General features: G+C 40.0%; 1 protein-coding gene, 1 non-coding gene and 1 pseudogene across 2 annotated transcripts in view; all 3 read left to right on the top strand.

Moving 5' to 3' along the window:
- Nucleotides 1-31830: 31830 nt before the first annotated feature.
- LOC117633986 lies at nt 31831-55771 on the top strand (annotated as a pseudogene).
- LOC117636218 lies at nt 52053-52159 on the top strand. The gene has a single exon (XR_004587019.1). It is a non-coding gene; the product is annotated as a small nucleolar RNA R71 (small nucleolar RNA).
- Nucleotides 55772-65513: 9742 nt separating the features above from the next.
- LOC117633985 overlaps nt 65514-67835 on the top strand; it is a 13105-nt gene continuing 10783 nt past the window's right edge. The window contains exon 1 of the mRNA XM_034367867.1: nt 65514-65576. Coding sequence (XP_034223758.1) covers nt 65514-65576 — 63 coding nt within the window. The remainder of the gene's footprint in view (nt 65577-67835) is intronic.

The raw sequence follows: 67835 nt of genomic DNA, 5'->3' as shown, positions 1-67835 counted from the left end.
ACTATAAATATAACCTAAACTGAAATCTTGGAAACATTAGACGATGGTTTTATGAAAACTGAGCCGTCTAAAGAGTGTTAGATGTCAAGATCAAAACAAGAACCGACATGCAGATAGTTATCCGTGTCCCTAATTGAAGGAAAACAGACTTGGATAACCTAGTGTTGAGGCCCAAAAAATCCACGGTTTGGCCCAAATAAATTCTCAGCCCAGTGAAATACCTTACCTAGAAGAAACTCAATTTGGGCACCCGAAAGTTCATCATATGTGCTTGCACACATGCCATGCCAAGCAAATAAGCAACACGCTACGCTACAAGCTTAAGTGGGCCCAAGCCACTCAAATGGACGAGGCATGCTTGAGTGGGTTGTGGTATGGACGATAATAAATCGACCTGAGGCCCATTGATGGGCCGAGAAATGGAAGTCTTGGGTTGCTTGGGAGCCTCAGGACTCAAGCCCATTTCTTAGGCCCAAACATATGGGTGAGCACAAAACAGGAAATAGCCCATTAGCTTAACCAAATTAGCCCAACACCTCAACAAAAATAGTCCAACACTTGTTGACGTTAGCCCATTTATTTTGACAAACCAACCCATTATCTTAGAAGGCCCATACAATTATAAATGAGAAGCAGCAAAAGCATCAGCCCCTTGTTGAAAAAACAGAAGCCACAAAGGGAGTAAGATGTCCACATATCCAAAGCTGATGGAAGGCTTCAGCACATGGGAAGGAACAATTTCCAAGCACAAAACACCCGAAAAACCAAGGGATATTAACGTGCAAGCTGCCAGGAAGAGAAGCACCCTTCGAACTAGCATACATACCCCAATTCCTTTCCCCATCAGACCTAGCCATGGAAGAAGGAAAGAAAGAAAGGAAGGAGATGGCTGGGAATGGAAGTCTCCCACTGAAACAGTTGCGGGAGAGGAAATTTCTCTGATTTTGTGCAAATAGGGAGAGGAAATTTCACCAAGATCGGAAAAGTCAAGGGAGGAGATGAGAAAGTAAGGGAAAAGCTTGGCCAAAATGGGTAGAAGCCATTAGGGTTTCTTGGGAAGTGATGGTTTCCAGCGGTAATAAAACGAGGCCTCTTCTACCCAACGAAATCAACCCACACCTAGAGAGCAAGCTGTAATAACCCAAACCTAAAATTCATAATTAAGGAATAATTTATTTTGAGAAAAGACAATTTTGCCCTTGGAATATTTTATTAAGGAAAAATTGACTTTTTGACCGAGAAGGAATTTGACAATTCTACAGACACCGTTGCGTAGAACACGGTGAAATGAGTTCATAGACACGTAGTGGGCCCGAATCGGAGTTGTAACGAGAGAGTTATGGTCAAAAGAGTCTCAGTGGTACAACCGTAAATATTTTGAAGTTGGATTTTATAAAATCAGCTCACTCTCTCTCTCCTCTCGCGCGATCTCTCTCTCTCCTCTCTCCCGTTTTCGTTCCGCCGCTTTCCAGGAGGCGCCGGCGCCGCCACAGGGCACCACCGACCACGGGACCGGTGGCGTTCGAACCGCCGCCGTCTCCCCTTCCTTCCCCGACTGTTCCCCGCCTGCGGCACTACCGGTGCTGGCCGAAAAATGCGAAAAACAGACGGGTGTTCACCGAAACTTCACAGCCGCCGATCTCCTTCCTCCGGCCACCATTTCCGTCGACACAGGTATGGATCTTGAACCTCTCGAGCTGTTCTAGCTGCCTGTTGGGTAGGAATTGATCGATTCGTAGTGTAGCTATTGGATTTTTGAGGTTCAAGTTTTGGTCGACTTTCGGCCTTCGTGATCGGCCACTTCCAGTTAGTTTTTGGGGTAGGTCCAAGAACAAAAGTGGCTCCAAATATGGTGTTTTACTTAGGGTAGGAGTTTGGGGCCATGGTTTGAAGTTTTTCCGGCTAGGTGTAATCGCTTTGGACACCCATCACTGCCGGCGCGTGCTGTGGCGCGTGGGCGAGGGTAGTGCAGTGGCACTGTATCTTGTTGCGATCCTCAGGTTGTCACGAGCGCGTAGGATTTCGCAGATCTCAATTTGGATACCGTTTGAGTCCCGAACGGATTTTCCATATTGTGCGATTTTCGGGCTCAATACTGTTGAGCAGTTGGATCGCGCTCAATTTCAGATATGTTGTTCTAAATAATTTCAGAATCGTGTAGGATTCGACGGATTGTGAATCGGAGCCTCGGATACTCCGAAATCGCAAACCCTGGGGTTAGGGTTTAGAAATTTTACGATTGCACGATCGTGGTCAATACGATCGTCCGTTTCAGACCAAATTTGCTGGACAGGGTTCCTTAAATGTGAGGAACTTAAAGGAACTTTCAGATTGGTAATTGGAGGTCGTGGACCCCACGGGATTCCGTATCGACCAATATGGAAGTTTATCAATTAGTGAAGTCTCGAGTCTTTTCAGAAGGTTTTAAACATCTAAAATGCCTAAGTGGGCAGAAAAATGACTTTGAAATTAGTGCACGCACTTCTAGAAGTCGGGGGTTAGGGTTTTACTTGCATAACTTATACCGAGCAGTTTTATTAATTAAATATTCATGATGGTTTACCCAGGCACCCGGGACCAGGCAGACCCGCAGAAGAGACCTTCAGGAGGTCTAGCTAGCTCGGACCAGGAGTGAGTGGACTTCTCTTTTATAAATGATTTTATCTAAATGGATTTCATTATTTGATCTTGAATAAGTTTTATTGAATATGTTTTCCTACCATGAATTAGGAAGTGAAATATCTTTATTTTTGTGCTGCTCAGTTGAATATGCTAAAGAGTTATAGAAAGCAAAGTTTCAGATTTAACAAAATCCAGTTATTTATCAGAATTTTCAAAAATATTTTATTTTAAACCACCGAGAGTACCCAACTACAGTTATTACCTTTAGTTATGCCGATGTCTACAGACATCCAGCTTACGTTCAGTTTTGTCAGTGCACTTGACATTTGCCTCACGAGTTTCGGGGACGCCCGGACCGTGATTGCCAGGATTGCAGCTCGGTTTGACTTGGTGTCGCCGAGGTCTGCCAGGATTGCGGATCAGACTGACTACGGTCCCTTGAATCCTGCCAGTTTGAGGCTCGGGTTGACTTTGTGTCACCGAGACTTGCCAGCGGATCAGGCTGACTATAGTCCCCTGAATCCTGCCAGTTTGCGGCTCGGATAGACTTTGTGTCGCCGAGACCTACCAGGAGAATTGATGGAATTACAGGGGTACATCCGAGTGGTAGTTTTAATTGATTGCAGTGCTTTTATGCAAGGTTTGAGTACATTGCTTTTATGCAAGTTTGATTACAGTGTTTTTATGCAAGTTTTGATTTCAGTGCTTTCATGCAAATTTTATCTTGAATACGATTGTATATATTTTTATATAAATATATAAATACCTTGATTTCAGCATGTGAATGCCGTGAGTTTAGTATGCTTCAAATGCAGAGTACATATTCAGTTTTACTTAACTATTTTTACAATGGGGGTTAGTATATTCTTAGGATATTTTATAAACCTTTATTTTTGTCCACTCACATTTTTTTAAAATGTTTGCGCCCCAGGCTGTAGCGTGCACAGGAAATCCACCACCGGGCCATCTTGCCTTTCGCGCCTTCTTGTTATAAAAGTGTTGGTTTGTAAAAAGATTAACTTATCTGTATACTATTAGAACTGCTCTGATATTTGCCCTAGATTGAGGACTGGACTGGGTGTTGTATCTTAAGTATGCTGGCAGTTGGTTGTGTGGATATTTTTGCTCGTTTTGACAGGTGAAAATTTTGGGATTGAGCAAATTACAGGGGAGACTTTGTCGAATTTTCGGCAGGAGTCAAGGTCAAAATACAGTTCGAAGGGCAAATAGGTCAATTATGCCCGACATTTGCCACGTGTCGGACACGCACAAGGTCCGACTTGAATTCCAAAGCAGAATTTGGTTCGGGTCCTGTCACAAGCTTCCTCTCTTACCTGCAAAAACCCAGCAATCTCGTGCACTATTCACCTCCTTCTCCATTTTCTTCTTCTGGCAAACTACTTGCACATCTAACAAGCTGCCGGAAGAACATGGTTCTTTCTTTCTCTCTTCTTAGCCAAATCAGCTTGCAAACCTTTTCTTCCTCACCTTAAACACTCCCCTTTCTCGCTAGGAAGCTATATTTTCCTCTTTGGTGCTAAACTCGTACTGATTTTGCTTCCATGCCATAAGCCTCTCATGCCAAGCTAGAAAATTTATCTGTAAGCATCAAGAAATCATCTATAAGCTGTTGTTATTTTCATTGGCGAAGGTAACCAAGGTGTCCTAAGGCATCTCTTGGGGCTTGATCTTCAAACTCAAGCTCAAGGGGCAATTTCATCCATCTGCCTTTTAGGGCAGCCCAGCCCGTTTGTAGCTGTCGGAAGAAAAAAAGCCCCTACACCTAGAAACCGTCGTGGTTAACTTATATTACGTTAAATAAACCAAAGAACCGACTTCTAAAAGTCAAAGGACGTCGAGCACACAAACCACCAGACGTTTAAAGCATATTACATGTCAGTTGTCTCTCAGTAACCATTGTAAAATATTTTAACCACGTCCCTCATTTGGCAGAACCGTTGCTTATGAGATTGTCCACGTTGCGTAGTAGGGAGAACAACAACGTGTTAACAAAATTCAACGTCTGTTTTTTGCAAGAACCGCTGTTTCAATTACACAAAGAAGCCTCCTTGACAGAGTTAGACGTCTCTTTTTTCTGCATAACCGACGTCTAAAACATTTAAAATGACACAATATTACTTAATAATGACGTTACAAGGAATACCCACGATGGTTTTTTTTCAAAGGCTGACATTACAAAGGATATTGAAGGCATGGACAGGAAATTAACCGACATGCATTATGTTTTCAACGTCCATTACTACGTCACGAGGAGCCAAAGGCGTGATGTTGTAATCACTTACCACGTTCAAAAGGCGCTTGTTTAACCCCATGACGTGTGTATTTTCTGAACGTCTATTGTTTTAGAATAACCAACGTGCGGAAAATCTCTCAAGACAGTTAATGGAACTGAGCTGCCTTTATTTCTCTCTTTAGACGACGGTAGGTTTTAAGTGTGGAAGTAGGGTTTAACAAAATCGTCAGTTGGAGTTCTCCACTGTTGTGTGACTCCAGAATATACGGCGGTCTTTGTTTTGTAGCCGGATGCTAAAGTAATATTTCAATAAACCGACGTGTTTTCAATTTCATGTCTCTTTTACCAATTTTTTTATTGGACTGTCGTACTTTGCACGTTTAACCCAGTTTTTTTAATTTTTGAGTTATCGTTCCCAAAGCCTACATAATGAAAATGTGATCAGAATTAAAATGATGTACAAAGTAATGTCATACAATTAACTGAATAACTAATGTCATACATTACAACAATCAATCAATCCATATATCTTCACACCCATCTCTAATATTTTCACTCCCAAACTCACCCACTAGGTCATCAAATGTGTCTACATTTGGTATCCCTCTAGTAAATGGCTCACACTCAATTCAAATATCACCTAGCACATCGTCACCAAGAACATCATTATATTCTCTATTAGGCATTGATAACACTACCGACCAACCATGATGCATTGGGTCATCAACATAAAATACTTGTTTGACTTGAGACGCTATAACAAATTGGTCATTCCAATGTCCAATTTTACTCAGATCTACAAGGCTCGAAGTGTTATCTATCCAATCACACCTCAAGACTGGGATTCTAAACTTCGGTAGTCAAGGTCCCAAATTTCTTGAATAACACCATAAAAACCCATATTGGAGACAATAGGGTTTTTATCCTTGGCACTAGCAACTTGCATAGTATGTGCAAGTAAATAAACTCCACTATTTTGGATAGTTTGCACATCATCTTGTGCCTTGGTGTTAAATTTAACACCATTAATAAGATAGCTCCTATATGATGGCACTGCCATGCTTGGACCAGCTGCTAGCCACCTCAAATTTTCTGATACGCCATTATGCTCTTCCCCATTAAGTTCACTTTGAACCTGCAAATTAATCATATATATCTTAATTCAATCTAACATATAGAATGGAAGAAAATTAAAAGTTGAATATGCATGTCATTCAATAACATATATATACCTTAAAGTGGAGCCATTGAATGAAAGTGCTATTGTGCTTATCTTGCAGCCACTTTGTTCTCTTTCTAAATTTTGGATAAGTGGTCTTGATGTGGATCATATGTTCCCTACATTGACACGAAAAAATCAAGCATTATGGTCCCTTGTATATAAGATAAACATAAGGAATAATAATATTTAAAATGGCTCCATATGAAAAATAAAAGTCATACGTACTCGATATAAGGTAGGACTTCCTCCGTATTCTCCAAGACATATAGATGTGCCTGGTTCAACAAGTCCCGATCAACTAAGCTTACTGTGCAACCTGATAATGGCTTCGAAACTCCCATCTTCTGGCTTGAAGGCACTCCAACTGTACTAACATCAGATAAATGCTCGGTGCAAAACTCTACAGCTTCTTCAGCTATATACCGCTCAGCAATGCAACCTTCCGGACGAGTACGGTTCTGAACATACCCCTTTAGCACTTTCATATACCTTTCAAACGGATACATCCATCTAAAATATACTGGGCCACATAGACGAACTTCTCTGACAAGATGTACTACTAGATGAACCATGATATCAAAGAATGAAGGGGGAAAGTACTTCTCAAGCAAACACAAAGTAACTACTACATCTTCTTCCAACTTATCTAGCTTGGAAACATCTACCGTCTTTGCACATATAGCATTGAAGAAGAAGCACAATCGAGTTATTGCATACCTTGCAGGCTTCTCCAAAACAGAACGAATTGCCACAGGGAGCAATTGTTGCATCAAGGTATGACAATCATGAGATTTAAGTCCAAGAAGTCTTGAATCTTTTAAAGATACAAGATTTTTTATATTTGAACAATAACCTTCAGGGACCTTCATACCATAGAAAGAATTGCAAACCGCTCTCTTCTCTGCTCTTGACAAATTCCAAGGCCCTGGAGGCAAGCGAGTACGTCTTTCTCCATACTTGGGTTGCAAATCAGTTTTGACCCCCATGTTCAATAAATCTAATCGAGCAGCAATCCCATCTTTATTTTTTCCAGGGATCTCCAGCAATGTACCAATGATACTATCGCAAACATTCTTCTCAATATGCATAACATCTAGGACATGCCTCACATGAAGGTATTTCCAATACTCGAGATCAAAGAATTTTGATTTCTTCTTCCAACAAACTCTGTCACCATCATTCTCACCAACACTTCCCCCATTTTTCGAGCCCCATATGTAATTAATATCTTCAACAATGCGCAACACTTCTTCTCCATGTAATGGCTCGGGAGGCGTGCCATATTCAGGTTTCCCATTAAAAGCTGCACGCTGCCTCCGATATGGATGATTGATTGGTAACCATTTTCTATGCCCAATGTAACAAATTTTGTGGCCATTTTTCAACCTGTGACTAGGTGTATCATCGCTGCATATTGGACAAGCTTTATATCCTTTAACGACACAACTAGATAAGTTCCCATAGGTAGGAAAATCATTAACTATCCACAATAATACACCTCTGAGTGTAAAGTATTCTCCTATATGTGCATCATCCACTCCTCTAATCCCATCCCACAGAGATTTTAAATCATCAATCAAAGGCTCTAAGTAGACGTCTATATCATTTCCAGGCTGTTTAGGACCGAAAATCAATAAGGTCAACATCATGACCTTCCGTTTCATGCATAGCCATGGTGGGAGATTATATGTAACTAAGATAACTGGCCAACAACTGTATCTGCTACTTAAAGAACTATGGGGATTGAATCCATCAGATGAGAGAGCCAATCTCAAGTTTCTCGGCTCTTTACCAAACTCGGGCCATTTATCATCAACAAGTTTCCAAGACGGGAATCCGGTGGATGAGACATATGACTGTCAACTGATTTTCTAGCAGCATGCCAAGTCAAACTCTTAGCTGTCTTATGTGATTGAAACATCCTTTTAAACCTTGGAATTGGAGGAAAATACCACCCCACCTTCGCTGGCACACCCTCTTTCAAGATTGAATCTTTGCCTTCCTTCCACCTTGAGATACCACAAGTAGGACAATTAGTTGAATCTCATAATCCTTCCTATACAAGATGCAGTCATTGGGACATGCGTGGATTTTCTCATAACTCATCCCTAAAGCAGACAATATCTTTTTTGCCTCGTACATAGAGGAAGGTAGTGTATTTCCTTCTGGAAGCAAATCTCCTTGAAGTATCAATAATTCTGTAAAACAAACATCACTCATCCCATGTTTTGCTTTCAAATTATATAACTTCACCAAAGCCGACAACATCGTGTACTTACTGCTACTAGGGTACAAGGGTTGATCTCCATCCCCAATCACATTGGCAAACTCATAAGGATCAAATCCAATGTTGCCCAAATCATTATCATCCATCCCTACTTCTTCAGAAACAAAACAGAACCTACTTTGCTCATCTTCTTTCACATTTCTACTAGCATTAGTAGTCCATTCCCAAGGTTCTCCATGCCATATCCAAATCTTATAGCTTTGGTCAATTCCATTAAAGTATAAGTGGTCCCTTATAATTCCAACTCCAAACAATCGAATATTCCCACATTTAACACATGGACAACGAATATGAGTTGTATTTTCAAGATTTTCTACAGCAAAATTCAAAAATCCTTCCACACCTAACTCATATGCCTTCGATCTTCTATCCGCATGCATCCATGACTTATCCATCTCACACACTATAAAATCATACATATAATAAAGTGAAAAGACCAGCAATGAAACACTACTATATTGACAGAGAAGAGAACAAAGTGGGAAAAAAGAAAAAAAAAATTCCACAATAATCAGACGACGGTTTTTACAAAATAATCGTCGCGTAACATAGATTAAGACGACGGCATGTCTATTTACCGTCATCTTTAAGCAAACAACAAGATATTTGTTGAAGGGTTTAGGGTTGACGGCGTAGTAAATAAAAAGCCGACGTATAATAAAAATTTAGACGACGGTTGGTTTCCACCAACCGTCGTCGTGGTTTACAAAAAACCAAAGCCTAATTATTCCATCCCCATTCCATTTCAAAGAACCCTTAACAGAATGCAAACATCAAAACATAAAAGAACCCATATATAGCTCCCAATCAAGAACCCATAGCTCCCAAAACATAAAAGAACCCATATTAAGAAACCAAAGCTGAGAGAATATACAAACTAACATAATATTTAGAGAGATCTGAGAGAATATACAAACTAAGAGAATATTGAGAGAGAGCTGAGAGAATATATACAAACTAATAAGAGAATATTCAGAAAGAGAGCTGAGAGAATATACTTACATGGATATTGAGAGAGAGAGCTGAGAGAAAATATCAAATGCTTGAGAGAGCTCAGAGAATATACCCAATGCCTTGAGAGAGAGCAAAAACTTTAAGACAAATTTACGTTGAAGAGAGAGAATGAAATACTTTAGGGTTAAAGGGAAATTCTGAAAAAAATTTATCCCGGTCAAAAATTTCAAAGGACCGCGTTTATTAAAAAGACGACGGTAAATACAACCCAGTCGTCGTTTTATTTAAGATTTACAACGACGGTTATGTTACAGAGACGACGTTGTAAAGTGTTCTGACGTCGTCCATACATAAATCGACGTCTAAAGTATTAAATAATTACATTTGGTGTGTGTTTCCTGGGATTCGAAAGCGCGTAATTGACCAAAAAGAGCGAGAGAAAACCTGCGGCGTTTCAATAAAACCTAAACCCTAAATTTTACAATAATTATATATAAAAAAAAAATACTATGGACTCCTTACAACAATGCCTTCTATATTAGTAGGCTAAAATCCATATTAAATAATTTTGAATTTTTTGACCACCAATGGATCACATAAACCTTAGGGTTATGTTATGGAAAGTATAATGACTATTGTGCTTTGTCTCTAAATCTTTTTGACTTTTGTTATCACTTGTAATTTTGAAATCTAAAATTAAAATTTTCAGGCATTGAGGGGGAGATATTGTCTCAATGAGTGCATAGAATTTGTCGTTTTATTTTTCGAATTTTTTAAAAATATATTATGAATATTAGTAATTAAATACAATTAATTTTTTTTAAAATTACATTTTTTTAAAAAAAGATTTAGGGGAGAGACAATCTTTCAATGAGTGCATGGTAGTTGTCAGTTTATTTTTTGAAATTTGTTTTGAATTTATTATGAATATTAGGAATTAAATCAAATATAAAAATCGTATAAAAATTAAATGACAAATGTACATAACCGACGTTGCATCCATTTACAACGATGTTAAATAACACATGACGTAGTCCTAGAATACATTAGACGTCGCAATGTACCCACTGATGTGGTTAGTGGGTTACAATGTCCTCTGGTTCTTAATAACCGACGTGGGTAGCATTTACAACGTCGATTATTATGTTAATGTTGTCGTTGTTTAGATATACAACGTCACATTTGGTCAGGTAACCGACGTTGTGTGTCTTTAACACGTCTTGCTTGTTGTACTAACGGACGTAGTATATCTATACAAATTTTTTTCGTAGATTTCAGTTATATATATAAACTGTCGTGTTTAGCCTCCTTACATGTTGTTTTTAAGAAATGTCGTCGATGTTTTATTTCCTGCTATAATAAGATGACGATTGTTTATAGATATGAGACGTGTAAACTAGAACGAGACGTCGGTTTTTGGGAATGAATTTAAGTTTTTATGATTTATTGTCGTTTGATTTCATTTAATGACATAAATATCCTATACAAAAAATAAAAATAAAAATTTTAAAATTTTGATTTTTTGATGATTGTTCAATTAATTACCAAAAATATATTTATGTACATTGTCAATAAATTAAAATAAACCTAAACATTGTTAAAATAAATTATATCACTTATAATTTTGTAATTGCTTGTTAACGAATTCTGCCCATTCCAGCCTGACTTCGTCAATATGTTCTTGTACATGCTGAACTGGTTCCTTTTTCTTGTCAAATTGCAAATAAAGAACAAAAATCAACGTGTTATAATTATTAAAACGACTGTTTTTAAAGAAAAAGTCGTGGTATTAAAATAAAGAAATTATATCTTAAATTTTACCTTCTCAAATGCTAGGGTTGGATCATGAATTATAGCTCTCATGAAACGCATCACTTAATAGCCACTCTACATTTGTTGGTTGTCGAGGAGTGCCATGTAGATTTTTCCATATGGCTGATTTACGTGATGATTGTTTGCCTGTGTGAGAGTTATACATTTTGATTGAACTGTTTCAAGAAAACAAAAAGTGTTAATGACAAAACTAAAAATCAGCATAAAAAAATTAACCGTCGTGGTAAAAAAGTTAAGACGACAGTTTTGTAAAACAAGTGACGTTGTATTTAATTTCAAACATCGGTAAATAAAAACCGTCATTGTTTAGCATTCTAACATCGGTGACGACGAAAAACGACGTATAACCAAAAGTTGTTTGTAAATGAAAGTTGAACAGAAAAAATTAAAACGTCCTAAAATGAAAAACATAAATGACGTGGTATTTCAATTAAGACGAAGATTTACAGAAAATATTGACGTTGTAAATAATTTAAAACGTTAGTAAGAATTTACCGCCGTTGTGTTTTCATTACAACGTTGGTATTAGAAAAAGCCGTCGTATCATTCAAATGCAGAAATAAAAAGTCTTAAATTTTCATAAATAAACTTACGTATTCACTATATTTCTCATGTCCTCGTCAATAGAGCGGTTTGGCAATGAATCCGTGTAATAGATAGTCTCCATAGCTGGTTTCACAATTATTAACACCCAATGACCCCTACACATAATGATCCATATAGGTTAAATGTACTACAAAAATTAAAAAATTACAAGGCACGAAGTATAGTTAAGGGACTAACCCTAGATTATAAGGCACCAAGTAAAATTGATCCCCATTTGCGTTTTTTAGGCAGCCTGAGAGATGTTTTGAATGGTAAGATAATGTTCTAGATTGAGAGTTGACTTGTCTAGGGTCCACGAGGCCAACAAGGTTTACTATATTTGCCATTTTTAAATAGTCAAATAGGTACCTAAATATATGAAATTCAATTAAATGAGATTTTAATTTAAAAGAAAGGAAATGTATAAAAAATAAAAATAAAAAATAAAAAATAATTTAAAAAAAAAAAAAAGGATTTCTAGAATTATCTCATTTATAGTGCAATCACTGTGGATCCAATCTCAACCATGGAAGCAAACTGTAAAATATCTTCACACAAGAGGAAGGTATCATGCTCAGTGCCAAACACTTCCTTTAGAATGTGAATTCTAATGGTCTCGTTAGCAGGCTTCAACTTGATCTTGACAATTTGGCATGGGGCTAGCAGAGCAGGTGGCATGTCAAGCTTTGAGAGATCCTGTTACAAGAAATAAATAAAGAAATAAAAGTTAGTTTGTACATCAAGTGAAATAAACAACTCTAAAAAACCAAAAAAACCGACGGGGTATATAATATCAACGACGGTTTCTAGAACATATTGATGGGGTAAAGGTTATAGACGATGGTAACTACATAATCGTTGTGGTGTAAATGTTCTAACGTCGCTACATAATAGAAAGGTCGTCTAGTTAAAATGCAGTGAAGGCTTTCATGAAATAGATGACAGTTTGTAAAAGAAAAACCGACGTCGTAAAATACTGAGACGACGGTTGAAAGCAATGTCTATTTAAAATTTAAAAATTAGAAAAAATCGAATGTCAGAGATTTTACCATTTCATCTTTCCGTTTTTCAGCAGTGTCAGCATCATTCGTCAGATTATCTTCCTCCAAAAGAAGGGGTCTCACATTAGAGCAGCTTGCTTTGTCAGACATTGGATTTTTTGGGCTTTGCTCTTGAGGAATTGGAGTAATTGGAGTTTTACCGAGCAAGTTGGGATTAAAGTTGGGAATTAGTTGATTGAATTGTTTCAACAAAATTTCCCTCTCTGCTCTGACTGCCTCCAAAACACTCTCCTGTTCCCTAGCCTCTATCTTTTTGGTTTCCTCTCTCACTGCCTCCATAACACTTTCCTTCAATTTTTCAGCAAATTTTACTCTCTGCTGTCTCAGCAAATTGAAGAATTGAGTTGGGGAAACCCCAGCTCCAACACCTCTGACTCTCCCACCATGCTCAAGGGTTCCCAAAGCCAAGATCAAAATATTGTTGCTCCAAGAGACAATCAGAGTGCCCTCGGAGACTTATTTTTTCAAATGATCCTAAAAGTGAGAGAGAGAATGTTAGTGAGTGAACATATAGTAAAACAGATTAAATAAAGAACTAAATAAAAATATTAACCGACGTGGTAAAGAGGTTAAGATGACGGGTTATTTAAAAAACAGACACAGTAAATCCTTTAACATGTCGGTCTAAAACTACCGTCGTTTTGTATCCATTATAATGTCGTTCCATGAAAAAACCATCGTATATTTGACATCCAGAGACAAAAACACTTAACCAAAATATTCATAGATCCAGAAATAGTGTACAAACCAATTGCAGAGAAATAGAAATAGAGAGAGAGAGAGAGAGAGAGAGAGAGAGAGAGAGAGAGAGAGAGAGAGAGAGAGAGACACAGAGAGAGACACAGAGAGTGTCTGTGTGTGTGCGCATGTGAATATGAAGAAAGTTTAAAATTTAATTTAAAATGTCTAACACAGAAATACAAAACCGTCGTTGTAATTCAATACAAATGTCGGTTTACTGAAAACATTGACGTCATATCAATTGTAAATGGCGATAAATACAAACAGTTGTGGTATTCCATGTCTAACGATAGTTACTAAAACGTACGACGTCTAAATGAATATGAAGAAAGTTTAAAACTTTAATTTAAAACGTCTAACTCAGAAATATAAACCATCGTGGTAAGTCAATACATACGTCGGTTCATAAAAATACTGACGTTATATCAGTTTTAAACGGCGGTAAATAAAAATTATCGTGGGGTTTCATGTCTAACGACGGTTACTAAAAAGATCGATGTCTAAATGAAAAATAAAACCTCTGTTTTACAAGTTTAGAACAGAGTAAGTGAGACTTACGATTAATTTTGCCTTCTCTACAACCTTTGGATCAGGGATGTTTCCTTGCTTATCTTCTCTTGCCTTCTTCCATAGCAGAGATCCATCGATTTCCTCACCGGGCATCGTTTCTTCCAATTGATCCTCCAAACCAACATACCCTTTTCAAGACAACCTATGGTTGTACTCGCATTTCTCCCTTCTCTGTGACTGCTCAGAATGCGTAGCCTCAAAATCTGGGGATAACCTTGAAACTACAAGGGCATCCCATTGCGATTTCTTTATGACATTATAAAGCTGAGGGGGCTCTTTTAACTTCTCCTTCTCATTTGCGAATGGAAGGATAAACTGCCTTGTTAAGGTAGACTTGAGTCATTTGAAGAGCTTCCTAAATCTGCTCCTTCAGGTCCTTGGGCAATTGAGTCCATTTCTTGTCCACAAGAGGGACTCTGGTGCATGCCAAAATACCAATGTAACTCTGCATCTCAATAGTAGACTTGCCATGTGGTCTGCCACTTTTATTGTACTCAACCACAGGCTTAATCTTCTGGATTACCTTGTTCACAACACGGCTCATTGTGTTGATAGCGCGAGTCGATTTTGTCTCTTCATCAAATGTAGCAGAGCTTGGGTCTTTCTCCGAGGTTGAAGTGAATCTCATCTTCTTTGAGGGATTGCTTTGAACAGATTTGGCTTCAATGATTTGTGCCTTTGAAACTGCAATGTCCTTCCTTTGACCTTTTGGCAATTGAGCCTCCTTACTCTGAGATTTCGAAACCATGTTTAGAGAGAAATACAAACTGCAAGAAAAACAACGATGGTTAGGTAAAAAAATGACGTAACATGAAAGTTCAGACGTCGGCAAAAAAACAAAATTGTCATGCTAATCTATACAAATGTGGAGGTGCAAATACGTTGTGGTAAGATAATTAAAACGACGCGAATTATATAAAACCGTCGTCTTATTATAAGTTCATACATAAAAAAAAACACCCATAAAAAATCATTTCAAATCAGACTACGGTTTTATCTTTAAAAAGTCGGCCGTGCTATTGAAATATCACTAATTTAATTACCATCGTGGTGTGTTAATAAAAATGTTAAATAGAAGACAAAACCCTCATCCTCACATGACTTAAGAGCGTGACCAGTGAAAGACTTCTTCCTTTTCAAACTCGAGTCTTGTTTCAAACATCAGTGGGAGTCATTCTTTTAAAAAAAAAAAAAAAAAACTTCCATTGGAAATAAAAAAAAAAGGTTAGTGAGAAAATACCTTTGGCTTGCAAAGAAAGTTTTCTTCGGAATTAAACTTTCGAGTTTTGGAGACGAAGACGAGGAAGATGAAGATAATCAAACACGCAGCTTTGGGGAAATGAGAGGGAAATTGAGAGAAAACTGAAAATTTTAGAGAGAACGTAAAAGTTTAGGTCAGGTGACGAAAAAGTTTATATATTGTCCCAAAGATCAATACGACGACTGTTCTGAAAAAAACCGCCCCAGTATGTCTTTACCACGACATTAAAATAACAGAAACCGACGTGCTTACTAATAAAGCCATTTGACTTTTTGTATTCTGAAAATGACGTGGTTTGTTCGGCACTACACATCAAAAGTTTACTTTTGAAGAAGTGATATTACAAGTTACCACGTCGTCGTTTTATGAATAACTGAAGTTGTTTGTGTTAACGTCGATTCGTTTAGCTTACTGACCGACGTGGTTAGTAATTTTATATGACTGTAGTGTTGTCACGAACCGACATAGATTACTTTTGTTAGACGTTGGTAAGTGTAATATAACCGACGTGAATGTTGAAGCTTATTTTTATAAATAGGGTTTTTTTCACGAGTTCCTTCATTTTCGGTTTTCAATTAGGGTTCCAAATTCTTCTTGCCCTAGGCTCTGTCTCACCTATATGGAGGCAATAGTTTGGATGTTGATGTGTGTGCACTTTTGGGCATCTGAAAGACACAAAAACGCACACATTATCAACTTCTAAAAAATTGTATTTCTGAAAGCAAATGTTTTGGATTTTGATGCATTTGTGCTTTTGTGTATCTGAAAGACACAAAAACAGAAACGTCTAAAATTGTCTTTCTCAAAGCTTGTTGTCGTCAGTTTTGGATTTAGAGGAAAATAGTTTGGATTTTGATGTGTATGTGCCTTTGTGTATCACAAAGACACAAAGACACATACATCATCAACGTCTAAAATATTGTCTGTCTCACACTGGTGGTTCGATTATGATGAGGAACATAGATCTCTCTAGTAAGATTTCATATCTCTTGGGATCTCATTTTAATTTGGTTGTGACAACGGTTTTCTATATAAACCGTCGTAGTTTTCCCCAATTCTTGTCATTCTATTGATCTACCGTCGTAGGCTACAAAAATCCAAGAAATAAATCTTAAAAAGCAATAAAAATTAAGACGACGGTTTACAGATAAGGCTAGACGCATACAGTGAATAAATACGACGATACTTTTAACTTCACGACGTGATAAAGTGTTATTATACGTCGTTAATTGAACAAACTGACGTGGTTACTACAAACTTATGCGGAGAGTAGTGTTATAGATGCCGTCGTAGTATACTACCAAATAATAAGTCGATAAATTTATCTTTACCGTCGTTGTACATTGATTTAGTACGGTAGTATTTTGTTATATACCGACATGGATTCTTTTGAAATTATACGACGCCGACTACGAAAATATGGTCGTGTTTATTAAGGAGTAAAAACGGCGGCTGTTGTTGCACACCGTCGTCTTTACTTTCTACGTCGATGGTTTCATAACTTCTACCGTTTATTTTGGGCTCAGAGTTTAACTCTGAAGAAAACCTTTTCAATAAGACAATGCTTTTTTAATTTGATGCGTCATTTTTAAAACACCCATTGGAATCTCCATTTTTTAGTTGTTTAAGTTAATCATAAACAGCGGTTTTATATCATTGTCGTCTTTTCAAACATAACGACTGTTTTTTTATCTACCGTCGTTGTTTTCTAGTAGTCTTTTTCACTTTTTGTAGTAGTGCCTTCTCCTAAATCACATCGGTCTTCCGTAATCTTCGAACCCAATTCAAATACACCAATTCAAAATCCGACCCTTTTGCAAGAGCCAGTAAATCTGACTCAGGGGTGCTAAAATTTATAGACTTTTGAAACAAAAACAAAAAAGGGTAAGTGCTGAAATGATGAATCTTTGGAACTCCCCGAGGGAGCAAACAAGATGGAAGGTTGAACCGTAGGTTCGACACAAGAGGAATCTTTTTTAGACTCGGTTTGCCATCAATTTGCAAACCGCGAAGATCGTCACTCGAAGGCTTGAGGAGCAGCCCGCTAAAGGGGAAGCCGTGGAGACAGCGGACTCGCCAGTCAGCTTGTTAATTCGTTCTTGGTGTCAGACGAAAGGCACCAAGGCTCGACAGATAGATAGACTCTTTTCCCGCTACTAAGGGGTTTTGGAATTCGACATCAGGAAGTGTTTTCACACCATCGAGAGGTTGAGAGGGAAGAGGGGTTGGTGGGTTAGGGTTTTGAAGTTTTTTGTAGCAGATCCGTGGGAATTTTTATTATTTGATATTCAATTTGAATTTTCAAATTTCCAAATTTACAAATTTTGAAGTTGGGGAGGATAGGGAGGGTTGTGGATGAATTTCCAAATTTACCCTCACTTTTGACATAAAATTTAACAGAGTTTGACGGAAGGACTAATGGTGCAACACAACACCTAATTGAGTGACTTCTATAACTATTTTTTGAGTTGAGTGACCAAAGTGTAACTCCGAGTATAGTTGAGGGACCATTGCCACAAATAACCCTTTTACTTTTTAGTTTCTGTCAAGGGTAAATTTTGAAATACATAATATTTTTTTATAAGTAAAAATATTTTTTTGAGTGAAAAAGAATGACATATGTAGAGAAGGTTGTTAGCATTCTCCATTAAATTATTCTATTTAAGCATTCTCCATTGTTAGCATTCTCTAATGTTATGGATGGTTTTAATATTTTGCAAAGGCATGTTGTTCAATAATTTTAATTGTGTTGGGGGAGGAGAAGGAGGGTTGGTGGTAGTCGATGAGAGAGGTGGCTAGGCAACTTGGTGGGAAGGTGGGAATGGGGAGGGAAAAATGCCTCTCCCTTTCTTCTATTTCTAGCATTTATTTTTGCAACGAAATTCTCCTTGACAAGTAACGGTAGTTACTCGAGTTTGATAGAAATTGGAGATTGTTTTTGAATTGTTTAAATTCAAAGCCACAAGGATAATAACGATCAAATTGAAACAACATGGACCTTAGTGGTAAAAGTGGTAAATCACATAGACCCAAAGTAACTTTTTGCCTAGTTATTAATGTTATTTTGATGAATTTGTATTAATTGTACCTGATCGACGAGGTATTTCATGAGGTGTTATTAAGGAGAGATAGTTTGGTCTGTGTCGACTTCAAATGCTTGTGTATATCGATCAATTTGTGTTGTCTCGCCAAAGTTAAACCTCACGAGGTTCGAGACGCGACGTCTAGAAGACAAGGCTCCCCTTAGTTCCTCCATTCTTCAACAAGTTGTCTATCAGGGTCTGGAATGATAGGTCCTAGGTTTTTCCAAGTACTATAGCCAAGACCTCATGCAGTCCTTATTCATGTGCATCCCATGATTCTGTTCATGATGGTCATGATAAGAGGTTTGTCAATCTCTGTGCTTGGAGATTAAGTGTCACAAGTACGAGTCATGGAAACATATAGTAGAAGTTTTTTCTAGGTTTTGTCAGGACCGATTATCCCACTCATCATGTCAACTATGTGTAATGGGATAGTTAATGGCTTTAGTGAGTGTGTTGCTTGGGCCAATACCCAATCAACGACTAAAGTGGCCTATGACCTCGAGATTAGCTGGACGTCTTTAATCCAACCATTAACCCTATTGTTGAAGATTGGCTCACCATAGATGCTGGAAGAAGAGGAAATCACGGCAGCAAGAGAGGAGCTTCGTCCTTATTTTGTTCGCATGCTGAATGTGGTTTTTTTTTCAGCAGTTTTGACATGGCTTTCCTATTTTATTGGGGTTCCTTAACCTAATTAAATTGGGTTTTAGTTTCCTAGTCCTAGTTAACTTTTAACCCAAGTCCTATGCATTATAAAAAGGACTTTTGGGGTTATGTTAAATTAGCCAAGCCAAAGAGAGGTTGGGGAATTTAGAGAGAAAACAGAGTTAGGGTTCTTGTGAGAGCTAAGGGGGTTGTTGATTGTAACGAAAGTTGTTCTTACATACTAGTGAATTTCTCTGGTGGCTCACCAAAAAGATGTAGGCATGAGGTTGAACACTATAAATCTTTTGGTTCTTGTTTGTTTGCTTACTCTCTTCATGATGTGTGTGTTTTATTCTCAAGGAGTTTGTGTATGATTGGGTTACGTGGTACATCAACGACAAAGTCATGTTAATGTTTACGCAGTCATTCCATTATATTGCCTTGCTTGGGTTCATAAGTATTTGGTCAATGCTCAGCCAAATTTCTCTATGGGGCTGGTAGACGTGAATTCTTTTGGAACCTGCTTGAAATGATGCTGTCTGTTTCTAATCAATGTGTGATTAGGAATAGATCCTTTTCTTACGTGCGATTGAGAGCAATTTCCTCCAATAATGTTCGGTTTTGCTCGTGTCATTACATTACATTTAGACAATGACCAAATGCTTAGCGACCAAATATTGCCTAGTAAAGTGATAATCGATTTTAACATGTTTTATGTTTAGCTATATACAATTGATTAAGGGTTAATGACACAAAGAACTTACATGGCCAAACTCGAGATAAGCACGTGGTAGATGCGTAAATGTATAGCTCCAATTATTAATTCCGTGCTCACAAATCATTCATCCGATATGGTGCTTTCCCAGTTCTGCAAGAAAAATTTCAAATATCTATCATAAATATCGTTTGTGGAAGTTGTGCTGGAGTAACAAGAGACCATCACACGCTGATTGACTTATAGCAAAAGCCAATTGAAAAAAGAAAAAGAAAAGAAGAATAGCTAGCTGTTTTGATCCCACATGCCTCATATGCGTGTGCATGTTTTTAGTGTTTGCTTGTTTGGCCTGCACTAGCTACTTGCATTCATTTATATCACAGCGATATGATAACGTATTTAATTCTGAATTTATATTTTAAGAACCACTTTTTACCAAAAAAACGATTACACGATTGTGTAGTCTTGTCTGAATTTTATAATTCCTACGCTTTATACTATGTTTGGATGACTTTCTTCTCTGGACGAAACATCTTTTGACTCTGCTCCTGCCCCCCTGCAAGTAATATTGGAGTCTTTTAATTATGATATTCCATATCAATTACTACGTATCGACATTATTAGTGGTACAACAGCGACTCCCATAATAATATTACTGTTATTGGCAAGCAATAATATTAGATTGATAAAATTAATCTTATAGTTATTGGCAGGATCTGAATCCATAAAATCTTCATACATCATCTACCAAATCAAATCCTCGATTAAGAAATCCATCACTCTCATTCCATAATCACGCTTAAAGTGTGCATGAAAAAGTACAGTTACGTATGTACTTAGAATTTAGAGGCATTCAGATTATTGTTACTACATACACATAAAGGCGGAATTAGGAATTTTTCAATAGGTGAGACAGCTAAATTTATTAGCTTAAAATCTAATGATAATTTTTTTTTTTTTGGTACTAACAGTTTCTATAGTTTTCATAGAAATAAAAGTATGCATTAAATCATATAAATCATGCTAGTTGTAAATACAAGAAAAAAAAATGGAATTAGAGTCATATTATTCACAAAATTGTGAATTTTATTTAGAAAAATGCTTCTCTTTTGGAGATGCATTAATGGAAAAGGATTAAAATTGATGTTTGGGACAAACTTTAACACAAATACAAATGTGGAAGACCTTTGACTATGACTATTGGTGTGGTAGCACTGGTTGACCCATGAATTTTTTAGCGGAGATGCAATTTTGAAAGATGTTGGAGAATTTGGCTTGGGGATGCTACTTTTCCTGCAAAACATCACAGAAAATACATATTAGAAAATTATAATTTACATTGATATAGTAGATTAAATAAAATTAATGAAATTACAGCAAGATACTTATCTTTTGGGATGTAGAAGATCATTCTCCCTGATACTTGAGTAGAATAATAGTTTTAGGTTGAGGAGTGTCATTCACTGCCCTTAAGAGTAGATTTCGCCCCTCGGAGACAATGTCTCGGTGTAGAAAGGTTGTATGGCGCCTACCCTCCAGGATACAACAACCTATGACCCTCATAAGCGTACACTTGCAATACTTGGGTTGGATGAACAACTCGAATCTTTCCCTTCTGGCTTGATGGCACTCCAATTGTACTAACATTAGATAAATGCTTGGTGCAAAATTTTACAGCTTCTTCAACTATATACCGCTCAGCAATGCAACCTTCGGGGTGAGTACGATTCTGAACATACCCCTTTAGCACTTTCATATATCTTTCGAACGGATACATCCATCTAAAATAAACTGGCCCACATAGACGAACTTCTCTGACAAGATGTACTGCTAGATGAACCATGATATCAAAGAATGAAGGGGGAAAGTACTTCTCAAGCAAACACAAAGTAACTACTACATCTTCTTCCAACTTATCTAGCTTGGAAACATCTACCGTCTTTGCACATGTAGCATTGAAGAAGAAGCACAATCGAGTTATTGCATACCTTGCAAGCTTCTCCAAAATAGAACGAATTGCCACAGGGAGCAATTGTTGCATCAAGGTATGACAATCATGTGATTTAAGGCCAAGAAGTCTTGAATCTTGTAAAGGTACAAGATTTTTTATATTTGAAGAAAAAAGTTCAGGGACCTTCATACCATAGAAAGAATTGCAAACCACTCTCTTCTCTGCTCTTGACAAATTCCAAGGCCTTGGAGGCAAGTGAGTACGTCTTTCTCCAAACTCGGGTTGCAAATCAGTCTTGACCCCCATGTTCAATAAATCTAAACGAGTAGCAATTCCATCTTTATTTTTTCCAGGGATCTCTAACAACGTACCAATGATACTATCGTAAACATTTTTCTCAATGTGCATAACATCGAGGGCATGCCTCACAGGAAGGTATTTCCAATACACGAGATCAAAAAAAATTGACTTCTTCTTCCAACAAACTTTGTTACCATCATTTTCACCTCCACCTCCCCCTTTTTTCGAGCCCCATTTATAATTTATACCTTCAACCATTTGTAGCACTTCTTCTCTGGTTAATGGCTTTGGAGGCGTGTCATATTCAGGTTTCCCATTAAAAGCTGCATGTGCCTCCGATATGGATGATATGTTGGTAACCATTTTCTATGGCCGATGTAACAGATTTTGTGGCCATTTTTCAATCTGTGACTAGATGTATCATCACCGCATATTGGACAAGCTTTATATCCTTTAACGATACAACCAGATAAGTTTCCATAGACAGGAAAATCATTAATTGTCCACAATAATGTAGCTCTGAGTGTAAAATATTCTCCTACATGTGCATCATACACTCCTCTAATTCCATCCCACAAAGATTTTAAATCATCAATCAAAGGCTCTAAGTAGACGTCTATATCATTTTCGGGTTTTTTAGGACCAGAAATCAATAAGGTCAACATCATGAACTTTCTTTTCATGCATAGCCATAGTGGGAGATTATATGTAACTAAGATAACTAGCCAGCAACTGTATCTGGTACTTAGAGAATTGTGGGGATTGAATCCATCAGATGAGAGAGCCAATCACAAGTTTCTCGGCTCATTACCATACTTAGGCCATTTATTATCAATGAGTTTCCAAGATGGGGAATCCGCCGGATGAGACATCTGACTGTCAATTGATTTTCTATCAACATGCCAAGTGAAACTCTTAGCTCTCTTACTTGATTGAAACATCCTTTTAAACCTTGGAATTGGTGAAAAATACCACACCACCTTCTCTAGGACACCTTATTTCAAGATTAAATCTTTGCCTTCCTTTCACCTTGAGATTCCACAAGTAGGACAATTAGTTGAATGTTCATACTCCTTCCTATACAAGATGCAATCATTGGGGCATGCGTGGATTTCCCATAACTCAGCCCCAATGCTCACAAAGTCTTTTTTGCCTCATACATAGAGGAATGTATTGTATTTCCTTTTGGAAGCAAATCTCCTTGAAGTATCAACAATTCTGTAAAACGGACATCACTCATCCCATGTTTTGCTTTCAAATTATATAACTTCACTAATGTCGATAACTTGGTGTACTTACTACAACTAGGGTACAAGGGTTGATCTCCATCCCCAATCACATTGGCAAACTCATAAGGATAAGATCCAAAATCGCCTAAATCATTATCATCCATCTCTATTTCTTCAGACACAAAATTGTACCTACTATGGTCATCATCTTCTTCCACATTTCTACTAGCATTAGTAGTTGCTTGCCAAGGTTCTCCATGAAATGTCCAATTCTTATAGCTTTGGTCAACTCCATTAAAGTATAAGTGGTCCCTTATAATTCCAACCCCAAACAATCGAAAATTCCCAGATTAACACATGGACAATGGATATGTGTTGTAGTTAGAAGATTTTCTACAGAAAATTTCAAAAATGCTTCCACCCCTAACTCATATGCCTTCGATCTCCTATCCGTGTGCATCCATGACTTATCCATCTCTGACACTATACCCAAGTGAAAAGACAAGCAATGACCATCACTATAGCATATTATATTTATTTTAATAGCAAGTAATATTGTATTAAGATGACAGTTTTTATACAACAACCGACGTATTTGACACATACAGACGACGGTTGTTCACAAAACTGGTCTTAGGCTACCAAAAGACAGTAAAGACTTAGAGCGAAATCTGAAAATTTTAGGTCGCTGCCAAATTTTTAGAAAGCGTGCTTCTCAAAACAACGACAGAAAAAATAAAAACCGTCATTAAAAGTATCAAAGAACAAGACAGCTATTATATTAAATGTGTCGTGGTAAACGCCTTTCAAGGCGCAAAAAAAATACTGACGCCTTAGAGACTAAATAATATATTTGGGGTTCGGTTTTGCTGGGATTCGAACTCGTGTGGGTGGAATGGACAGAAAATAAAATAGAAAACCGGGGTCATATACCCTAAACCCTAAATTATATATTTTGTTTAAAAATTTGTAAAAAAAATACAAAAGTATGAGAAAAATAAATCACAAACTGTTACAGATTCCTTACGACAATTCCTTCTATATTAGAATGCTAAAAGCAGTATTTAATAAATTTGAATTTATCGCCACCAATGGATGATACAAGCCATGTCATTATTCTATGAAACTATAAGAGATGTTGTAATTTATCAAAACGTTTTTTTTTTTTTTTTTGGTGATAATTTTTAATTTTTATAACTCAAACTACATTTTTGAAAACATTAAGGGGAAGAAAATATATCAATGACTTCATAGGAGTTGTCGGTGCAATTTTTAGATTTATTATGAACATTATGAATTAAATTCAATAAAAATGTCTTATAAAAACTAACAAATCACGTCGGTATTAAGACAAAACTTACGTTGTATGTTGTTACAAAAACGTTATTTATGTATATAACGATGTTGTAATTGCTTAACATGTCAGTAGGTGCACATAATGTCGTTGTCTCACATGTACAGCTACGTTTTCTTTGCACTTCCCGACGTTATATTCTATTAAGACGTCATCTAGTCTAGATACGTTACAATGTCATTTCTTATAAATGTTTCGTCGTTTTGTCTTGTTAACACGTCAGTAAGTGGGTGAGTACTGCCATTGTAGATCATTTAACAAGTCGTCAAAACAGACGTTGTTAAGCTTTACAACATCGAATTTTTCTGAAGTGTTGACGTCGTTTTTCCCATATAGCGTCGTCTTATTACATGTCATTTTAAACATTTACCGTGGTTTGTTTGTTATCAACGTAGATAAGACGATGTTTTTTGAAATAGGGGTGTCGTTGAAAAACACTTAAGATGTCGTTTGTATTATTAATTTTGCTTTATAATTACAATGCTGACGTCGTTTTTACATGTACCGTTCGTGTTTTATTAGGATACATGTCATTTTAAGTATTTACCATCATTTGTATGTTATCAACCTTAGTAAGACGATGATGTTTGAAATAATTGTGTTGTTAGAACTACCATCAGACGTTGGTTTACGTAATTACTTTAGTGTTCAAAAAATGGAAACCACTTTTAAATTCACAGCAAAAAAAAAAAAACATTTACAATATACCCAAAATTTATACCAAAATTTTTCTAATTCTAACAAAAATATGTACATTATTAAAAATAATAAAAAAATAAAAAAGGTTAAAATGTTTGTAAAACTCCTCTACTACATATGAAGGCAAACAAAATCTGCCCATTCTTTCCTCACTTCATCAATGGCTTCTTGGGCGTATGGTCCTTGATCTTTTCCCTTCTGAAACTGCAATTCATAAACAATGATTATTTAGACTTTATAAATACACAGAAATTCAATATCGATGTCCACAAATGCTATCGACAGCTGCGTGTTCACTATGTTTTTGCACTCGTCATCAACTGCTCGGTTTGGTAGTGGATCCAGAAAATACACAGTCTCCTTCTTTGTTCTCACAATGACCAAGAAACAATGATGGCTGCAGAAAATAAACAAAAAGGTTAGCTAGCAAACGTGATCTTTGAGTCGATTAGCTAAGGGGACATTGCATCATCCCTGGATTGTAAGGCATCAAGAAAATCTATTCCCCATCTATCTTTTGAAGTCGATTAGCTAACAAACGTGATCTTTGAGTTAATGAGACAGATTTAACACTAACTTGAGCGGGGTCGACTGTCACATTCCGGGGATCGGCTCCGCCGTAGCACGATATTGTCCGCTTTGGGCCCCCCCTCTCTACCCTCACGGTTTTGTTTTAGGGAACTCACGAGCAACTTTCCAATGGGTCACCCATCATGGGATTTCTCTAACCCCAACTCGCTTAACTTCGGAGTTCCTATTACTCTGAAGCCAGTGAGCTCCCAAAAGGCTTCGTGTTAGATGGAGGCGGGCATGTACATATAAGGCACATTACCCCCTCTCCGTTGGTCGATGTGGGAAAATTTGATAAGGACAAACCTCATGTATACTGCAACCACAGTAGCCCCAATTTCGTCCATGGCTGCAAACTATGTAATATCTTCAATCAAGATGAAGGTTTGACGATCGAAACCAAACACCTTCTTCTCAATTGTAAAGGTCATAGCCTTCTCATGAACCTTTAGTGTCGTCTCCACATAACGACAAAAGGCTTGTAAAGAAGATGGCAAGTCTAGCTTTGAGTAATCTTGTACTTCTTGTTCTTTCTCGGAAACGTCTAAGCACTTTGCTTTCTGTTTTAAGAAATAAAAAATATATATATAAGAAAGCTTGTACAACAAAGTTATAAATAATATAAAAAAAAAAAATAAACCGTCGTGATAAATCAATACACACGACGGTTCATAGAAAACACTATTGTTTGAATAAAATATAAATGATGGTAACTAAAAACCGTCGTGGTATATAATTTATTACGTCAGACAACACCAAGCCGATGTCTTATTCAAATGCAAAATTCAGATAAATTCAAATTTCAGAGTGAACAAGCATGCTTTAGAAGAAATACAAATAATAGCAATTGCACACAGAGAGAGAGAGAGAGAGAGAGAGAGAGAGAGATAGAGAGAGAGAGAGATAGAGAGATAGAGAGAGAGAGAGAGAGAGAGAGAGAGATAGAGAGATAGAGAGAGAGAGAAGAAAGATTGAAAAACAAGAGGGATTGAGTGAGTGAAGAAAGATTGAAAAACAAGTAACTAAAAAAGACACCAACTCAATCCTTTATACCGTCGTGGTACTTCAAACCCAACGATGGTTCATTAATAAAAGAGACGGGGTAACAATTCAAACGGCGGTAAATAAAAACCGTCGTTGTGTGATATTTCTAATGTCGGTAATGAAAAACAACGACGTCAAATGTAATTTCAAAAAACAGAGAAATGCAAAGTTCAGAGAATTTACCATTTCATCTTGCTTTTCTCCATCTGTAGATTTCTGTTTTAAGAAATAAAGAAAGATATATAAGACAGCTTGAGATAGTGAAGATAGACTGTAAAACAAGTAAACTAAATACAACACTAACTCAATCCTCTATACCGTCGTGGTATTGAATCCCAACGACAGTTTTTTAATAAAACAGACGTGGTATGTTTTTTCAAATGACGGTAAATAAAAACTGTCGTTGTGTTGTGATTCTAACTACTGTAATGAACAATAACGACGTCTAATTGATTTTCAAAAAAAGAGATAACTGCATAGTTTAGAGAAGTTACCATTCATCTTGCTTTTGTTCATCCTTGGCATTATCATCCTCAAAATTTAGGACTCTCACATCAAGCGCCCCAGAACAACTTTCTTTGTTTGACATTGGATTGTTGGGACTTTGCTCTTGACCTTGGATTGAAAGGGGTCAGTTGTCAGTTTGAGCATGCTGGGATCAAAATTTAGAAAGAGTTGGCGCAGCTGACTCAAAAAAATTTCCCTTTTAGCTTCTACCAATTGCTTGCTTCTAGCCTCCATCTTCAAAGTCTCTTCTCTAAGGACATATCTTACACTTCCCTTTAATTGATCGGCAAACTTTACCATCTGTTATCTAGGTAAATTGAAGTATTGCCTAGTGGAAATCCCGCCCCTATACCTCTAACTCTCCCTGGATGCTCGGGACCCAAAGCCATAGTCAAGACATCATTACTTCCAGAGACAATAAGAGTGCCTTCAGAGACTTGTTTTTGCAATTCATCCTAACACAAAGACACATTAAAGTCAACAAAAAACAGAAAGTTAGTTCCACATGCAAGTCTAATTAAAATGCCAATACAGTTTAATACAAATTTAAAATAGAGTGAGTGAATTTAGGCTTACAATTAATTTTTCTTTCTCTGCAACCTTTGGATCGGGGATGTTACCGTGTTTGTCTTCTCTAGCATTCTTCCATAAGGTAGATCGATCAATTTCTACCCCAGGCATAGTTTCCTCCAAATCATCCTCCAAACCAGCATATCCTTTTCGAGACAACCGATAATTGTATTCGCATTTCTCCCTCCTCTGTGCTTGTTCAGTATGCACACACACAAATTGTTCAGATAACCTTGAAGCTACAAGGGCATCCCAGTTTGCTTTCTCTATGAATTTATGTAGTTCACGGGGTTGTCTTAACTTCTTCTTCTCATTGATGAATGGAACGATATGATGCCTCATTAGTGTAGACTTGAAATCCTTCTATTTCTTTTTAGCAGATGATAACACCATTTTCGTGTCTACGGCTTCCCAAATCTGCATTTTTATATTCTTCAAGATTTCAGTTCATTTCTTGTCCACAATTGGGACCCTGGAGCGTACCAACACACCAATGTAGGACTGCATCTCAGTATGTGCAGGGCCATATGGTTTCCCTTTTTTATTGTACTCAATAACTGGCTTGATTTTCTGCAATTTTCTTTTCACAACACGGGGCATTGTGTTTATACCTCGACTTGACTTTGGCTCCTCAGAAAATGTTGTCGTGTTGCCTGGTTCCGTCTCAGCAAATGAAACCAACTTCATCTTCTTCGTGGACTTGGTTTGTGGTTTTGAAACTTTGAGCTCCGTACATTGATTTTTTTTTCAAGCTAGAATCCTTACTCTGCGCTTGAGAAACCATGGTTATAGAGAAATCAAACCTGCAAGTGAAAATATTTTAGATTTTCAAATAACAAAGACGACGATTTTTTTATAAAATCGACGTAGTATTCAATTTCACACGACACTAGATAATAACAATCGACATAATAAGGAATTTATCACGTCGGTAGTTAATTACCGACGTGGTATTACAAAAACAGAGAAGTGGCTCTAGACCCTTTCGTTCTTTTCTTTATATTTTATCAAATTTTGAAAAACATAAAATGATTTTCACCAGAAAAAAAAAGTAAAAAAGATTTTCAAAACAAAAACCATGATTACAAAGAAATCAAACTTGCAAGGTAAAATGTCCTAAACCCTCAAATACAAACAAAGACAGTCATGTAAAAAAAAAAAAAAACAACGTAGTATATCATTTCACACGACGCCAGGATCAGAACAACTAACGTAATAAAATTTTCACGGCGGTCTTTAATTGCCGTCGTGATTTATGATTTCAAACCACGTAAGTAAGAAGCCACCGTCGTCTTATTTAGTTGAAATACAAAAAACAGAGTAGTGGTCCCAAACACTTTCGTTCTTTGTCTGTATATTTTATCAAACTTGGAAAAACGTAAAAAGATTTTCACTAGAGAAAACTAAATAGATTTTCACAACAAAAACCTATAATGATATGCACATGCAAAACAGAAACAAAGAAAGTGAGAAATGCTTACCCTTTGAGTGCAATGAAAGTTTTCTTTTCGTGTTTGGAGTTTCAGTTCAGAGGCGAAGACGAAGAGGAGAGGAAGATGATGAGATTCTGACACATCACTTTGGGACGGAAAAATGAGAGGAGCGTGAAATTTTTTTCTTGGGTTTGGAAACAGTAAAAGTGTAGGTCAGGTAAGGCAAAAAGTTTGAATTATTCACAAACCGTTTCACAACACGACGCTATTAAAAGAAACCTCCCTAGTATTTACTTTTATATGCGATATAGATTATGTTACCGCCCTTGGTACAACACTTTATACAACAACATTTTTTCGAAAATGCTGTATTTAGATGACATCACACGACCATTAGTTCTTCCAAAACGACATAGCTCGCTGTGTTTAATTTCAAACACAACGACAGTATATTAAATAATATCGACGTTAAAACTTTAATTTAGAACGACTGTTTGTTTATAGAAACCGACATCTGAAATTTTGTTTAATATGGCGCTTAATAAAAAATAAGCGTCTTGGAGTTTGTTTATTTGACAACGCAGTTAATAATGTGATTGATGTGGTTAGGAAAGATTATTGTTTTAAATTGGGGCTTTTCATGTATTCTTTGACTTAGGGTTCCAAGTTGAATTCTTTTGGCCTTTGCTCTCTCTCACCTCTCTGGAAGCAATAATTTGGATGTTAACGATGTATGTGTTTTGGGGTATCTCAAAGACACCAAAATGCACACATCGTTAACTTTCAAAAAATTGTATTTCTCAAATTATCTTTCTCAAAAAATTGTCTTTCTCAGTTCTCTCTCTCTGGTTTAGAGGCAAATAGTTTGGATTTTGATGCGTATGTGCCTTTGTGTATCTCAAAGACACAAAGACACATACGTCATCAATGTCTAAAATATTGTCTTTCTCATATTGGTGGTTCGATTATGATGAGGAACATAGCTCCCACTAGTAAGATTTCATATCTCTTGGGATCTCATTTGCAATTGTCTCGTGGTTTTTTTTTTCATTCTTGTCATTTTGTTCATCTACCATCATAGGCTACCAAAATCCAAAAACATTCTTAAAAAGCAAAAAAAAAAAAATAAGATGACGGTTTACAAATAAGGCAAACGTCGAAAACAAATAAATATGACAGTAATTTCACTTAACGACATGGTAAGAAATGTTATACGATGCTATAATTGAAGAAACCGACCATCATGGTATTCAAATTAAAATCGTCTTGATATAGTAAAAATACGACTTGGATATTATGAATTTAGACGTCCTTATCTACTCTTCTAGTGTCATGGTTCACTGAACCCTATACGACAGTACTTTTATAAATTCCGTCGTAGTACATATACGGTAAAACGTCGATCATTTTATCTTTACCGTCGTGGTACATGGCTTGAATACAGTGCAGCTTACTAATAGTACTGACATGGATTTTGTTAAAATTATACGACACTGATTAAGAATAGTTGGTCGTGTTGACCTAGAAGTTAACACGGCGGCTATTTTTGTAAATCGTCGTTTTTACTTTCTACGTCGGTTGTTTCCTACATGTTGTCGTTGATTTTGAGCTTAGAATTTAAGTCAGGAGAAAACATCTCTAATAAGACGACGCTTGTTAAGTTTGATGCGTCGTGTTGTTGAAATACCCACGTCGTTTTTTTGTTACCGTCGTCTCTCTAAACATAACGATGGTATTATTTTCTTCCGTCGTTGTTTTTTGGTCGCCTTTTTCCCTTTTTGTAGTAGTGTAATTTCTCTTCATAAACCTTCTTAGATTAGTATCTTTGAATATTGAGGTTCTTCATGCTTCCAAATTTGAGAAAGAAGATGGATAGAGTAGAGAACCGAGAGAGAAGAGTTTTTCTCTCTGGGGAAGGAGAGAATATAATTATTATTGAAGGAGGAAAACATATTATATATATAATATTACATATTATATATATATATATATAATATTACATATACATAATAATTAGATGAAACTTCACTTTGTCAATTTCTCCCTCCCACTTCAAAGTTCAATCTACAGTAATTTCCTTCTACACATGCTTAGCATTCTTGAGCTACACATATAAACATACACACTTAGATAAATGGGTTTGAGTAATGATAAAGTGAGAGCAACTAGCCATGACCTTCTTCAAGCTCAAGCTCATGTGTGGAATCATATCTTCCAGTTCATAAACTCCATGTCATTAAAGTGTGCAGTTCAATTAGGCATCCCAGATGTGATTCACAGCCATGGCCAACCCATATCCCTTTCCATCCCAGGGTGGAAACATACACACTTAGATAAATGGGTTTGAGTAATGATAAAGTGAGAGCTACTAGCCATGACCTTCTTCAAGCTCAAGCTCATGTGTGGAATCATATCTTCCAGTTCATAAACTCCATGTCATTAAAGTGTGCAGTTCAATTAGGCATCCCAGATGTGATTCACAGCCATGGCCAACCCATATCCCTTTCCAATCTCATTTGCGGCCTCAATGTCCACCCTTCGAAAGCTCATTTCATTGCACGCCTCTTGCAAATCCTTGTCCACTCCAATTTCTTTGCACAAGACCAGCAAGTTCAGCTACCACTTCTTCCAAACAATAATAACAACAATGAGAATATTGTTCATCAGGATCTTGATGATGAAGAGGAGGAAAAAGCTGTTGTGGTGTATAGCCTAACACCAGCTTCCAGCACTACTACATTTTACTATTTGTGTGATCAGATTTTGAGCGACGAATACAAGTTCGTCGCGCAAAATGCACTACAGCGACGGAAAAAAAGTTTCGTCGCACAAAATATTGAAAACATGCGCGACCAAATTTTTCGAAGCGCAAAACGTCTTAGCGACACAGAAATTTTACTTCGTCGCGCAAAGTGAGGGAAAAAAAACCCGGGTTTTTTGTTGGCGCCAAACACTTGTGCGGCGAGAAGAATCGTTGCGTAAGAAAACCTAGCGCGACGATGGAACACTTCGTCGCGTAAAGGTGAACACAAAACAGTGGATGCCGTGAATTGGCTGCGAAAACTTGTGCGACGACAGGATTTGTCGCAAAAGACACCTTAGCTCGACGAAATCATTTATCGTCGTGTAAGAAAACGAGGAATTTTATTTTTTTTGGCGCCAAAATAATTGAGGGGGGAATATTTTTTTTTGCGGGACGGAAATAGTTTTCGTCGCGTGCAGTTTGATGTCGGTACATTCTTGCACGACAATAATTAGAATTTGCGCGACGAAAATGTCATGCGTGGCACAAAAGTTCGATGTCGACACGTGCTTGCGCGATGAAAAAAATCGTTTTGTGCGACGGAAAAATGGTTTTTCTCAACGGCAGTTTGCACGACAAAATCAATGGTTCATCGCGCAAAGTCCTTATTCTTCATATTAGAATTCTGCCATTGCAGAGGCAGAATGCAAAAAATATAGCATTCTGCCTCTCTGTCAACCTCTCTGCCGCTGCCTCTGCTGGAAATTCAGTACGTTCATTGGGTAAGTATTTTTTGTCGTTAGTTTAAAAGTATTAATGTAAATTCATACAAATGCTATTAATTTTGTTCTCGTTAGTGATATTTGTAATTAGCAATTGGTGGAGAACGATTGAGAAGGTATTTTATTCGTTTTATATATTAAAAATGTTAAAGTTAGTTTGTTATGTTTATATTTTTTTTGTGAAGTTATATTTATATTATGTTGTTAAATTGTGCGTGACGTAGCACAATGTGTTGTGATGTACGAAAGTTAATTGAAATTAACTTCGTACTTTTATTTTTATGTTTAGTAACACTTAGTTTCCCGTTCGAGATTAGTTGGATTTCGTACATGGATGCGTAAAGCATGACTGCGGTCCAATTAATTCTTGAATTGTCCCACTATTTGGATAGTTTGGTAATGCATAGTGTTGTCACGTAATCTACGGCTACAGGATTAGGTTTCGATTGTGGAGATTTCGGTGTCATCTCGGTACGTTCTTCGGGTGGTACGTAGGTATTTATACCTATACCCACCGGAAGAACTGTATCGAGATGCTGCCAAAATTCATCCATGTCAAAATCTAATCTCATGTAGCCGTAGGTTACGTGACAAGACTATGCATGGGATAGCGCCCTTCCCGGAGGCATAAGGTGACATTATAACTTCGTATGAAGTTGTTGTGATTGTTGTGTTGTGATTGTGGTTTCAGGAATTATGAGCAGAAGGTGGATACAGAACCCGAATAGATGCACAGACGAATACTTGGATGGAATCGAGGATTTTATTGAGTTTGCACGTAGACACAACCCGGGTGCAACTAGAATCCGTTGTCCTTGTAGGAGGTGTAATAACACGTTGTGGGAGACAATTGAAAATGTTGGATTTCATTTAGTAAGGAACGGAATGATTGAGACATATAGCATTTGGAACCTTCATGGGGAACAATTAGACCATGCTTCGTCTTCAAATGCCACAAGAATGGACAATGTTGAACCTATTGTGGATCCTAATGATCAAGTCATGGATATTATACAGGATGCTTTTCCATTTGCATCAACCAACATCAATCACGAAAGGGAAGATGACGTGCCTACACCAATAGACAGCGCGAAGTTTGAACAATATGAAAAACTGTTAAAAAATGCCAACCAAGAGTTATACCCGGAGTGCGAGAGCTTTTCCGTTCTCACGGCCATTGTAGAGCTAATGCACGGAAAAATAAAGTATCGTATGTCGAACCTGTGTTTCGATTACTTTTTGTGGGTTTTCAAGAGAATGCTTCCGACGGACAATTGTTTGCCGAAAGACCATAAACACGCGCAGAAGATGTTGAATAGTCTTGGATTAGGTTATGAAAAAATTCATGCTTGCAAAAATAATTGCATGTTATTCTACAAGGAGCATGAAACTTTGGATACATGCCCTATATGCAATGAGTCGAGGTTCAAAATGACATCTCAGAATAGAACGACTAAGATCCCACAAAAAGTCATGCGTTATCTGCCCCTGAAACCTAGGTTGCAGCGATTGTATATGTCGACGCATACTGCCACAGACATGAGATGGCATAAGGAAAAACGGGTAGACGATGATGTGATGCGGCATCCTGCAGATGGGGAGGCATGGAAAGAGTTCGATCGAACGTTCCCCGAGTTTGCTGCTGATCCCCGAAATGTGAGATTGGGACTTGCCACTGACGGATTCAATCCGTATGGGGTTCTAAACCAACACCACAGCACTTGGCCGATTTTCGTATTCCCATATAATTTGCCGCCTTGGAAATGCATGAAAAAAGAATACATGATGATGACTGTTTTGATAACTGAGGATCCTGGGAGGTCAATCGATGTTTACTTAAGGCCGCTGGTTGATGAGCTGAAGGATTTATAGACAAACGGTGTTCGCACGTACGATAAATCAACTGGGAAGATGTTCACTTTGCGGGCAGCAGTTATGTGGACTGTGAATGATTTTCCAGCATATGCAATGGTTTTTGGGTGGAGCACAAAGGGTTATATGGCATGTCCTGTATGCAAGGAAGATGTAACTTCTGGTTGGCACGCAGGAAAAGTTTGTTACCTTGGTCATCGGAGATGGTTGCCATGGGACCACGAGTGGCGGGAAAAAGATAAAGAGTTCGACGGGAACACAGAGCGTCGCCTCAGACCTAGAGAATGGTCCGGTGATGAGATCTTGGAACAACTTAACCGTTTGGATTTTGCTCCGTTGGAAAAAGAGTTAGTCGGACCAGACCTTCTACACATATGAACTGGACTCACAAGCCTATGTTTTTTGAGCTCCCATATTGGTCGAAACTCAAATTGAGGCACAATCTAGATGTGATGCATGTTGAGAAAAATGTATTCGACACATTGGTGGGCACGATTCTAGATATCGAGGGCAAGACAAAGGACACAATCAAAGCTCGTCTTGATTTGGAAAGAATGGGCATACGAAGGGGTTTATGGATGAATAGGGACAGTGATAAAGCTAGAAGGGATCTTGCATTCTTTTCTATGAAACCGAATGACAAAAAAGAGTTTCTAAAGTTTGTATCGTCTGTAAAATTTCCCGATGGGTATGCTTCTAATATCGCACGTTGCGTGAATGTCGATGGGGGTAAATTTACTGGACTTAAGAGCCATGACTGCCATGTGTTTATGCAACGCCTACTTCCTGTGGGTATTCGACATCTATTGCCGGAAGATGTTGTGAAGCCAATCATGTTGTTGTCCAGATTTTTTTCCCAATTGACGGCAAAAACATTGCGAAGGACAGACATGTTTCAGTTGCGCCATGACATTGTCCAAGTCCTATGCAAGTTTGAGATGATATTTCCTCCAGCTTTCTTCACAAGTATGATGCACGTGATGGTTCACTTGCCAGAAGAGGCATTGCTTGCTGGTCCTGTCAACTATCGTTGGATGTATCCAATAGAAAGGTATATAATCCTTTTCGTTTGTGTATGCATCATTATCACAGGCTTGCTAATTTGTATCATATCTTTTTATTTTGACAGGCTTCTCGGAGAGCTGAAAAAAAGTGTACGCAACAGGGCGAAGCCCGAAGGATCAATTATAGAGGCTTGGGTTCAATATGAGTCGCTTACTTTCTGTGGAATGTATTTAAAAGATGTGGAGACGGCTTTCAATCGTCCTCAGCGTAATAACGACGGAGGTATGAGAAAGGAAAAACTTTCTGTTTTTGCCCAAAGCGCACGACCCTTTGGAGATCCTGGACGAGGAGAGTCGTTTTCTAGAAATGACATGGAAGTAGCGCATTGGTTCGTACTGAACAATTGTGATGAGATAATGGCATACTTAGATGAGCATGAAGAGATGATGAAGCGAGAACATCCATCACATTTAGTTGCCCAGAAACAACGTGAATTATTTCCACAATGGTTTTTGGAATCTGTAAGTTATAAGTGTTTTGTATTTGACAAATATAAATTGTAGTATTTAATTTTATCAAACTAACATGTGAATGGTTTTCTATTATATTAGGTGAATAAGTTGAAATCATCGAATTCCCCCACTTACAGTGATGAGTTATATAACTTGGCCTTCGGCCCGATTTGAGCTGAATTGTTTTCGGGTTGTTATATTAACGGTGTTAAATTTTTGGGGGCTGCACGAGATGACAAGTTGTGTACGCAAAACAGCGGTGTCCATGTCCCAGGTGGAGGCGAAAGTACAAACATTGATTTCTATGGCAAACTCACAAATGTCGTGCAATTGCTTTACAAAGATCGATACCAAGTCATCATGTTTAAGTGTCGATGGTTCGATACCAACCCAAATAGGGCGGCAAGTGTTAAAATCGACCATGGAGTACTGTCTGTGAACATTAACAGAACTTGGTATGATGACGACCCTTACATTTTGGCGAACATGGCAACACAAATTGTGTATTTAGATGACCCTAAAGCCGGAAGCAGTTGGAAAGTTGTTTAGAAGATGGATCATAGGAACGTGTATGCTATACCAGAACTAGACCTAACTGACAACGACGTCGACAGTGTGGCTGACCAACGTTTAGAATCATCACTGGAAATTGATGCGGAAACACTTCGAGATACACATGTTATACAAGAACCGTTTCAAATCCAAGGAGTGTCTTCAATTGAAATACCGATTCAGTCAATTACAATTGACCTCAGGGATCTTCCAAGATTCGATGTTGCAGTGGGCATGAGCAGCGAAGATGATGTAGTTATAGTAGACGAGGAGGAGGAGGATTGGGAGACCTAAAGTGATGATAGCGACGATAACGAAAGTTATTATAGTTCAGATGATGAATAATTACATTTGTTCTAATTTTATTATGTTAGTGTACAGACTTTGTGTAATACAAATGTTTGAATATATATATATTACAAATATCCAAACCTTATATATGTGCACAACTCAAACTTTATTCAAATAAATTTAGTTATAACACATTTGTAAATCAATATATCCAAACCCTTTTAATAATCATTTTTAATTTTTGTTTTTGACAAAACACATTTATAAAATGAAAATGATACAAAATTTGTTATAAAACATTGATTGATCAATAAATATATCCAATCATTTTTATACAAAGTATGAAAACTATTGACAATAAACATTTTTCAAAACTGAAAACCCTTGCGCGACGAAGTGTTTGCGCGACGGAGGAAAACTCGTCGTGCAAAGTTTGCGCGACTCAAAATACACTAGTCGCGTGAAGTTAATTAATTGCGCGACAAAGAGTCCCCCGTCACGCTCTAAAGTTTGCGCGACGATAAACATATGTTCGTCGCGCAATATATATTATTTTATAATATATATTATATATACACATATATATTTGAAATTGACGATCGAGTTAGAGTATTGTTTCATATAGGGTCCTGGAGTGTGGGTGTAAAAATTCATCAAAATCGGAATTAAAATAACCGTTAAATCATGAGTTATCATTTATAACCGTTCAAAAGTTTTGTCCCGTTACTTGATCTCTGAATGTTTTTTTTTTTTCGATTTTTGGGGTCTAAGATCTCGAAGTACAAATAAACGAGTTTGGCGGCTGGATTGCTGAAACAACTTTCGTAGAATGCGTTTGGCATAGCAACCATATATTCACAAACAATAACTAGTTTACTTATACATTCGTTAAACATAACATAACATGATGTCATATCACCCTAGTGTAAACATCTGAAATTGAAGATCAAATTGACCAATTGTATTCATATAGGGTAAAGAAAAGTAGCTGCAAAAAATTACACAAATCAGAGCTAAAATAACCGTTAAATCTTGACTTTTCATTTACAACCGTCGACAAGTTTCGTCCTGTTATTCTATCTCTGAATGTTTGTTTTTTTCGATTTTTGGCATATACGATCTCGAAGTGTAAAAAAACAATTTTGCCGGTTGGATCATGAAAACTAGTTTCGGGTTTAGGGTTTCTGCGGTTTAGGGTTTAGGGTTTAGGGTTTACGGTTCATGGTTTGCGCGACGAATAAACGTGTTTGGTCGCACAAGGCAGCGCGACAAAGTGTATACTTCGTCGCGCAATATAGCCAGAACTTTCACATTTCAGTCTCTCCCTCCTCGGATACTTAGCGAAATTTTTTTTCGGAAGGTTTTGCGCGACGAAAAAAGTGGAATCGTCGCGCCATACCAGCCAGAACTGTCACATTCCACTCTCTCCCTCCTTGGACACTTAGCGAAAGTTTTTTTTCGAGGTTTTGCGCGACGCGGTACGTATACGTCGCGCAAGAGTTCAATCTCGCCCCCAAACCCTAAACCCAAATTTTTTGGCGGACTGCCAACATTGCGCGATGAAAAATATATTGCGTCGCGCAAGAATTCAATCTCCCCCGCGAAACCCTAAACCCCACATTTTTGGCGGACTGCCAACATTGCGCGACGAAATTTAAGCCAGCATCGCGCAAGAATTCAATCTCGCCCGCGAAACCCTAAACCCCAAATTTTTAGGCGGAATGCCAACATTGCGCGACGAAGTTAATAATTTCTGCGTCGCGCAAAAACTATATTTTAACATTGCGCGACGGAAGATATATTTTTTTCGTCGCGCATGGGTCATTTAAAATTTCTTTCGCGACGAAATCTCTTATTCGTCGCGCAAAATCAAATAAAATTTCAGAAACCACGCGATGGCCTCCTTCTTCCCCAGTTTCTGAAAATCCTCAGCTCCGCCGTCTCTCTCCCCGCCGCCGCCGCTGCCTCCTACCCCGGTGTAATTGGACCGCGCCCGCGACGAAGGTGGTACCCCCGAGCTCCCCCGCCATCACCGTTGAGCCAGCCGCCGCGTTTTCTTCGGTTTTGGCCGAATCTCCTCCGCCGTGATTCTCCCTCCTCCGGCGACCAATTCCGCCACCTCAGGTATGGTTTCTGTCCTATTTTTCATGCTTTAGCTGAATGTTGGGTAGGATTTGTGAATTTGTTGCACTAGGCCGCTTAATTTGAAACCCTAAGTTTTGGCCGGATTTTGATTTTCAATTCCGGCCACTTCCGGCCATTTTTCGGGGTATGCCCGAGAACAAAAGTGGCTCCAATTGATGTTTTGAACCTAGGGTAGGAACCTTGGCCCTTAGTTTTAAGAATTTTTCGGCGATTGGTATCGCTTTGGACACCCGCTGGAGGCGGCGCGTGGGACGGCGCGTGGCTGACTGCCGCCACCTGAATTAGGTCCTACTGCAATCCTGTAGTTGTCACGAGCGCATAGGTGTTTTCGGATTGGAATTTGGTTACCGTTTGCGTCTCGAATGGATTTTGCCGATTGTGCGATTTCCGGGGTTGTTATGTTCGGACCGTTGGATCGAACTCAAACTCACGTATGGTGTACCTTGTATTTCTTGGATCGTCTACGATTCGACGGATCGTGGATCGGAGTCCCGGATACTCCGAACTCGCAAACCCTAGGTCAATAATGTGAATAAAATTGTATGTGTTTTCATATATTTGTATATTTTATTAATTTGTATGTGTATTAATGAAATTGTGCAGATGTCAGACCTGATTACACGTCGTAGGGCGGTGACGACCACGCAGGGTTCGGAGCCCCCGACTCAGCTGACAGCTGCTGCCACTGCTGCAGCATCTGCTGCCACTGCGCCAGCATTGATGGACCGCTTGGCAGTTGGACCTGCGGGGTCCCAGGCGCCTGCCTCATCAGCGTCATCAGTGGCGCAGCCTGTTAGCGCCAGGCGGCGTCATCGGCCCGCCAGCACCACCGACGCCACATCCACTGATGCGTCGGGGTCACAGCCAGGTATAGTTTTCCTTTTTCTCCATTTAATTTTATTGTTATTTCTTGTTTTTGTGTGTGTGTGTGTGTATTTGATTGTTCAATTTGTTATTTATTTAACATTCATGTCATCCTTCTTTGCAGCCAAGAAGAACACCCGAGGGCCGTGTCGGCAGTTGAAGACGGCGAAGGTCACCCGGGTGACCAACAGTCGTATTAACATCGGATACGACGAGCGACATCGGGCTGCACCGACGGCGGAGTTGCATAGCTCCTTGGCCCACGACATTGGTCATGTCATTCGGAGCTATTGCCCGATGCAATGGAAGTCTTGGAAGGTGATGCCTGACGAGACCAAGACTGAGGTTCGCGCCAGTTGTCGGTATGTAGGCCTTTTCATTCTTTTTCTTTCAAACGTTAAATTTATATTATTTAAATGTATGTAATTAATTTATTGCAGACGAACTACAACTTGGAGGACCTTGATGAAGAGTCGTTGGCGTACGTCAACAGACTCTTCTCTGAGAGGTACAAGCAATGGAAGAGCGACTTGCACCACCATTTTGAGGCGTTCGATGATCCGCAAGTCGCCCTTCAAGAGGGGTGCCCGAAAGAGCTTGAGGGGCGGGAGGATAGTTGGGCGTGGCTCTGCGCTCATTTTCAGGCGCCCGCTTTTGTGGTAATTTTTTATATTTATTTTTATTTTCTTACTAATGTTTATTTACTTTTTTTTATTTAATTTAAATTTCAACTAATACATTTTATTTTTTGTATAACAGAATAAAGCCAAAGTCAATAAGGGCAATAGGAAGAAGAAGACTCTTCTCCATCATTCGGGTTCCAGGCCCTTCTCCTATAGGATGGATGCCCGGCGTCAGGTAATAATAAAATAATTTTTTTTAATTTTTAATTTTTAATTATTCTTAATTTATTTTTTCGTTCTAATATTTTTCTTCTTTTGTTCAATTTAGGGAGGGTCCAAATTCCCAGAGATCGACGTATTTGGCGACGTTTATGTTCGACCTGGGAATGAATTGGCCGAGTCCCTTCATGTAAGTGTTATTTATTTTTAATTCTTATGTTACGCATTCAACTTTAAAGGTTATTATATGAATGTTTGAATTTATATTTTATGTTATGCTAAACAGACGATGATGGTGGAGAGGAGCCAGTTGGTTCTTCAGGAGTCCGCCTCCCAACTTCCTCCCGATACTCCGATCGAGTCTGTGGATCCTCCACAGGATGCTGGGTTTCAGATCTTGACGGAGACATTGGATCAGACTCTAGGGAGGAGACCGGGGACATATTGTCAAGGGATGGGGAATGCCAGGCGGAGGGAACCCAGACCCCGTTCATCAGCGCAGTCAAACAGTCAGGTCACTGCTTTGACAGCAGAGGTGGCCACTCTTCGGAGCCAGATGTCGGTCATTCTGCAGTCCCTCGTACAATCCGGCATTCCAGTCCCAAATTTTAATGTGCCGACCTCCCAGCCCGTCCATCCCGAGCATCCCCACCAGATGCCGGCCCGTGTAGATCCCCAGACCTCTGAACCGCATGTGCCAGACGATAATGTAGATTTTGGAACATTATTCGATTAGTTTTTTTATTTTCGTAATTATTTTTTAAATCTTTCTCTTGTAGCGTACATTTATTTTATATAATAAATTTGTTATTTACATAAATTTTTTTATGATTAAAATTTCAATTTATTACCCAAAAAAAAAATCAAATTTATTTTTTTATAAAATAAAACAAAAGTAATATTATTATTATTATATATTAATTTATATATATTAATTTTGCGCGACGAACAATTTGTCGTCGCGCAAATTTATATATCCGAAAAAATAATGTTTCGTTTTTTTATATAAATATAATCATTTGCGCGACGAAAGATTCGTCGTCGCGCAAAATTCTTAGGAACGCATCGCGCGACGCAGTATACTGTCGCGCAAAATTTTACGCGCAAAGATCTTGTCGTCGCGCAGAAGTTTTAGGCACGTATCGCGCGACGTAGTCTAGCGTCGCGCAAAATTTTACGCGCCAACATCTTGTCGTCGCGCAATATTTTTACGAATTGCGCGACGATGGTCTCTTGGTGCCGCAAATGTCTACGAGACGTCTTGCGCGACGAAAACTATTCGCCGTGCATTGTTGTGGCGACGAAGACTATTTCGTCGCGCGTAATTTTGTGCGACGAACAATTTTGTCGTCTCTGAACCTTTGGTGTAACGAAGGGTGAGCGTCGCACTCAATTGCGCGACGCATGGATAAAATCTGTCGCGCAAAGTCTTTCTTCACGACCTTTGCGCGACAGATTGCGCGCGACGATTTTTTTGTCGCGCTTTTGTTTGTGCGACAATATGTTAGTTTGTGCGACGAAATTATCTTCGTCGCGCAAATACTAAAATGTAGTGGTGCACGCTTAGCACTTGAGAAAACAAAAGCAGCCTTGTGCAAGTTGTTAGTAGAATAAACAGTCCATAACAAACAACAAACATCTACAAGCAAAAACCACATGTTTCCAAGAAAACTAATTGTTTATACCATATATGACTGGCCAATTAATGAATGACACGCGAAGACCAAGCCTTGGAATAAGTGTAGAAATATTTAACTATAAACTAAGCAAGGCAATTCCTCTAAACCAAACAAAACATACGCCTCATTCAAACATTACATATTATGGCCATGCCTCTACATTACATATCAAACAAATCACACATCTCATCTCAGTCTCCCTCACTCCCTTGTCCAGATTATGGCCATGCCTCTACATCTAATTTCGCACAAACTGATTTCACATCTACACCAGATTTCGAATTAATTTAACATACCAAAACCAACACAAGCAGAATATTTAAGAATTTTTTACTTAACTCTTGCACTTTGAGCACAGGACTTGACCAATCTGCAGCAAGAAAAGAACCGAAATTTCAATCTTAAATACAAAAACTAAGTCATACCCACCTGCCCAGTAATCTTATCAATTTTTTTGATCAAATAAACCTTGATCTGTGAATCCTGCCACAGCCTACATCCCAAAATTAATATAAGAAAATCCCCAGATCAAAGAAAAAGGGAGGGAACCAAAATTTATCATATATGGGTCAAATATCTGGAAAATCAAATGAGGTGCGAAATATTGGTGTAACTTATGGACCATTGACTTTCTTTCCTTACACACAAGGATTTCCATTATAATATATTTGATTTACTTTAATTCATGATTTTCTACTGTAAATAGAAATAGGAATTTATTATTTACTTGACCACTAAGGCTCCGTTGTATTATAAATATTTCCTCCTACAAGGAGAGGAATATACGGAAAATTCCCACAAACAAATATTCTCTCATAATTCTCATATTTTAGGAAGCTATCAAAGCAGGTTGATTGACTAGGCCTGAATTGGGCTTTTACCCTTACCTAATATGTGGTGTTCACATGTTGGGCTTGAATGTTTACCCATACCCCTTACCCAATACGTGGTGTTCACGTGTTGGGCTTAAATGATTGACTCCACTGTGGACTTGGCTCCATGTGTGGCCCACTACGTGGTGGTCCCACGTGAGGGGGCGTGTTGAAGAATATAAGTCTCACATTAGAAATTTGACTAAATAAAAATAAAATATATAATGAATTGTTCTACTATTAATATCACCAAGGCTTTTTGTGATAAAACCCCACACCTATTGGGCTTTGTAGGTGGTTAAGTTAGGGACGATATTCGGGTTGTTAGTAGTGGGCCGCTGGCCTGTCTCTTTGAAATTTAACAAGGTATTAAGTGACGATCTTGAATTGCTGACTCTAGTTTCAAACCCCCACTGCCGCTATGGGGGTTGATTTTTTCAACCTTCATGGAGGTAGCACCACTAACTCCTTCTCTCCTTCTCAACCATCCATAGCTGAGTTGAGTGTCTAGGTGGCTCAGCTCCTACAGATGCAGACTTCGACCTCGAACCCTATCCGGAATCAGGATCCTATTTTGATGATCCCGAACCCGGTCCTGAATCAAGATCCTATTTTGATGGCTCTGACCCCGACTATAATGACGACGACCCCGACTCTTATGACTACCCAGACCCCGAATCTGTTTATGATTCAGACCCAAATCCCGACTTCGACTCCGACGAATTTCAAGCCATGAAAAGGACCATAGTCCCCGTTTAGCAATTGAGAAAACTCAAGAGAATCCATAACTACATAAACCTGCTCTTGTGAAACATTCTCCAAATAAGGCTTCAAAATTTGTCCATTGACCTTAAAGTGGGTGCCATTCTTGATGTTTTCTATCTCCATAGTTCCGTGGGGAAATACTTGAAGCACTTTGAATGGTCCAACCCATCTAGACTTCAGTTTACCTGGAAACAGTAGCAAACGTGAGTCATACAAAAGTACTTTCATACCTGGTTGAAACTCCTTCCTAAGAATTGCTTTGTCATGGTAGAGCTTGGTTCGTTCTTTGTAGATCCTTGCATTCTCATATGATTCATTTCTGAGCTCTTCCAACTCATTGAGTTGGAGCTTCCTTACTGTACCAGCTTCTTTGAGATCAAAATTGAACTTCTTTATGGCCCAATATGCACGGTGCTCGAGCTCCATTGGCAGATGACATGCCTTTCCAAACACCAGTCGATAAGGGCTCATTCCAATTGGGGTCTTGTACGCTGTTCGATACGCCCAAAGTGCATCATTCAACCTTAGTGACCAATCCTTCCTTGTAGGGCTGACGGTTTTCATCAAGATGTTCTTTATTTCTCTATTGCTGATTTCCACTTGTCCAAAGGTTTGAGGATGGTATGGAGTTGCCACTTTATGTGTGATGTTGTACTTCTTCATCAATGCCTCGAAAGGTTTGTTGCAAAAGTGACTGCCACCATCGCTAATGATAGCTCTCGGAGTTCCAAACCTAGTGAAAATCATATCTTTGAGAAAATTCAAAACAACTTTGTGATCATTAGTTCGTGTAGCTGTTGCCTCAACCCATTTTGATACATAATCTACTGCCACTAGTATGTATATGTATCCAAAAGAAGATGGGAATGGTCCCATGAAGTCAATTCCCCACACATCAAACAGCTCTACCACTAAAATGTTGTTTAATGGCATTTCATTCCTGCGACTGATGCTCCCCATTTTCTGACACCTATCACACTTAGAGCAAAAATCAAAAGCATCTTTAAACAATGTAGGCCAAAAGAAACCAGATTGTAAAACCTTTAAAGCTGTCTTTTTAGCACTGAAATGACCTCCGCATGCCAATGCATGACTGAATGTTAGTATGCTTTGCTGCTCACTCTCTGGAACACATCTTCGAATGATTTGATCAGGGCAATACTTGAACAAATAGGGCTCATCCCACATGTAGTGTTTCACCATTGAAAAGAACTTCTTTCTCTCTTGAAAAGTCAAATCATCTCTAATTACACCAGAAGCAAGATAATTGACAAAATCAGCATACCATGGCTCTTTATCTTGAATGACAAAGAGTTGTTCATCCGGGAATGATTCGTTGAGAGGCAAAATTTGTCCATCTCCATGGTTTTCATCAACAAGGCGCGACAAGTGATCAGCAACAACATTTTCACTCCCTTTCTTGTCTCGAATTTCTAGGTCAAACTCTTGTAACAAGAGTATCCATCTGATCAAACGTGGTTTAGCATCTTTCTTGGTCAACAAAAACCTAAGAGCTGCATGATCAGAGTAAACAATAACTTTAGAGCCAACAAGATATGAACGAAATTTCTCTAAAGCAAAAACAACAGCAAGCAACTCCTTCTCAGTTGTAGAGTAATTGAGTTGAGCATCGTTTAACGTCCGACTTGCATAGTAGATTACGTGTGGCAGCTTATTTACTCTTTGACCTAAAACAGCACCAATAGCATAGTCAGAGGCATCACACATTAGCTCAAAAGGCAAAGACCAATCTGGTGCCATAATGATAGGAGCAGAGGTTAGTTCACGTTTCAAGGTATTAAATGCATTCATACAATCTTTATCAAAGTGAAATACAACATCTTTGGCCAAAAGATTGCACAATGGATGAGTGATCTTGGAAAAATCCTTAATGAAACGACGATAAAAACCAGCATGTCCTAGAAAGCTTCTCACTCCCTTCACTAAAGCAGGGGCTGCCATATTTGAGATGATGTCAATTTTTGCTTTGTCAACTTCAATACCCTTGTTGGATATTACATGCCCCAACACAACACCTTGTTTCACCATAAATTGACACTTTTCCCAATTGAGAATCAAATTTGTTTCCTGACATCTTTGAAGCACTAGAGAGAGATGGTTAAGACAATTATCAAAAGAAGAACCAAAAACTGAAAAATCATCCATGAATACCTCAATAAATCTCTCAATCATATCTGAAAAGATTGCCAGCATACATCTTTGGAATGTTGCTGGGGCATTGCAAAGGCCAAAAGGCATCCTCCTATATGCAAAAGTGCCAAAAGGACAGGTGAATGTAGTCTTCTCTTGATCTTCCGGAGCAATCACAATTTGATTATAACCTGAATATCCATCAAGAAAACAATAATATGAGTGACCAGCTAATCGCTCAAGCATTTGATCAATAAAAGGCATAGGAAAATAATCTTTTCTAGTGTCTGAATTCAACTTCCTGTAATCGGTGCAAACACGCCAACTAGCTGCAGGTCTCGTTTGAACAAGCTCTTTATGCTCATTTTTTACCACTGTGATTCCAATCCTCTTAGGCACTACGTGAACAACGCTGACCCATTTGCTATCAGAAATCGGGTATATGATACCCACATCTAGCAACTTCAGCACTTCAGCTCTCACTACTTCCTTCATGTGTGGATTGAGCCTTCTTTGTGGTTCACGAGTTGGTTTTGCTCCCTCCTCCAATAAAATTCGATGCATACACATGGTAGGGCTTATTCCCTTGATATCTGCAATAGACCAACCAATGGCTGATTTGAACTCTTTTAGCACCCTAATTAGCTTATCTTCTTCCAAAGGGGTGAGGTCAGATGCTATTATAACTGGGAGAGTTTCAAACTCAGCTAGGTAAGCATATTTTAGATGTGATGGAAGTGGTTTAAGGTCAAGTTTTGGAGGTTTAACAATAGAAGGGATCAGATGTGTGGCAGATGGTTCTAATGGCTCTATAAGAGGCGAAAAGGTGGAGGGATATGGTTTTAATGCTTCCAAGGCAGCCACCATCTCCATGAGCACTTCTTCATCAAAGTCATTTTGAGATTGACTCAAAACATATTGTAATGGATCATTGGATTGTGCCAGCAAAAACTTAGAGAAAACAAGTGAATCAAGCACATCAATCGAACAACAATCAATTGAACTAGAAGGGTGAGAAAGAGATTCAAACACTTTGAATTGTACAGTTTCTCCTAGCACAGTCATGGTGAGGAGACCATTTTGCACATCTATGATCGTCTTTGCCGTGGCCATAAAGGGTCTCCCAAGCAAAATAGGTAACTCACGATCATGTATAGGAGCCTCTTCCATGTCCAACACTACAAAATCAGCAGGCAAAATTAGTTTGTCAACTTGAACTAAGATATCTTCCACTATACCTCTTGGATATTTCACTGATCGATCAGCAAGTTGCAATGAAATAGTTGTTGCCTTCAAATCCCCCAAACCTAATTGAAGGTACACTGAATAGGGCATTAAATTGATGCTAGCCCCCAAGTCAAGCATAGCCTTTTTGTAACACCTCGACTCCAAATTTAACCCATTATTTAAATTATTTAAGTGAAATTACAAATTTACCCTTGAGGTAGGGGTAATTTGGTCACTTTCTTACTCAGAAAGAGTTTGGGGTAGTGACTGCTATTTTTGGGTAGGTCGTACCGAGATGAGTCCATAGACACGTAGTGGGCTCGAATCGGAGTCGTAACGAGAGAGATGTGGTCAAAAGAAACTCAGTGGCACAATCGTAATTATTTTGAAATGGGATTTTTATAAAAATCAGATTTCTCTCTCTCTCCCTCTCTCTCTCTCTCTCTCTCTCTCCCTCTCTCTCTCTCCCTCCCCCGCGTGGTCTCTCTCTCTCTCCTTTCTCTCGCGTGCCCAGCGGCAGCCGGCCACATTTTGGCCGGCCGTTCTCTCATCCAGCCACCGATGACGACGGGGTTAGTACCAAAATGACCGGGGCATCGTCCTCTTCCAACCCCAGCCAGGTCCTGCCGCCACCCGCCGTGGTTTCGCCGAAAAATGGAGAAGAAGCGGCCGGTGTCATCCGAACTTCTCTGCCGTCGATCTCCCTCCTTCGGCCATCGATTCCGACGAGTGAGGTATGGTTTCTCACCTACTTTTCATGCTCTGGCTGCCTGTTGGGTAGGATTTGATCGATTCTTAGAGTAGGTAATTCGATTTACGAATTGAAATTCGGCTAGTTTTGGGATTGCGATTCCGGTCACATCCGGTCAGTTTTTGGGGTAGGTCCAAGAACAAAAGTGGCTTCAAATAGGGTGTTATACCTAGGGTGGGAGTTTGGAGCCGTGGTTTTGAGATTTTCCGGCGGTGCGTAATCACTTTGGGCACCCAGCGCTGCCGGAGCGTGTAGCGGCACGTGGGCTAGGGTGGTGAGGTTGCACTTTACCTCGATGAGATCCTTAGGTTGTCACGAGTGTGTAGGATTTTGCGGATCTCAATTTGGACGTCGTTTGACTATCGAACGGATTTTCGCATATTGCGCGTTATCCGGGTTCGATAGGTTGGGATCGTTGGATGGTCTCGAATATAATATATGTTAATTTAGGAATTTCTAGGATCATGTAGGATTTCACGGATCGTGAATCGGAGCCCCGGATGTTCCGATTTATTCATTTAAAGTTTATGTTTTATAATAACCGTCAGATCGTGCAATCGTGAGCGATCTGAGCGCCCGATCTGGACCAAACTTGCAGGACGAGTGTCATATACCTTGTAGAACCCATAGGAACTTTCGGATCAGACTTTGGAGGTCGTGGGCCCCGTGGGTCCGTTTGACCCGGGTTGGGGTAGTTTGACCCTTGGTTGATCGGGAGTCTTCCGGAGTAGTCTCACCTTCCCAGGAGGATTTAAATGACCGTAGAGACAGGTCTTGAATGTTAAATGAATTATGTTGATTATGTGGGATTAGGATATTAATTGATTACTTTAAATTGGGGAATTATCGGATGATAGACTGTTGTTGAGGTTTACACAATATTAGAAATCAATATATATATATATATATATTTATATATGGTTGTAAAGGTATAAAAAGAGTCTAGAATGTCAGTTTGAAGTGCTATACGCACTACTTTAGGTACCTCCCCAGATTTTGATTACACTATAAGTACCACCCTGTGAATGTTGAGGTCGCACGTGGCGTAGGTTATCCGGCGTGTTGACAGACACCATACGTGGCGTTGGTTGTACCGGTGTATGGGGAGATTATGTGATGTTATGTTGAGGTCGCACGTGGCGTAGGTTATCCGGCATGTCGACAAACCCCATACGTGGCGCTAGTTGTACTGGCATATGGGGAGATATTGTTGTATGATGTTGAGGTCTCGCATGGCAAAGGTTATCCGGCGTTGAGACAGACCCCATACGTGTCGTTGGTTGTACCGGCGTATGGGGAGATTATGTGATATTATGTTGAGGTCGCACGTGGCGTAGGTTATCCGGCGTGTTGATAGACCCCATACGTGGCGTTGGTTGTACCAGCGTATGGGGAGATATTGTTATATGATGTTGAGGTCTCGCGTGGCGTAGGTTATCTGGAGTTGAGACAGACCCCATATGTGGCGTTGGTTGTACCGGCGTATGGGAAGATATTGTGATAATATGTTGAGGTCGCACGTGGCGTAGGTTATCCGGCGTGTTGACAGACCCCATACGTGGCGTTGGTTGTACCGGCGTATGGGGGGATATTGTGATAGTATGTTGAGGTCGCACGTGGTGTAGGTTATCCGGCATGTTGACAGACCCCATACGTGGCGTTGGTAGTACCGGCGTATGGGGAAATATTGTGAAATACATAGAGAAGAATAAAGGTATTATATATGTTTGGAATCGGGCTTTAGTGGGAAGAACTACGTATGGCTTGATCCCTCAGTGAGGTTACGTAGGCAGCCTAAAGTTTCTAGGTGCAGCCGCAGACTAAATGTTAGTCCTGTTGTTCTATTGAGGTTGGTTCGGACCTTGTTGTTGGTCCTGAAATTTAGGTGAAAATGAGATGTTGTCTTGTTAGGAGTTTTAAATTTTGTACGTTTAATATTTGGGAATTTAGATGATGGAAATCGCATTTGACGTTCATAAATGCTTTTGAGTTTATATTTGCATTGTTTAGAGTCTGCTGGTAAATATTGCGAATTATTGGAAGGCCGAATGCCATTTATGTGAATTGCATAAAATTATATTGTGCGTGCTGCCAGTTGTGGATATAAAATGTGTTTTATGCAGGTTGAAAATTTGGGCAATGTTCAATTTACAGGGGAGACTCTGCCGAAATTTCGGTAGAAAGTCTCATACCCTTATTCCATTTTGGGAAAAAGGGTATAGTTTTAGAAGTGGGCCCGACATCGGGGTGATGTCGGGAATTTCTACAGGATTCATCTCGGGTTTCGGGAAATTTAGGGGGGGTCCTTTCACTTTCCAACTAGCTTGTCTCCAATGGTGATATTGATAGAAAAACTACTCGGATCCTTGAGTTTTGGTGGGAGCTTTCTTTGAAGTGCATCACTCACATTTTCAGACACCATCACCTTCTCATTAGGTCCATACTTCCTCTTATAAGTCTTTAGCTCCTTGAAAAATTTCCCATACGCTGGCATATTCCTAATGACATCAAGCAAAGGTAAATTAACATTCACTTTACTTAAAATATCAAAAATTTCTTTAAATGACTTATCCTGCTTGCTTTTGGCAAGTCTTCCAGGAAATGGGATGGGTGGAGAGTAAGGTTTTTCAGCCTTGTGAAAATTTGGAGCTTCAAACGAAGAAGTGGCATTGCTTGGATCGTCATTCGGTTTCTCATTCTCTTCTTGAGTGGGGCCTGCATTCACATGATCAGATTCATTAGTAACTTCATTGCCAACTCCATTATTAATAACCTTACCACTTCTAAGTGTTATGACCGCTTTGGCTTGCTCTTGGTTCCTTTGAAGTATCACCGGTTGGCTTGGAAATTTTCCGGGTTCTCTTTGACTCAAAGCATCAGCAATCTGACCTAATTGTGTCTCCATTTTGGTTAGAGCAGCTGAATGTTGTTGGAGAGTACTATTGGTAGTTTGCTGGAATTGAACGGTGTTTTGAGCTAGCATTTTGACCGTATCTTCAAGCGTAGTGGCAGGCTTTGGTTGGAAATTTTGAAATTGATTGTTATTCTTCCATGAGAGATTGGGATGATCTCTCCAACCAGGGTTATATGTATTAGAGAACGGGTCATTCCTCGGCTTCTGATTGTAAGAATTCATGAGATTCACTTGCTCTTGAACGAATTCGGGATAAGCCTCACTAGCCGAGCATTGATAAGTAGGATGACCTGGTATGTTGCAAATGGCACACACCTCAGCTATCTTAGGCACCATATTGAGCATAGAATCGAGCTTCTTTTCCAAACTAGCCACCTGCAAGGCAAGATCATTATTAGAACTCATTTCATACACTCCAACTCGTTTACCTCTTGTATCTTTGTGTTGAGCATTAGATCCCAACATCTCATAAATGTTATATGACTCTTGAGCATTTTTTTTCTTCAAAGCTCCACCTGCTGCATTATCAACAGTCGATTGACATGTTTGGGTTAGTCCATCATAAAAAATTTGCATTTGTAAGTAAAGAGGTAACCCATGATGTGGACATTGCAGCAACAGCCCTTTGAAACGCTCCCAACATTCATTGAAAGGTTCTCCATCATCTTGTTTAAAGTTAAAGATTTGCCCTCTCAAAGTAGCTGTCTTTTGAGTAGAGAAAAACTTCTCCAAAAATTTCTTAGCTACGGCATCCCAAGTGGTGAGCGAACCAGGTGCTAAAGTCATTAGCCAACCCTTTGCTCTATCTTTCAATGTATAAGGAAAAACCCTCATCCTCAGATTTGCTTCACTCACTCCCTGCAAAGGTAAACCACTCACAACATTGTAGAATTCCTTAATATGGGCTAATGGATCTTCGTTAGGTAAACCATAAAAAGAAGGAAGCATGTGAAAATGTGAAGATTTGAGATCATAATTTCTAGCTTCAGTAGGCAGCAAGATGCACGAAGGTGAATTTGGTATAACTGGTTGAGCATAATCTTCCAAAGCTCGGTTGTCATCGTTATTGCCAGCCATCTCTTCTTCTCTGTCAGAATTAGAGTTATCGAAAGAATCTACACTCGTTGGGCTAGAAGAACTATTGTCCTCTTCTACACTGCTAGTCTGGGCACTAGCTGATATAGAATTCTCAAAAGTGTTGCTCTTCAACCGTTCAAGTCTTTGGCCTATCTCAGCAAGTGTATCTGACATATACTACCTGAGAAACAAAAATAAAACGAAATTAGGGTTTGAGAACAAGCAATTATAGAGGACTGAAATCAGTCCCCGGCAACGGCGCCAAAATTTTGTTGTGTTCCTTCCAAGTGCCAATATATGGTTAGTATAGTGGTACAAGTAAGGGTGTCGAACCACAGGGACCGATTGGACCTCTATAAATTACTAGTTTTGAAAGAACCCTAACTAAAAATGAAAGTGACAATTTGAAAGTAGTTTTTGTGTTGTAAATGAAAAATAACTTAAAATGCAAGAAGAATGTAGTAGTGAATGATATATTGATGTAGAAAGAATAGGGAAGAGACCAGGGATTTCGAATTCACCATTGCAAAACTAATTCCATGTTTATAAAATTAAACCGTATTCAACTACCAACCTGTTTCCAGAGTTCGTTTTACATATATATGATCAGCCATATGATGTGTGGTTTTGATCAAATTCTCCTAATCTGCAACCTAATTGGGATGTTCAACTTTGGTTCCAAGTTAAGAGTCATTAGCATGCAAGAAAACGTTAAAGAACCAAAGAAAATACACAGCATGATGTTTGCATAGCATTCTCTTCATTCATTCACATGTCTACCAAGATTAAGCATGATGTTTACTATAACCTTGTCTAGATAATCTGTAGGCAACTCTAATGGTGATCAAACATTAAAATTGACAAACAAATTGAACAATAGATTCAGTGAATGAAACAAGAAGCAGATTGATGAACTGAATACTTTAACTTAGAAACATGGATCAATGTTGCAAGGCTACATCGAAATCCCTAGCTATGAATTTAGTTACACATCATGTTCAAAGAGAATAAAACAAAATAAACAACATGAGTGAAAATAAATTCATGAGAGGAAACCCTTGAACCAATTCTGATGTTGAACTTCTCCAAGAACCACCTCTTGCGCTGAGTCCTAATGGTGGAAATATATGGACGGCTAGGGTTTTAGTGTGCATGAAAGGAGAGAATAACCAAGAAGTCCGTTCTAGGGTTGTGAAATTCGTCCAAAATAAATAGGGGTTTTAAAAGTGGCTAAAAGGCAAGTTTTTATTGGGTAAAAGAGGCTGCAAGATATTCCAAAGAGATCCTAACAAATCAGCCTTTATTTTGCACGTTTTTGCCTTATTTGGCACCTCCAAATCAGGCTAGAAATCCCCATTGCTTTCCCATTCTGCTCTTAGTCTTCAAACAAGCCAGGTTCTCCTTGGATTCTTTATTTGGACTTCAAAACAGGTCACAAAACTTGTTTCCACGTTTGAATAAGGGTCAGCTCCAAAACTGCGTGTTTTCATTTCTTTTGCCTTCAACTTGATCCTAAAGTAGATGAAATTGCATACTAACACAAAATAGGGTAAAATGCAACAAGTTTAACTCAAAAATACCACAAATAGACTAGAAATAGATGGTATAAATGTATAAATATATGAGTTATCAGATATGGTGAAAACGAGAGAGAGGGAGAGATCCTTACCCATTCGTACGATTTGCTAAGAGAGGAGAGCATGATTCATCGATTTGGTGGGCAGAGAGAGAATGAGGATCAAAATCGATTGTCTAGGGTTCTGACTTTATCCTTGTTGTTGTCAATGGCATCGTTGCATTGATGGTGTCGCTATGTCATAGTGATGTGAATATATAGGGAGATGAAGACTTCAGAGATGTGATAGAGAGGGAGAGAGAGGGTTTGAACGTAGATAGGGAGAGGGCTTCATTAAGAGGTAAAGGACTTTTCATCAAATGGGGCGTGAAAAAGTAGGTTGAGAGAGAACTTAAGTTTTAGCATGTTTTTGAACCACGTCGTTGTTTTTAATAATACTGATGTGATTTTCACAACTTAAGTTTAGCGTGTTTTTGATTGACGTCCTTTTTTTTATTGAGAATTGACGTGCTTTGATACCCTACCACTTCGCTTGTATAAGTACCGACGTGGTTTGTAGCATATTTTACAACCACGTCACTTAAATGAAATTCTGACGTCTTTTAAGTGACGTGGTTTTAAAATATTGGCATAATGAAAGAGAAGAGAGAGACCAAGAGAATGAAGACAATTGAGATTTGAGAAGGGGCATGGGACCCCTTTGGTCCCTATGTGGCTCTGTCACTGCATGTTTTTATAACCACTTTATTAGCGAGTAAGGATAATGACTTTAACATGATTCATGTTGTGTGGATTTGTTTAGTTTTATAATTCCGTTGCTCTCCTGACCCTAGCGGTTTTCAATAATTGTCTTGCGTGCACAAACCACATTTTACTCTGAATCATTGTTATTTGTTTGCTGTAAGAGTTTACATAACAGTACTTGCATACAATAGAAGAAAACAAAACATGGGTTTCCCAATTTCCAATTATCTCTCCCTCTCTCCTTTACAGCATTAAGCTCCTCTAGCTCCCCTCCACTCCACACACTTATATAAAGAGACGTGCATCAATCCTAATTCTCACCAAATCTTGAGCCAACAGCAAGGCATGGGTAGTGAAGTGAGAGCAAGTCATGAGCTACTCCAAGCACAAGCCCACATTTGGAACCACATTTTCAGCTTCATAAATTCTATGTCCCTCAAATGTGCAGTTCAATTAGGTATCCCAGATGTCATCCAAAAACATGGCCAACCCATAACTCTTTCCGAGCTTGTCTCAGCCTTACCAATTTCCCCAACAAAAGCTCATTTCATCCCACGCCTCATGCGAATCTTAGTCCACTCCGGCTTCTTTGCTCAAGAAAGTCTGAGTGGCGGTGAACAAGGTTATGTACTAACAGACGCCTCCGCACTCCTCCTGAAAGACAATCCCATGAGCGCAAGGCCCTTCTTACTTGCCATGCTCAATCCCATCTTAACCGATCCATGGTAGTATTTGACCACTTGGTTCCAAAATGACTTTCCAAAAATACGCCGTTTCATGTGGTGCATGGGATGACATTTTGGGATTATGGGAACCAGGACCCGACTCTTGCATATTTTTTCAATGACGCCATGGCTAGCGATGCCCGGTTGATCTCGAGCTTGATGATTGATGACTGCTGTTTGTGCAAATAATCTCACGGGAGAATATTCGCTTCTAGATCCTTCAATCTTTGATCTTCCTTCTCTCTCTTCCTCGATTCCTGTAAAAAAGACTGGAGTAAATATACCACACCCGGGGGGGTGTTGGCCAAAGGCCCTCCGATGCCTAAGTTAGTTCGAGTGTTTGTAGGAAAACAATAGCTAAGCAAAGGGTATGGAGTTGTATGTATGGGGTAAACCGGGTGGCAGGAGCCGTGTGAAGAAAATATGGAGAGTGGAGAGGGAGAGAGAGAGCTTCAGGTATTTTTCTCGGGTATAAGGAGTAGGTTTTCTGAAGTACCTTGAATGATGAATGAGGTCGTCTATTTATAGGAGCCTTGGGGCTAGGGTTTCATAGGGATCGAGTCGGTTTTGATAATATCTTAATTAATGATATTATCTCTTTAAATAAAGATAATATCATATTAATTAAGATATTTATCCCAAGTAATTAATTAGCCAGATAAATTAGCTTAATTAATTAATTTAAGAGATAATCTTCTTTTCCACATGGCGTGCCCTGATTGGAGACGAAAATATATGCTCCCATAAATGCCCCCAGCTTCTGCATGGCGCTTGTGTGGCATGTAGGAGATGAAATTATTTTTTTCGGGCTCTCCAACTGTGTCTGGGCTTTATTATTTAAGTTGGACTCCTTCACAGATCGGATTCCCAATTGGTGTAGGCTTCTGACTGTTGTTAGAGTTGGATTCCCAGTAGGAATGAGCTTGTGATTCCTTTTTGACCCGGGTTGTCCAACCTATATAAATACAGGCCTTCTCTTCACTCTTTCTCATATCGCAAACTTAACTTCTCTACCTTCTGGCTTGGGAAAGATTTTGGAGAATTTGTACTGCTTGTTGAGGAGAGGAGTTGCCGTGCATCCCAAGTAAGTCGAGCTCGTAAAAATATATATGTACTTATATATATATATATATATATATTTTATTTTTGGTAGCAAGGAGATGGTCCAGCATGAGTTGCAATTTGTGAGCAATAGTTGACAAATAGCTGGGGAATTCATGCTGGAATCAGATGGAGCATGAGGCGCATGCTGGTCTTGGAGCTACCTGGCCTTACATGGCTAAGGTCCACCGCGCTTTGAACATTCCCCTAAAGTTTCGTGAGTGGCGCTGGATGTTGAGCGAGTGTCGGGAGGAAGACGGTGGTCTGCCCCCTGTCGAGGATGTCGAGAGATGGAGGCAGAATGGTTCGGACCCTGATGATCGATCTGCTGAACAGGATGAGTGCTTTGCTGAACCCCCACCAAAAAGGAAGGCCGATGTCAAGTCTTCTAGAACTCCAGCTACTTCTTTACGGGCGAGGAATGTGTCTCCATTGAGGAAGAAGCCAAGGCTCCCTTCTGCTGAGAAAACCCAAGTAGGAGCTATTCCCGCGTCATCTGCCAAGGTTAAACATCTTATTGGTGAAGATAGCAAGAAGATTGGTGGTATGCACAACATTAGGGATGTTCCCTTTAAGCCTCTTGCTGATGAGTTTGGAGATCGTGATCTGCTCCGCGACGTAGTTCGTGCACGGTCCAGCTCACCTGTTGAGAAGCCAAGAGATGCTGATTTTCCTCTCCGAAGTTCGGGTAGTTTACACCAGTCGAAGAGTGGAGGTCAATGTGCGAGGTCTGCTCATCCATCCAACCATCATGATCCAACTGTTGAGTCACAAGCAGTCAAGCGTGGGGTTGATTCATCGTCGTCAATTCCTTTGGAAGTAAGGTTGGCAGAGGCTAGGAAAGCAAGAGAGTCATCTGCTCAGAAAAAAGGTTCTTCTGCAACATCAGCGGCTGATCTAAGAGTGGACAAGCCTAGCCCTACAGGGGATGCGGGCGTGTCTGATCTGCTCAAGAGGCACTTTCTATCAAGTCCATCTGCTTGCGCTGAGCTGGTTGATCAAGTCCGTCAGGCTGGTGATCTTGGTACTTTTTCAAGTTTTTCCTTGGAAAAACAAAGAGAGGCAACATTTCATCTGCTTCAAAAAGGAGTGGTTTTTGCTGCAGAGACCATTCGGAACTCGTCGTCTGCTGTTGCCCCCTCTTCTGCTCAGCTTAGTGAGTTGGAGAAGAAGAATGCTGAGCTGGCTAGCAAGCTTTCTGCCGAGCAGACTCGTTACGAGAAGAAGACGTCTGATTTGCGGGCAAGGATATATGAGCTAAAGAGTTCCCTTACTGAGAAAGATTCCGAGCTCAACTCTTCTGCTGTTGACTTGGCAAGTCGAAAAGATGCTTATTTCTGCCTTGAGCGCAAGAATGCTGACATCTCTCATAGTTATGACAAGCTTTTGGCTAGATTTCACGCCTATCATAAGTCTGCTGAAGAATCCAAGTCCGAAGCTGTCATGGATGCGTACAAGTTGGGCTACTTAGACTGCACAATTGGATATGATCCCTTCTATGCCATTGGAGATGAAGACATCGAGATGCTCTATCTTGACTTGCCCCCAGTGCAAAGTGAGGAGGTTAATGCTGCGAACACCGAAGGAGCTGAAGAGCAGGTGGCTGAAGAGGTAGTAGCTAAAGAGGATGATGCAGCTGATGAGGAGGTGGCAGATGTCATAGATCAGGCGTGTGGAGTTGCTGAGAGCGTGGCTGATCAGGTGGACGCTAAAGAGGCTACAGATCAGAGGTCTCCTGCTGGAGTTTCGGAGTAGACGAAGACTCCTTTATTTCTTTTCAGCTTTTGTAGTCTGCTCTTTGTTTAGAATAATTGGTCTTGTTTTGACCATCTTCTTTTTGTTTGAACTTGGCCGGTTGGTCACTTTGCTATGGAAATTTCAGTCTTTATTTTTTCAACTTCAATTTGCATATTGTCTTGTGAACTGCTTGAGTAACCGGTTAGTGTCTTGCTGTGTATTTCCCTTGGGATTTTGGCAAAAGACAGGGTCCCCCTTGAGGGACTCCGAGCGTATTATGCATTTTTCCAGAAAATGCTTAACACGCTTCTGGTCGTTGCCCTGCATCTCCCTTAGGACGCTGCTTATGGACAACTATATGACTATCCTACCCCCTTAGGAAACAGATAGGAACCTGGATACCTCCCTTAGGAAATTCCTGGCGCACCCTTCAACCGCCTTAGGATGCTGCTTTGTGGGCTGCGTCTCCCGAAGGACGCTTTTGGTTGTCGCCCTGCGTCTCCCTTAGGACGCTTTTTATGGACAACTTATTTGACTACCTTGCCCCCCTTAGGAAACGGATAGGAACCTGGACATTTCCGGCAGGAAGCATGGTGACTCCTTTTTAAGAAACTCCTGGCGCGCCCTGCGTCTCCCTTAGGACGCTTTTTATGGGCAACTCTTTGGCTATCCTGCCCCCTTAGGAAACGGATAGGAACCTGGATACCTCCCTTAGGAAATTCCTGGCGCACCCTGCAACCCCCTTAGGATGCTGCTTTGTGGCTACGTCTCCCGAAGGACGCTTCTGGTCGTCGCCCTGCATCTCCCTTAGGACGCTTTTTATGGGCAACTGTTTGGTTATCCTGCCCCCCTTAGGAAACAGATAGGAACCTGGATACCTCCCTTAGGAAATTCCTGGCGCAGCCTGCGTCTCCCTTAGGACGCTTCTTTGCAGGCTGCGTCTCCCGAAGGACGCTTCTAGTTGTCGCCCTGCGTCTCCCGAAGGACGCTACTTATGGGCAACTGTCTTTTGTTGTGGCACATTCTGGAATTTGCAATAGTTGCTTCTCTTCTTCAAAAATGTGCAGTACTCAGTCGTCTGCTGGGGACTAAGCAGGTAGGAGGAAGCGTCATGGATAGTATCTTTGGAGGTGGTAGGCGTTCCATTGTCGCAGAATCTCCTTCCCTTCCATGGTGTCAAGTGTATAGCTTCCTCTGCCCCCGGACCGGCTGATTATGTAAGGGTCTTCCCAATTGGGTTTCATCTTTTTAGATCCTTGTCTTTGTGCAGTGATGAAGGCCTTTCTTAGCACAAGGTCGCCTGGTTGAAACTGTCTGATCTTGGCTCTTTTGTCGTAGTAAGACTTCAACCGCTGTTGATAGGAGGCGACTCGGACAATGGCCTTCTCGCGCTTGCCTTCAAGTAAGTCAAGGTTGAGTCTTATCTGCTCGGAGTTCTGCTCAATACTGCCCACTTCGATGCCTATAGAGGGGACAGTGATGTGAGGAGGAATGATCGTTTCAGTTCCATAGGCGAGGGAAAATGGGGTTTCGCCAGTTGATCTTCGCATGGTGGTGCGATAAGCCCATAGTACGCCAGGGAGCTCATCTACCCATTTTCCTTCGGCGCCTTCTAATCTCTTCTTTAGACAGTCCAATATTATTTTATTGGATGCCTCGGCCTGGCCGTTGCCTTGAGGATATCTCGGGGTAGATAGATGCTGCTTGATGCCATACTTTTTGAAGAAGGCAGTGATCTGCTTGCCGATGAATTGTGAGCCATTGTCGGTAACTAGTGATTGTGGGCAGCCAAACCGGCAGATAATGTTTCTCCAGATAAATCGTTCCACATCATCTTCTTTAGTAGAGGATAGAGCTTCGGCCTCGATCCATTTAGTAAAGTAATCAGTGGCGACGATCATCATTTCTTTCTTGGCAGGTGCCGTTGGCATGGGGCCTACTAAGTCGATGGCCCATTGCATGAAAGGCCACGGACTGTTCTGCGGATGGTAGATTTCGGCAGGTAGATTAGGAACTAGTTTGTACCGTTGGCAGCGATCACATCTTTTGACATATTCAGTGGAGTCATGGCGCATAGCAGGCCAGAAATAGCATACGTTTAGAGCCTTCTGGGCGAGTGACCTACCCCTAGAGTGGTTGCCACACTCGCCGTCATGAATTTTGCAGAGGACCTCAAGTGTTTGAGGGTACTTTATGCAAGTGAGATGAGGGCCGGAGTATGATCTGCGAATGAGCTTATCACCCTGCATGTAATATCTCGCAGCTTTCTGTTGGACCTTCCTAGCTTCGGACTTATCCGTTGGCAGATTTCCATTCACTAAGTAGTCGATGATGGGGTCTTGCCAGCTGGGGTCTTCATCGATCTGCATTGAGTCGATTGGCTCTATTTCTTCGATGCTTGGTCGATCAAGGTGTTCGACTGGGATGGAGCGTCTGAACTGGGTGTCCAGCGCTGATCCTAGGCTTGCCAACGCATCTGCATGAGTGTTCTCTGCCCGTGGAACTTGTTGGATGGTGAAAGTAGGAAATTCTTTCAAAAGTCCTTGGACTTTGTCGAGGTACTGGATCATTCTTGGATGCTTTGCCATGTACTCGCCTGAGGCTTGATTCGTGATCAACTGGGAGTCTGAATAGATGGCTAATCTCTTGATTGTCAGTTCTTTTGCTAGGCGCAGTCCTACGAGCAATGCCTCATATTCTGCCTCATTGTTTGAAGCAGAAAAGCCTAGTGTGATGGCTTGTTCCAACAAGGTTCCGTCTGGGGTGATTATGACGACGCCTGCCCCTGCTCCTTTGTGATTTGATGCTCCGTCTACATGCAATTGCCACATGTCGTTAGGTAGGTTTGAATCGGTGGGGGAAGTGTCGTCTGCTTTTTCCTTGCTTTTTGTGACCATCTTCTCTTCTTCGGCTGTCGGAGTAAACTCTACAACAAAATCTGCTAAAGCTTGGGCTTTTATAGCAGTCTTCGGTCGGTAGAGGAGGTCGTATTGATTGAGTTCGATATCCCTTGTCATGAGTCGCTGAGAAGCATCTGGGCTGTGAAGAATCGATCTCAATGGAAATTATGTCATGACAATTATCCGGTGTGCTTGATAGTAGGGCCTTAGTTTTCTCGCAGAAACCACAAGTGAAAAAATGAACTTCTCCATTTTCGGATAGCTAGTCTCTACATTGAGGAGAGCTTTTGAAGTGTAGAATACCGGATGTTGTTCCCCCAGCTCTTCTTGGATGAGAGCTGAGCTGACAACTGAGTCGGACACTACCAGGTAGATGTACAAGTCTTCACCTGGTATCGGTTTTGAGAGTAAGGGAGGTGAAGTGAGGTAGGTTTTCAGGTTTTGAAAAGTTACTTCACACTCGTCATCCCACTTGTCTTTGTGTCCCTTCTTCAAGGCTTTGAAAGATGGCCTGCACTTATCGGTAGATCTTGAGAGGAATCGGTTGAGAGCTGCCGCTCTACCCGTTAGACTTTGTATCTCTTTTTTTGTGGCAGGTGACTTCATTTTGAGTATAGCCTTGATTTGATTTGGATGTGCCTTAATTCCTTTTTGGGTGACTAAGTATCCAAGGAATCGGTCGGACGAGACTCTAAATGTGCATTTGCTCAGGTTCAACTTCATTTGTATTTTCAGAGTAGGCTGAATGCCTCAGCAAGGTTCTCGATGTGGTCTGCTCGCTTGGGAGCTTTGACTAGCATGTCGTCTACATAGACCTCCATAGTCTTCGTGATTTGCCCTTGAAAATTTTGTTCACCAGCCTTTGGTAGGTTGCTACGGTGTTTTTCAAGGCATGATTTTGTAGCAGTATGTACCTCTTTTGATGATGAAGGAGGTCTTTACCTTGTCGCCTTCATGTATCATGATTTGGCTGTAGCCGGAGTAGGCGTCCATGAAGCTTAGCAGTTGATTGCCGGAAGTTGAATCAACGAGTTGATCAATTCTAGGCAGTGGAAAGTTGTCTTTAGGGCATGCCTTATTGAGGTCGGTGTAGTCGACGCACACTCTCCATAGACCTTTATCTTTCTTTGCTACTAGAACAACGTTCGCCAGCCATTCTGCGTAGGAGACTTCTTCAATGAAACTGACAGCTAGAAGCTTGTCGATTTGGGCTTAAATGATGGCAACCCGCTCCAGGGCGAAGTTGCATCTCTTCTGGGCTACATGCTTGATAGTTAGGTTGACGTGTAGGCGATGGCAGATGATCTAGGGATCGATGCCAGACATGTCAGATGGCGACCATGCATATACGTCTTTGTTGTTCTGGAGGAAGGCTGCAAGCTCTGCCTTTTCCTCCTAGCTTAGGCGTGAGCCGATCTGCGCTTTTATCTCTGGCTTGTCATGATCAAGGGGCACTAGCTCAACTCCTCTTTGGGCTTTCATCCTTCTTCAGGAGAGACCTCTGGACAGATTCCCTCGACTTGGTCCTGATGCTTTGATTGCTATTGAGGAGTAGTTTTTCCTTTTCCTTGCTGGTTTACTCGGCCATCAGGAATGGGATCTACTCCCTTTAGATCTGCCTGATTCACAGGGAGGAACTATGTTTGCTTACTTCTTTTCAGCCCTTGAGCTTAGCATTTCCTCGCCATTGCCTGATCGCTGTTGATCTGTCCGATACCGCCCCCATGGATTGGGTACCAGATCTTCTGATGTGTGGCGGAGATGATGGCATTGATCTTGCTGATCCATGGTCTGCCCAGAATGTCATTGTATGGTGAGACTTCATCAATGACCATGAATGTTTGCGAGCTGATTAAAAGTGGGGAGTAGACATCGAGATCTATCGTGCCCACAGAAACCGTTGTTGCGCTACTAAAGCCAATCAACGACTTGGCTTATTTATTGATCTTTGTCTCTAAGCCCATTTGTTGGTTAACTGCCAATTGTAGGATGTTGGCTGCACTACCTCATCTGCATGGATTTCGTCGACCATGGCATAAGCAATTTGAAAGCTGATGACAAAGGCGTCGTTATGTGGTAGATGAAGGCCGATTAGATCTTTCTTTTGGAAGCCAATCACAGGATCGTCTTCTGCCAGTGGGGAACTAGTGGAGACTTGGGAGATCATGGTGGCCTATTTGATCTTTCTTTTCTTTTCTTTGCTGGTCAGTTCGGACTTCTCGGAGTCGGCTAAGATTGTGTTAATCCTTATGACCTTCTGGGGTGGCTCCTTGGCGGTATCGCGGTCCTCTATCTGCTGGATAGCCTGCTTCGCGATGAACTCCGTGCAGTGACCTTCTCTCATGAATTCTTCGAGGTGTGCTTTCCAAGCAAAGCAATTTTCATATTGTGCCCGTATGTCGCATGGAAAGCATAACATTTTCTGGTATCCCTCTTATCCGGATCTTCTTCAAGGGTGGCGGCCTTTTTACCCAAGGTTTGTCCTTTACTGAGGCTAAAATTTGATGTATATGGATGGAGAACTTGGTGTAATTCTCTTTTGTCGTAACATCTTCTTGTGGGCGCGATTTGCGTTTGTCTTTGTCCTTGCTGCCAAGCCTGTCGCGTCTTTAGTCTGCCCGCTTGGTCGGTCGATCTTCCTGCTGAGTGGACTTCTTCGTAGTGATTCGATCATCATCCTAGAGCGAGTAGAGTTCCACGGTTGAGAAGACCTTTGCCAGAGTCTTGTTGGGAGTGATAGTCAGCTCGCGGTATAAGTCGTGTTCTACTGGAAGACCTTTCTTGTATGCAGAGGATGCGATTCAGTCATCGCATCCTACGATGTTGGCCTTTTCTGCTTTGAATCTCTTGATGTAATCTCAAAGAGATCCATCGGGCTTCTTGCGCAGGTTGTACAGCTGGTCATGGTTCTTCTTGATCGTCCAGTAAGAAGTGTATTCTTTGGTGAAGACATAAGCAAGCTCCTTGAAGTTGCTGATCGCCCCGAATGGCAAGGTATGGAACCAGTTCTGAGCTGCTCCTCGCAAAGTCATTGCCAACACTTTGCACATTACAAGGCTCTTGAAATGCTTCAGATGGCTTTCGAGATTGGAATACCCTTTGAAGCATGTGAAAGAGGCATTGAGAATTATTTCGGGGCAGCAGGCTCCTCGATTTTGGCAGTGAAAGGTGAGGAGTTTGCTCGGTCTACCTCAACATGTAGTGCATCTTCGAAATTTCCGCCAATCTTTAAGTCTAGAAGTCGGTTATTCACAAGCTTCTCAACTCTTCCGCACACATGGCTGGTCTGTCACGTTGATGACCTTTATGATTTGGGCGAGACTGATTAACTTCCTCGTTGGTTTGCAAGGTCGGCGTGTTGGTGGACTGCGCTTGCGAGAGATTTTCTGTAGCTTGACGACGAGAATTGGTTCTTCAAGAGCGAGTAGAGCGCCTTTCTTCACGATCCTCATTGTGAGGGTTATCAAGTTGACCTCCCTGGAGGCCTAGCTTTTCGTGAATATTTCTTTGCGAGAGGGCAGCGGTGCCTTTCTTCACGATGGTTGTCAGTTTGACGTCCCTGGGAGCCTAGATTTTCATGAACATTTCCCTGCGGACCTAAGCGAGCGTGGATGTTAGATCTTGGGCCCAGCCTATCGTGCACGTTGGTCCTTAAATTCAATCTGGATGGGAGACTTCGTTTGCTCTGAGTGTGGCTTGCTGATGCTTGCGACATGTCGGCAAGCTGATCACGTTGTTGTGCATCTCCTTGTCTGCTTACTCCTGCTCGACCTGCTTGGTTCCCATCGAACTGCCTATCAGCGCGTTCGTCTGTCCTTCTCTCTTCGCCCTGTTTTCCAAGGCCAAGGTTTTGAGCCAAGTTCATTTGGTTGAGGAGCTGCCTCATCAAATTATTTTGGTAGTCCATTCTCTAAGTTAGCTGGTCAACTCTCAGATTAAGGTCTACTTGACTTCGTGGATTGGGAGGAGAGAAATATGTAAAGCCCAATTGCTAGGCTAGGGTTTCATTGGATGTGTACGCGGGAGCGTACGTCGAGCGTGGAGCCAATGAAGGGAATGCTTGAAGCTGCTCCAAGATTGGGCCAAAGTCGGCGGTGGTAGTGAGCCCACCTTGATGGGAGGCTCCACCATGCTCGGCGGCAGTGCTATGAAGGTGGCTAGATCCGGCCACGGGGCCTTGAGATGGTACGACAATGGCAGAGGTCAGTGTAATGGTTCCAGTCACACGGGGTGGCTGTTATGGTGCAGTGGCAAGGGTTTGCTGCGGGTTCATGGCGGCGAGAGGTGGTGGAGCCACCATGTCAATCGCGGGATCGTGGAAGGAGTAACTTTGGGCTGTCACGGATTGAGCCATAGCAGAGGTTTTGCTCCTTATGCGCTTGCTTCCAACCATGGTTGTTTGGAAGGCTTTGGTGCATTGGAAAATAGGAGGAATGGATTCCTTGAGCATGCATTCAGTATAACTCATGCTCTCAATAAAAGCACCAAATGTTTGTGCAAACAATCTTGCTGGAGAATATTCGCTTTTAGATCCTTCAACCTTTGATCTTCCCTCTCTCTCTTCCTCGTTTCCTGCAAAAAAAGATTGGAGTAAATAGACCACACCTGGGGGGTGTTGGCCAAAGGCCCTCCGATGCCTAAGTTAGAGGGAGAGAGAGCTTTAGATATTTTTCTTAAGTATTAGGAGTAGGGTTTCTTAGAGAATATGATGAGTTTATTCTCTACCCAAATTCGTAGGGATCGAGTCGAACTTGATTATATCTCTTTTTATTGAAGATAATATATGAATTAATGATATTATCTCTTTTTATTATGATAATATCTGAATTAACGATATTATCTTCTCTTTATTAGGATAATATCTGAATTAATTATATTATCTTATTGAATAAAGATAATATCCTATTAATTAAAATATTTATCCCTATTAATTAATTGGCCAGATAAATTGGTTCAATTAATTAATTTAAGATATAATCTTCTTTTCTATGTGGCGTGCCGTGATTAATTACCCTCAGACGGACCGATGTCTACGGACATCCAGTCTGTTTATAGTTTAGTCAGTGCACTTGACTTCGCCTCACGAGTTTCGGGGACTCTCGGACCGTGAGTGCCAGGATTAGTGGCTCGGCAGACTTGGTGTTCCGAGACCTGTCAGGATTGCGGCTCGGCTGACTCTGTGTCCCCGAGACCTGCCAGGATTGCGGATCAGGCTGACTGCGGTTCCCTGTATCTTGCCAGAGCGGCTCTAGTCGACTTGGTGTCATCGGGACCTGCCGGCGGATCAAGCTGACCATAGTCCCCTAATTTCGCCAGTTTGCGGCTCGGGTAGACTGCGTGACGCCCGAGACCTGCCAGGGGAATTGACGGATATGACAAGGGTACAATTAGGTGGTAGTTTCAAAGGATTTTAAGCTCTTTTATTCAGTTATGATTTTCGGCTATTTCAAACCAGTTTCTTGATATTCGCGCATTTTATATCTTTATATAATTGCTCAGTTTTACGAATCTATATACATACGATTATATATATATTCAGATGAATACCTTATACTAAACACAGGTGAACTTTAGCTTTACTTATCAAGTTATTTTTACTATAGGGGTTATTATGATTTTAAACTGTTTTCAAGAATCTTATGTTTGGTCCACTCACATTTTCAACCTGTTTTTCGCCCCCAGGCCGTAGAAGTGCGCAGGATCCACCACCGGGCCATTCATAGCTTCCGCGCCACTAAGTAAGGTAGAGTTTTGTGGAAAAGTTCTTGGAACTCTGTGAACTTTAGAAAATGCTCTGATATCTAGTTTTAGTGGAAAACTGAAGCTGGTAAATACTTGGTTATTCTATTCTGGCAGTTGGTGTAGTTTTATTTAATTGTTTGACAGGTGGAAAAATTTGGGTTTGGTCAAAATACAGGGGAGACTCTGCCGAATTTTCGGCAAAAGTCTAAGGGAAATTTTAAACAGCTTTTGAAATGAGAAGGGTAAAAAGGTCATTTGTGCCCGACATTTTCCAGGTGTCGGACACGCACAGGACTTGACTCGAATTCCAAAGTGGAAATCGGGTCGGGTCCTGTCATATTGTTTATAACAACTTCGGTTTTGCAAAAATAACTGAACTTAAAAGATTAAAACAACAACCAGACATCCATGATCACTGATGCCTAAAATTAGAAGTAGCATAAGCATTTACATAATAACCAGCGCCATTGGAGGCTTTTCACGCCCGCAAAATAAAAAAAGTGATGACGTATAACATAATTCGCAACAACACTATTTGTTTCTGCGATGTTGTAATTGATAATACGCATCAGTATAGGAGATATCACTGATGGTGTAATATCCCGTTAGCCTCCTCCCTTTTAAAACCACTGATGTTGACAGGGCCCGACCCAATTTTCACTTTGGAATCCGAGTCGAATCCTGTGCGTGTCCGACATCTGGCGAATGTCGGGCACAAAAGCCCTTTTTACCCTTATCGTCTCAAATTCTTTTCAGATTTCCCTTAGACTTCT

This window comes from Prunus dulcis, chromosome 7 (genome assembly GCF_902201215.1).
Source record: "Prunus dulcis chromosome 7, ALMONDv2, whole genome shotgun sequence".
Classification (NCBI taxonomy): Eukaryota; Viridiplantae; Streptophyta; class Magnoliopsida; order Rosales; family Rosaceae; genus Prunus; species Prunus dulcis.
The sequence above is the reverse complement of the archived record's forward strand: the minus strand, read 5'-3'. Positions and strand labels throughout refer to the sequence as shown.